Below are 72,089 nucleotides of genomic sequence, written 5' to 3' on the forward strand. Positions count from 1 at the left end.
GCCACAAGATAGAGCAGCCTGTATCTCTTGATCACTAGGAGAAAGCTACCCTGGAGAGTCACCCTATGCTCACTGGACTGGTCCCCATGGGCAAGAAATATGCCTCTGTTGGGAAAGCCATTGAGATTTCTGGTTAACCTGTTACTTCAGCATAGCCTAACCTCTCCTGACTAATATATTAACTAAGAAAACCATGAAGAAGCAGATGACATCTACAACATCTAATGATGACAATGGCTAGGTCTACATGAGACACACCTAGAATTCAGCACCTTCTGCTAGAACATGAGTAGACAATCCATTTGCAAAGGTCTGGGCAGAATCTAGTCCAAAAACTGAATGTAGTCCAAAGAGAGATGCTCAGAGGTCACTCACTCTAGTGTCTATGTACCATCTGAAAACCCTGCTGACCCAGCATATCATTTACTCATTGCAACTCAGGAAGCCTCTTGAGATACCATGTTTGTAGACAGTGCCCACATTAGCTGAAACCACTAAGCTGCTATTTCTACACACCATCCTCTCTCCTTCTCTCTGAAGGTGCAAGGAGCTCTGAGCATTGCAAAGAGCTCTCAATATCCCTGTGGCTGCCAGTGTGTAAGGAGGAGTGGGTGTAGGACTAGAATTCCCGTCTACAGTGCTGCTGAGGACAGTACAGGGGCAAAGTACAAAGCGTAATTAACATATTTCAAATCAATATGTAAAACGCGTCAGCTGTTTGAATATTAATATTTTTGAAAACTAATTACATTAGAACGACAAGGCCAGGAAGACACTAAAAGAGTTTACTAATTTTGTTCCACTCCTCTTGTTTAAATGGCTACATGGATTACCACTTTATTCAATTCTTATTTTTTAAATTTACCAGAAATGATCTAAACACCACACTATTTCACAGCTATCATCATTTATTCATAGCTCAATAGAGGAAGCCAGAATAGCAATAACTCTTTTTTTTCTCCTCCTAATTGTCATTCTGGTGAGATAAGTGGAATGTCAGTCTCTAGTCAAGCTACATTAGTGCCGAGAATCAGGCACAGTCACAAAGTTTCTCCAAAGTGTGCTAGCATCATTTGTCACGAGAGGTTTGTGCTGAGCAATCAGACTTTAACCCAAGGGGGTTTTCAAGCCTGCTTCCCCCATCTTAGCTGGGCTGATGGTTCAGAAGGCAAATTGCCTAGAATCAAACACTAACTCTGCCTGTTAGCCGTACAGCCGTGAATTGATCCCATCAACTCTTCTGAGCCTTGGTTTCCTCACTCATTAAATGAAGGTTATGTGGATACTCATCTGCCCAAGTCTGTTGGAAAGAATAAATGAGGTAATCTATGTAAAATGCTCAGCACCGTGCCTGGTAGACAGTGGACACTCAATAAATGTTGGCTACTGTCACTGCCACCACCGCCGCCATCATGAAGAGTCTCCTTTGCTGCTGTCCATACCATCAGGTGCCGATCCACATGTCTGACAGATTTCCCAATTCTCCTCTCCTCTTCCATCCCTCACCCATAAACACAGTCAACCCAAAGCAGTCTTTGCTGTTTGCCAAATTTGGTCCAGATTATTAAAATATGCCATGCAGCATGGTACCCAGGTATACGGCACCCGATGCCTCTTACCGACCTTAGAGTTAGGGCACGGGGATGTGGGAGAGGAAGAGGCATCATCTGAAATTCTCCCGAGTCTCCCTGGAGACTTGTCACTCTCTCTAGGTGTTCACTCTCTCCCTTGAACCCATCTCTATTTTAGAACTTGGCTAAAAGCATCTGTTCACCCGTCTGTGTATTTCACTAGATCACAGGCTCCATGAGAGCAGGAGATGGGTCTTACTCATTTTATGTGACCAGGGTCTAAAAAAGTAGCGGTTGAATAGTAGCTGCTCTTTCAGCTTGTTGCATCAGTGTGTGCTCCTCCAAAGAGGTCCATCTGCTAATACATATACAGTCCGTGCACTTCCAGCACCTTTGAGCCCAGCCTGGATTCCAGCCACAATCCCTCTTCCTTCCCCTTCACTAGACCCAGTAGTTCCATGATTCTCTCAGGGGGCCCACAGTTCCCTATCTGGAGCTTCTCCTTTTTATCTGATCCTTTATAAACCTCTGCCTTTGGCTTTGGTTTCCACAATCAACCAGTTGCACGCTCACCACTTAGGCTGATTTTGAACATCCCAACACTCCCCCTCAACTGTCACCTCTTTAACCCTTCTCCCACCTCCTCCATGGAAGCCCTACCACCGTGGATCAGTCCGTTTCTCCTTTGCCATTGACAAAAACATGCTAAACCCTTGGAATTATGCAACATTACAGGCACTGACAGGCTGGAGCCTCCGCTGTTCAGTCTAATTTGGTGCATCGAGTCTGAGAGCTAGAGTGAAATGTGAGCCCGGAGCACATCTTTTGATCTTAAATAGTCAGAAGGTTGGAATGTATAATGCTATGGAAATAAATGGTGTCAAAACTGTAGGAAATAATTTATGGTGTGGGAATGGGTTCTGTGATCACAGAGCACTCACAAAATCTTAAAGCAGAGAGTCGACAAGGTTGGTTGAGCTGTGGCAGGGGAAGGCTGGCAGAAGAGAGGATGGAGAAGAGGAGAGACTAGGGTTCTCTTGTGATGGTTGGAAGGTCCAGCCTTTGCCTCTGAGGTGAGAGGTGACTTCTGGTTTCAGCTCATCACCTTAGCTGACTTTGGGGTCTGAGAGTCACGGATGAGATTCCTGATCCCCTTCCTATAACCTCCCTGACTCATTTAATTAACCACCTGGAGCCTCAATTTGCTCATCGGTAAAATAGGAAAAAAAAATAGTACTCACTTCATAGGGCTCTTGTAAGGGTGAAATTAAATGCGATAAGGTATATGAAATGACTTGTAGAGTGCCTGGCATATAGTCAGATGTTAATTAAAAGCTAGTGGACTATTTTTTCCTTTGGTCACTCTTTTTCATTAACCCCGTTGCAATGTACAAATGGTGAGATTCTTCTAACATCCTCAAAACCTCACAGTAACAGAAACCAATTTTTTTTTTCTGATGTAGGCAGTAGAAAGAGAATTTTTTTTGACGTTCTCCAGGGACCCTTAATTAATTTCCATAGAGTAAGGTGCTTCTGGAAGATTCAAGAACAGATGCATCCATTTGGTTTAGAGGATATGAACTGGTCCTAGTTGGCACCTTTGCTCTTTCCTATTGTAGCACAGAATGAGCTTCCAACAACACTAATAAAAATAACTACAATGACTAGCATATGTGAAGGGCTATTTATGTACCAGGTAATATGTTAATTACTTCCCATACCTTCTATCATGCCTTTTCACCTTCACTAAAAAGCTGTAAGTTTCATTCTTTAATTATCTTCATTCTATGGAGGAGACAGACCAGACACGCAAAGGTAAGAAATTTGCCTGAGTTTCACCTCTGGCAGGGACTGGAGATGGGAGATGCTGGAGCTGGGGTTTGAACCTAGGCATCAGACTCCACAACCTGTACCAACGACAGTTGCGTTCATGGTGGAACATGCTCCAGCGCTGCAGTCAGACACTGATTCAAACACTGGTCCTGCTATTTAATTCTTAAGTAAGTTTGGTTAACCTACATCACCTCTTAGAGTCTCGGTCACCTCCCCTGTGAAATAGGGATGGTGACACTCATTTTAAAGATTGTTGTGAAGCTAACATAGTGCTTGGCACGCAGTGCACACGTGGTGAATGACGCCATGTGTTCACGGCTACTGCTGTCAGGCTCAGCTCCCTTCCCTGGTGCTGCTGGATGTCAGTTTGCTGGACAGATCTCACTGGTCAGTCAACCTCTCACCAGTGCCTCCCATCAGCATTCCCTCTTCTTGCTTATTTTTCCTCTTTAACACCCATTTCTACCTCTGCCCCCCTTATTCTCAGCACATGCAGTTCCCTCTGCTATTCACAGGGTATATGAAGGCTGCCAGGCATAACCTCTTTCAGTCTCTCCCTTCTTCAAATTCATCCACACTTACTCTCCATCCCTTCTTTCTCAATGTCACATGAAAAATGTCCTTTCTCAGTCCAATTAATGCCATAGCTCTCTGGCATGGTGTTGAGCCCTGGTGACACAACGGTGAGCAAGGAAAGTGTACCCTCAGGGATACTGCTCACCTTTCAGCAGGTAAACCCCATCTGTGCTCTGATTCACATCCTCGTATCTTCTGAGGCCCATTCTGCAAGCCTGTGACATACCCAAGCCCCTGCCACCTTCAAAATTCCTTCAAGCCAGGGAACATCATTGCCTTAGCTCAAGCACTTGCCCCTTGAAAGGCTGGTCTACATTGTACTTATGTGTTTTCTCTTTCCATTTACTCCCTAGGCCATCCACATCTAACTTCTGTTCCTGCCACCTATGTTGAGAAGGCTCTTGTTGAGGACATTAATGATTGTATACTTGCCAAACCCCGTGCCATCAAGCCGGTGCTCACTCTCCTCGACCCCAGTGAATCACTCAGTGCCCTGCTCCTTTCCTGTAACCCTCTTCCCCTTCTGTTTCCAGGAGGATCTTGGTCTTGGTTTCTCCGCGTTCACTCCTATCACTTCCACTCTCTTTCACAGCTCCCACACCCCTTTCACACCTATTCCCTGAACGTGCAAGCTCTTTCCCATCTGTGCCTTTTCTCGTGTTCTCTGCTTTTCTTGACTTCAAGGCTCCAGTCTGCATTTTACTGGAGGTAATATCCTCTGGGAAGCCTCCATACATATCCCATTCCCATCTAGGCTTACTTATGTCTGAACCCAGACCCCAAACTTAAGGAATATGGAGCAGGGTTGATGGAGAGGGCTTTGCTCTCATGAGAATGCTGGCCACCACGAAACAAATGACCTTATATCATTTATAATATATCCCCCCACAGCGTATTGGATCGTATATTCTTTGAGGGTAAGATTATATGTCCAAGTCATATACGTATCCCAATGCATAGTGCTTTGCCTAGTATAGAATAGCTGTCACTCAAATGCCCATCAAATTTTAAAAAGGCCAACCATATCTCCAACTGAGAATTCTGGGCCCTTGAATTAAGACCTGATTACCTTTTGCAGGTTCTTTAAACATTCTTTTGAGCTGGCTTCAAGGACAGGGAAGACTATCAAAGTGTGATTGGACAAATTAGACAAGGGCAAGCATGCTCTTTGGAAAGTATTGCTGATCTTCAGATGGATCTTGCCCTTGATGGAGAAAAGAGGGCCATGGACTCCAACATGAATTAAGCCATGTAAGTAAACGTCTGCCTGATTAGGTTCTGGGTCAGCCATGATGCAAAATCATCACAGCACGTTTTCAAAGCCACAGGTCTCAAAATAAACTTCTAGTTATTTATTTATTGTCTTACTTTTACACAAGAAATAGAGTATGGGGATTGTGTGGGGAAGCGAAATAACAATTGTGGATCATCTGCTCTGTGCCAGGTACTGTCTTAGGCATTGAACACAGATTATCAAATTTTAAAATTCAAATCAATCCTTTGGGGTGGTGTGCATTATTGCCATTTTACTGATAAGAGACCTGTTTAGCATTTAAGCGACTTGCCTGCAGGCACATAACTTATAAATTGTGGACCCGTGATTCATATCTAGTCTCTAAGACTCCAAAGCTCATGCTTTTCCCACTGTAATGCTCTTTGTGCAATAACTCAACTGTCCCTTGTAAAATGTTCTGGCTTCTGAAGTGACTTGAAATGGCCAGGACTGGTCTTTTGTTCACAGCAAAAGAAATCCAGTCCCTTCTCAAAAGTGCTGGTTTCTCTCCAAATGGGCCAGAGTATTCTAAAAGGCTCTGTAGCCCTTGGATCTGCTTTTCTGAGACTCAGGTTTGAGACAGGAAAAATATATGATTCCTTGGCCCGGGATAAAAATCTCTGGATGGAAACAGAGATTGGTGGAAGCAAGATTCCACGTATGTCTCCCGAAGGCCACTGGGTTTAGCCACCAGCACTGTTTCCCACTGCAATTATCTGGGATAGCAAAACTTTAATATTAATCAATCTCAGTTCGATTGTTTTGCCATGAAATAGGAGCAGGCCAATTTATCAAAATTGAGGCCCTCCACTGGGTTTATATTGCCATTAAACTATCAACAGGAAATCATTTAAGGTGAGGCAAGGAACCAACTGGTAACTGAAAAGAAATGATTTTTTTTTTTAAGCATCCTCTCCTGCAGCCTCCTTTGTTTGGCTGTCAGCATAGCCACTGTGGGGCTGGGTCTCAGATCTCAGTGTTACCCTGCAGCTGGAGAGAACTCAGACGTAGGCATTTGCAATCCAATGGCTGCGCCCAGGTTACTTGGTTCTCTCTCAGCAGGGCAAGCTGCGTGACGGTAAACAGGGGGGAGATGTGTATGCATTTGTGCGATAAAACAGGTTTAATGATTCTGAAGGGGAAAGAGTCCAGGAGACATACAGTAGCAACTCAGGAACAAAATGGAACCATGCAGGGCCAATTAATGTGCAAATATGTGTGTGCTGAACTTGCATTCCATTCGTCATGTGGACATGGAAATTGGGCCATTTATCTGTTATATTATGTATGTGACATCTTAGTTTGGTTCTTACAGGCTGCTCGGGGACAAAGGGCCATGTGCTTTGTGGCTAGCAGAGGGAATTTAAGATAAATTCTTCAGCTGTCATAAACATTGCTGGGCAGAATTTGGTCAGAAGATAAAGCTCTTTCCTCTGCAGGGTTTTTAACATTTCTCAATAGTCCATGTGCCATCTTATTAAAACTGTGTGTGGTACGGGGAGGGGTGGCATATGCCATGAAAAATTATTGGCACAAACAGCTTACTGTCATGTTTTCAAAGTCCAGATTTAGCAAACATTATTCACATATTCACTGTCAATCTGCAGAGAGAAAGGGAACTGGCAAAGCCATTCATTCTCACTGATTCTGTGGGTTTTTAATTCTTCTTGTCTCCCTTTAACCAACGTCTCCTCGACAGGTGGGGTTTGTTCTGCTTAAATTACAACTGTTTGTCTCTACTTAGGGGAAAAAAAAAAGTCATTTGAGAAGGAAAAGGACCTCACAGAAGCACTTTCTCAGAGCCACTATTATTTACCTAACAGAACATGCCATGAATATGGATCATGCACTAAATAACGGTGATCGCTTGCTTTGATGAATTGCCATTAGAAATTCAATTAATAAAAGGTTATCTCCCTGCAGTAGTGCAAAAAATATGATCTGGCTGCAGCAATTACAATTTAGCCTTAGAAACCTGGTTAGGAGAAAGGAAAAGTTGTGTGTTTTTTTAAAAAACCTGTTCCATCTGGGAAATAGGAGTTGGGAGTAAAAATGAATGAATGAATAAATGCGTGATGAATGGGTGAGTTTAGGCTATTTTTGATCTACAGTTTTGTCTATGTGCTGAGAGTTCTACACTTCCTTATTCCCCTGTTTTTCATTATCCTGGTTTATACTTTTTATGTTGTTTTCTTTTTCATTTCTGCTGCTGCTCTTTTTTTTTTTTTTCACTTTTGATAAAATTTTTTTTTTTATTTTACAAATTTAATCAGTTATACATATACATATGTTCCCATATCCCCTCCCTTTTGCGTCTCCCTCCCACCCTCCCTATCCCACCCCTCCAGGCGGTCACAAAGAACCGAGCTGATCTCCCTGTGCTATGCGGCTGCTTCCCACTAGCTATCTACCTTACGTTTGGTAGTGTATATATGTCCATGCCACTCTTTCACTTTGTCACAGCTTACCCTTCCCCCTCCCCATATCCTCAAGTCCATGCTCTAGTAGGTCTGTGTCTTTATTCCTGTCTTACCCCTATGTTCTTGATGACATTTTTTTCTTAAATTCCATATATATGTGTCAGCATACAGTATTTGTCTTTCTCTTTCTGACTTACTTCACTCTGTATGACAAACTCTAGGTCCATCCACCTCATTACAAATAGCTCAATTTCATTTCTTTTTATGGCTGAGTAATATTCCATTGTATATATGTGCCACATCTTCTTTATCCATTCATCCGATGATGGACACTTAGGTTGTTTCCATCTCCGGGCTATTGTAAATAGGGCTGCTATGAACATTTTGGTACATGTCTCTTTTTGAATTATGGTTTTCTCAGGGTATATGCCCAGTAGTGGGATTGCTGGGTCATATGGTAGTTCTATTTGTAGTTTTTTAAGGAACCTCCATACCGTTCTCCATAGTGGCTGTACCAATTCACATTCCCACCAGCAGTGCAAGAGTGTTCCCTTTTTTCCACACCCTCTCCAGCATTTATTGTTTCTAGATTTTTTGATGATGGCCATTCTGACTGGTGTGAGATGATATCTCATTGTAGTTTTGATTTGCATTTCTCTAATGAGTAAAGATGTTGAGCATCCTTTCATGTGTTTGTTGGCTGTCTGTATATCTTCTGTGGAAAAATGTCTATTTAGGTCTTCTGCCCATTTTTGGATTGGGTTGTTTGTTTTTTTGCTATTGAGCTGCATGAGCTGCTTATAAATTTTGGAGATTAATCCTTTGCCAGTTGCTTCATTTGCAAATATTTTCTCCCATTCTGAGGGTTGTCTTTTGGTCTTGTTTATGGTTTCCTTTGCTGTGCAAAAGCTTTGAAGTTTCATTAGGTCCCATGTGTTTATTTTTGTCTTTATTTCCATTTCTCTAGGAGGTGGGTCAAAAAGGATCTTGCTGTGATTTATGTCATAGAGTGTTCTGCCTATGTTTTCCTCTAGGAGTTTGATAGTGTCTGGCCTTACATTTAGGTCTTTAATCCATTTTGAGCTTATTTTTGTGTATGGTGTTAGGGAGTGATCTAATCTCATACTTTTACATGTCCCTGTCCAGTTTTCCCAGCACCACTTATTGAAGAGACTGTCCTTTCTCCACTGTACATTCCTGCCTCCTTTATCAAAGATAAGGTGACCATATGTCCGTGGGTTTATCTCTGGGCTTTCTATCCTGTTCCATTGATCTATCTTTCTGTTTTTGTGCCAGTACCATACTGTCTTGATTACTGTAGCTTTGTAGTATAGTCTGAAGTCAGGGAGCCTGATTCCTCCAGCTCCATTTTTCGTTCTCAAGATTGCTTTGTGCTGCTCTTTTTTAACCAAGTAGATTCACTTTTTTTCTTGGTATACAAATTATATACTATAAAGTACACACATCTTAGGTGTAGAGCTCCATAAATTTTACATGTGATGGTAACCTATATAACCATATCTAGATGAAGGCATTGAATATTCCCATCTCCCAACTGGCTCTTTTGTCCCCCTACCGAAAAGTAACCATGACTGTTACTTTTATCACCAGAAGTGGGTGCTGATTTATATGTAAATGAAATCATACAGGGTGTATTTTTTTTAACTCCACGTTATATCTCTGAAATTCATGAAGGTTATCTCATATATCCATTGATGATTCTTTTTGATTACTATCTTGTATTCCATTGCATGAATATATCACAATTTGTTTATTATCCTTTTAATGGACACTTAGTTTGTTTCCATCTTTTGCCTATGAGAAATAAAGGTTCTATGAAAATTACTGTATACACCTTTTGGTGGACATAAGCACTCATTTCTCTTGGGCACACAAGCAGGAGTGGAATTGATAGATCATTAAACATTATTTCACCAATGTGTAAAGTACTGCAATTCTCCAAAACTCCATTTTAAAATCTGAAAATAGTGCTAACAAATATCCTGCCATGTGTGATTTCTGTGAAATTGAAAAGGGGCAACATACGTAAAGGTGTTTTACTGTTGATTGTGTGTTTTAAACTGCCAAATGTGGCACAAATGTGAGACTGTGCTGGGGAAAGGAAGATGGAAAATCACAGGAAATAGGCCTCTCTCTGTGGTGCTGGCCCCAGTGCACTGAGACATATTCAGGTATGATCTAGAAAATAGAATCAGCCCTTAAGGAGTGGCAGAACTAACATTTATCAACACTCACTATGCACCAAGCCATGATCTGGGTGGTTTACATGCTGTTATTCATATACTGAATATATTCATATATTGAAATTCTATCCCCCAACGTGACAGTAGTAGGAGGTGGGGCCTTTGGAGGTCATTAGCCCTCATGAATGGGATTAGTGCCCTTATAAGAAGAGACACGAGAGCTTGCTTCTTCTGTCTGCTTTTCTGCCACGTGAGGATACAATGAGAAGAATGGCTATCTGCAAACCAGGAAGACAGTCCTCACCACACACCAGATCTGCTGGTACCTTGATCCTGGACTTCCCAACCGTCAGAACTGTGAGTAATAAATTTCTGTTGTTTAAGTCACCCAGTCCTTGCTATCTTGTTATAGCGGCCTGAACTAAGACACATGGCATGGCAGTTAATAGCCAGCCCTGCCAGACATGATTACAAATCCCAGCTCTATCACTCATTAACTGAATGGTTCTAGGAAAGTCACTGAGTCTTTCCAAGCCTCAGTTTATTCTTCTGTGAAATGGAGATTATAATAGCTCGTACATCCCAAGATTTTTGTGAAGATTTCATAAGATGATGTATGTGAAATCTTTACATAGTGAATGGTATATATTAGGTACTGGATACATGGAAACTGGTCCTCTGTGTGGAGTAAATCAAAAAAGTAAACACTGACATTGCCCTTTTAATGCTCTCAACAACCTCGTGTGATGTGTATTGCTGTTCTCACTCTGAAGATGAAGAAAGGAGCTTTGAGTAGATAAATGACTGGCTTAAGTAACTGGTCACGCGATCATTGGGACGCAGGTGACACCAGTGGCTCCTGACGCCACCCCATCTTTCTGCTTCCTGACCCTCGTCCCCTCCCACTGATCTACCTCCCTAGGCATCTAAAATAACATTTACACCATTAATGAACCACAGTTCCTAGAAAACTTTTGCACACCAAGTTAGCCTATACAAGACTGTAGACATTTGAACTGGAGTTTCCACTCTTGCAATGATCTCCCCTTACATTTTGTAGAGCGCCGTCAGAATCCGCCTCTGCACTCCTTACTCCATATTACCCTCCAACAACCATGCGATGGGTCAAAAGGAGCTGAATTATCCTCACTGAGTGCATGAGAAAAGTGAGTCTCAGCAGTTAAAGTGATGCACGATGTCACACAGAACCCAGGGTTGCTGAGGCCCAGGTAGATGCTCTTTGCTCTACACATCTAGTAACCTAGAAGGAGGAGAACAACGGCTCCATGGCCCTGGATATATTTTGGAGTACCCATTAAGTGATGCCATGTACAATTCCCCATGGATGGTCACCTTGCTGGTGACCTCTGACCAACATCTTTTTAAATTCTTTACCTGTTGTCAGCATCAGCCACAGTTCCCTTAATGCCCCAGAGGATGAATAGGGAGAGGAAAAAGAGGGAGGGAATGGAAACCACCAGAGAGACAGATGGAGGTCTCACTGCCAAAGCAAGGGCTGGTCTGAATGGAGCTAGAATCATAATGTGTATATACAGACTCTGGAGTCACCAAGACAGAAGCAAGAGGAGATCCATATTTGAAACCATCAGCCGTCTTTACCAGGCTACTCAGTACACACTCCATAAAGAGTACCAGGGGTGACCGGGTCAGCCCCAAACCTAGCACCATGAAAACCACACAACTGACAACACACCAGACAAACCACCAGGAGATTGTGCAGAGCACAGCTTCAACCAGAATACCCTCTTATTCCATCGCAAAAGAAAACCATTTCAAAATGTCCTCCAAAGGGACAGCAAAGCCACGTTTCCTACCTCAGATTTGCTGGCAGACAGGCTTGCCGAAACCTGCAAGTTAAAGAAAAAAAAAGACATTAGTATTGATTCAACAAGAAGGTAATTGGATTAATTGTCTTTTTAAAGGAATTGGCATCAATAATTTGTTATGACCCGAAGGGACAATGGGTGCGACACACACACACACACACACACACACACACACACACACACACACACACACAGAGGCACTCTTTCTTCTAGCAAGCACAGGAGCAAGATTTGTTTTTCCAGTCCTGTGTATAAGGTGAAGAGGATAATTAATATTTTCAACCATTATAACAACCTTGCCAGGAAGAAGAAAGGGGGAGGTCTGTGTGCAATGCCCATACACTGATAATGATTAAATGAACACCGAAAAAGCAAAGCCATTGAAGACATTGAGGGTTTTTTTTTTCCCCTTAAAGTTCCGAGTCAGTGTTCTAAGAAGGTAAAACTTCAAACTACAGCAACCACAGCCTTCTGTTTCCAAAATGCCTCAAAATATTGTGAACTAAAGAGTGGTGCCAGGCATTGTGCCAAGCTCTCTATGTCATCCCCAGAACAACTTTCATGATCCCATTTCATAGATGAGAATATATTGGGCTTGGAAGAGTAGTTAAGTAATTTTTTCAAGCTCAGAAATTTATTCAGTAGAGGAAGTTAGATTTAAACACAAGATAAAGTCATATAGACTTTCAGGCTCCTACCCACACACAGCCCATTCTGTATTAAAGGATTTGACTTTGGAATAAAGGAATAAAGATTCCACCCATGACGTTCATATATGCCTAGAAGAGATCTCCTACCTAGGGGCAGAGAAGGTGTTTTTTTTTCCCCTGATAACTCCAGGAACTCTCCGCCCTGCAACTTTCTGCTTATACCTGAGGTTGACCAGCCATCCTCAGCCATATTTTCCTACCAGTTGGCTCTGAACTGAACTGTGTCCACCCCCACCACAAATTCATGAAGCTCTAACCTCCAATGTGATGGTATTTGGAGGTGGGCCTTTGGGAGGTAATTAGGTTTAGATAAGGTCATGAGAATAGGGCCCGCTGGACAGGATTAGTGCCCTTATGAGACACCAACAAGTTTGCTTCCTCTCTCTCTCTCTCCACCTGCTCGCACGAAGGAAAGGCCATATGAGGACACAGCAAGAAGACAGCCACCTGAAACCCAAGGAGAAGCTCTCACCAGGCACCAACCCTGCTGGCTCCTTGATGGTGGACTTCCAGCCTCCAGACTGTGAGAAACAAACTCCTGTTGTTTAATCCACCCAGTCTATAGTGTTTTGTTATGGTAACCAAGCTTACTAAAACAAGCAGATACCAGCTCACAGCTGTGAATCCAACTAAGGGCTTAAGAATGCATGGGTTCCTGAGTTAGATGAACAGCCCCTGTAGCTCATACTGGTCCAGCTTACAGCACTCCCTCCCCCATGCTCACCCCCAAGGTATCAGACCAGCACTCACTGAAGCCATCAGCCCCAGAAGTAGCTCAGGCAGTGCCTGCTGCCCACTGGGCAGCTTTCATGCATCATTAGCCTCCTAAACGGGAGGCTTCAGACTGACCTCAGCCAAGAGGATGCATTAGCTGTGGCCTGTGGCTTAGCAAGGCATATCCCAGGGCCAGCCCTGGAGAAACTTCCAAGGTGTGATGAATGTCAGAGCCCAGGTCCTCCCCTCCCCTCCCTTCCCTCTGTCCTTTCAGAGCTGGGGCTGGGAGAGCAGCTGATTCCAAAGCAAGTGGCCACATCCATAAAGCACAAGTGCAGAAGATCCCTTGCTACATAACCTCATGTGTGTGTGTGTGTGTGTGTGTGTGTGCGCGCATGTGTGTGTGTATACACCAGCATTTCCCTGCTGTAAACCAGTAGGAAATTGTGAGGGAGAAGCTTGCTATTCAACAGCTACAGGTCTCCAGCAGCACACGGGCAACACCATTCTCAGCTGCCCTCTCTAATTTCCTCCTTCAGAATCTTCGCCTGTGTCTCTCAACTTGTGCATTTTGGGTCACATGGCCCCTTTCATTCCTATTAGGCAAGCCCACTTCTTGCATCTACCTTAGATAAACACACACCAACACAAAGAGGCATAGACATGGCTGAATACTGAAGCATTGTTCAGGATAACAAGACATTTCTGAAACATTTAAGTGTCCACAGATAAAAGGATGGCTAAAATACAGGGTTTGAACACTCCAGTGCCTCCAGGGGCCAAGCAAGTAATAAAAGTATATAAAGTGAATTACCTCCGAGACAATAGGGAATGGTGAGGTCTGTGGGGAAATGCGAGATGCCTACTTTAAAGCCATTTGCATTCAATTTGTAAGGGCAAAATATGGTTCCAGCCAAACACAACACACATGTAATCTGGATGTGGATGCTAGGCTGCCAGGCTGCCAGTTTACCATCCTCTAAGCCAAATCAACTATGATCCAGCCATATTATATAATATTATGCTGCTGCTAGAAGAAATGGTATGAATCCTAATGTTTTGACATGAAAAACTCAACAGTACATACTGTTGTTGTTTTTTTTTTAAAGCATGACATTTATTGACTTATTTATTTATGGCTGCATTGGGTCTTCGTTGCTGCGCACAGGCTTTCTCCAGTTGTGGAGAGCGGGGGCTACTCTTCGTTGCGGTGTGCGGGCTCCTCACTGAGGTGGCTTCTCTTTGTTGCACAGCATGGGCTCTAGGCGCAAGGGCTTCAGTAGTTGTGGCACACGAGCTCAGTAGTTGTGGTGCACGGGCTTAGTTGCTCTGTGGCATGTGGGATCCTCCAGAGCAGGGTTTGAACCTGTATCCCCTGCATTGGCAGGCGGATTCTTAACCACTGTGCCGCTAAGGAAGTCCCTACATACTGTTAATGGACAAGAACAGTTGGAGAAGAGCACACATATGATGATACCAATATTCTAAAAAAATAACTGAAGTATGTATATATTATATATTCCTATAACCGGGCAAGACCCATGGGACCTTCCCAGGACAGAACTCTCTCCCATATCCTCTGCTTTAGCCCCTCTCTGAAGTACCTAGATAACAGTATCTGATGCCCATTCCTTAGTTGTTTTACAGATGCTAAAACCCCCACCAAATGGAAGAAGTTAACTAGTTAATGACCGTGAGCATGTAGCCCCCAGACCTACTGGAGCCTGAGGATTGATCATGTTAATCCCTATGACATCACACTGTTACTTCACCATCAACCAATCAGAGAATTGTGCAGGAGGTGATCACATACCCTGTGACCCACCCTTCATCACCTGGCCTTTAAAAATGTCTCCCTGAAACCCAACAGGGAGTCTGGGTCTTTTGAGCACTAGCTGGCCTGGACTCCTTGCTTGGCGCCTGCAATAACTGCTGCACTTTCCTTCGCCACAACCTGGTGTCAGTAGATTGGCCTGACTGCACGTGGGCAAGCAGACCCAAGTTTGTATTGGTAACATTCCTCCTTCCACCTTACTCCCCCACCACACACACACAGATCTATGTCTAAAAAATATCTGGGAGGAGGAATTTCCTGGTGGTGCAGTGGTTAAGAATCCACCTGCCAGTGCAGGGGACATGGGTTCAATCCCTGGTCCAGGAAGATCCCACATGCCGCGGAGCAACTAAGCCCGCGTGCCACAACCACTGAGCCTGTGCTTTAGAGCCCATGAGCCACAACTACTAAGCTCACATGCCACAACTACTGAAGCCCATGTGCCTAGAGCCCGTGCTCCACAACTAGAGAAGCCACCGCCATGAGAAGCCACGTGCCACAACGAAGAGTAGCCCCTGCTCACCACAACTAGAGAAAGCCCGTGCTCAGCAACGAAGACCCAATGCAGCCAAAAATTAAAAAAAAATTTTTTTTTGTATCCTCTGGGAGGATACAAATCGAACCAACAAAAGTTTTACCTCTGAGGAGGAATTCATTGAGAATGCATCCATGTATTATTTGTCTAGTTAAACATAAATTTAAAATATGATAAAACTAAAGCTTTACAGTTCCTCAAGGTTAATAAGAGACTTTATAGAAATGCTGGCTTGTCTCACTGAAGAGAGGACTAAAAACAGCTCTCTCACCCATTCATATATCTGATGACACAGAGTAGAAGGTGGGTCATATGGTGATGCAATAGGGAGTGGTGGGGCTTGTGGCCAACTGGAGATAAGCCACAGTTCATTTATGATTTAAAATTTTATGTATTAGATAAATCTATGAAAAGCAAATGTTGACATTTACTAGAATCTCTATATACTGCATTCAGTGTCGATTTTATAGTCATAGTTATGTTAGATTCACTTCCAACACAGGTAGCTCAGGGTTATTCAGGAACACGGCACCCACAGACCTCAGGGCCTGTCTGTCATCCACTGTGGCATGTTCAGCAGATAGAGAACTGTGGAGGCCAGCTGGGGAGGAGGGTTCTTTAAGGGCTGCGGGTGCCAGACTGAGGCATTTGGCTTTTATGTTGTCAGCAGCAGCCACCATCAGAGGGTTCCCAGCGTGGGGGCTGATATGATTAGAGCCATGTTTGAGGTGGGCCATTCTATGGACCAGCACAGGGCACAGAAGGGATGCAGGAAACTCCCGGCAGGACACTCCTTAGAGCTTTGTTCCAGCGATTTCCCATCCCTTTAATCATTTCCCTTCCTCTCCTTCACTTTCTCTACCTGTGTTTGAAATTGCAAAGGCCGACATTAAGGGTTTCCTCCTTGCTTGTGCCTGGAACTTGATGTACGTGATTCTTTCAATCCTCTCCTCAACCCTAGGAGCTGGTTCTCATGCCATTTTTTCAGACGGGGAAACTGGGGTTGGGAAGCTAAGTTCCTTTCCTACATTTGGGACTGTCAGAGGCAGGGTTTGAACCCAGGTCATACTCCAAAACTGCCCTCAAAAACCATGCAGGATTTTGCCCATGGAGATATGGATCCTTCCTGGGACTTCCCACACATTGATATGAGAACAGAGTTAATGGATAGATGGGTGATCATGGCTCAGGAACACCCACCTGGTCTTCCTCTGCACCTGTGTCTGAGACGCCCATCACCATCCGGGGTTCTGATGCTTCATACTATTCAATCATCTGTGCTGAATGTGTTGGGTACCACTCTACCACTTTTGCAGTGGTAGTGGGAAACAGGTCCCTTTGGGTTGCGTGGGATAGAAACCACTCAAAAGAGCTTAAGAACACAAAAGAATTTAGTAGCCCATTCAACTGATCGAGTTCACTTTAAATGGATCCAGATAAGGATCAACGAGGTTAAATTACTTCTCTGGCAAGTGGTAGAGCAAGAAACGGAACCCAGGTCTCTATGACTGGACACTTTGCTCTGCAGTACTCCCACGCACAAATCCAGGGACTCAGTGATTGTGTGCTTTTCCCTGTATAGACTCTGAGCCATCCCCGTCTCACTGAATGACACCTATCCCCTGTGTCCTGCTCCCTCTCCTCCCCTTCCTTCCTGCAGGAGTCACCATGAGGTCCCCATGGCTGTGCAGAACATGCCACACTGGCCTGCCAGGTAGGAAGATAGAATCATCACATCCGTCCTCAAACACTACCCTGCTGGGCCTTCAGATGTGTCTCCCAGCAGCAAATGACACCACCGTTCACACCAAACAGTGAACCCTTTATCTGAGAAGTCAAGTGTCACCTAAACAGGCCTTCCAGGCCAGCGAGGATATTATTCATGCACCAGCAGTTTGGTGATTTCTTCTTCTCCCACTCAAAGAAAAATGTATCCCTGTGCCCTGTCATCTACCAAGTTTGCCAGGCTGCCAGGTGTCCTTGGCTTTGATGGAACTATTTTATGGAAAGTTCTGACCTAGAACAACACCAACATGAAGGTTCTCTTTTTCCACCAATTATCCCTCAATCTAGTCTCCTTTTTCAGTTCTGTAAGGACATCTCAGGGAAATCCAGAGCTTCCCAGTCACCCTCAGGCGTGAGAAGCCCAGTCTAGCTCAGTGCAAAACTCCCATCTCACGTCCAGTTTAATGCTCATCTCCTCCAGTCCCCCAGCTGTGCTGGCCAGGCTTTGACCAGAGGGATTAATTGGGGAGAATGAATGGTCTTCTCCTTCTTGCTCTCTTCTCCCTTTGGTTTTCTGGTTTTAACAGCTCTGTCATTGGGTCTGAGCAGACGGATTAGAGAGAAAGGGCACATTCCCCTCCACTTGAGCATGCAACAAACGAAATCATCTGCTATCAGTGCTGATTATCAGGCAATTCAATGGTCACAGATGCCTTCTGTACAGATGTCCAAATGCTGGCACCTTTGCGGGGCACAGGTAGATTAGGGGCAGCCCTGTGGGTGCAGGCCTCCTGTAATTGTCAGGGACACCAAAGCTACAGTAACAAATAGAACCAAATAAATAATGGCTTGACACATGGATAGTCATCTCTTGCTCACAGAGCAGTTCTAGATGGGAGAACGCATTAGAGGCCAGCTCTCCTCCACACAATCATTCAGGGACTCAGGCTGAAAAAGGAAGGCCCTGCCATCTTTAATATGTGGCTTCAGGTCACCGTGACCGGAAAGCCAGAAGAGGGAGAATACATGGAGGAACACGAGTGGGTGGTCTTTATGGACCAGACCCAGGAGTGTCATGCATCGTTTCAGTTCACATCCTGTTGGCCAGGGCTCAGTCACAGGGCCACACACAATGGCAAGGGGTGTGGACATGTAGTCAAGCTGTATGTCAGAGAGGAGAAGATAGTTTTGGAGAGCAGAGCTAGCAGGCCTGGCCACACCTCCTCACTGCAGCACTGCCTTGCCAGAGATCCCTCTACACGGTTCTCTAATAGAAAACTCACCTCCACCTGACCTCCCCCAACTTCTCCGAGTGATGGAATTCTGGCAGCTAACACAGTCTCCTGTCACTGAGGTCCCCTCACCTTGCAGCTGGTCCACTGGGGGACACCAGCCACATGGCTCAAACCCAGATCTTCTGTGGTATCCTCTGGACCCACAGGAAACTAACAAGTCCTTTTGCAAGAGCAGAGATTAAAGCTGTCCCTTCCTCCATGCCCTCTCTCTCCTGTCTTCTTCTCCTACTGCTCGAATAAGCAGAAAGGGGTGATAAGAAGCTACACCAGAAGACTGAGTTCTCTTCTTGCTAGCATCCCAGTGTCTACAAGAGATCCCTTTGGAGCTCAGCTTGACTTCAGGTTGACACTGGTAACTCCTCTCTCCCCTGAATCCTCTCTGATCTTCTGCTTATTTATCTAGTCAGTACTGATAACAGCAGAGGTGGCTTGTCCCCTCTCAAGGAGATCTGAGGAGATGGCTGAACCCATTGTGTCTGACCCTCTTTCAAGTGTAAGAGACGCTCAGCATTCCTCTGCCTTCACTTGGGGTCCTAACGATCTATTCTGGGATAATGGGAAATGTCTTAGTCACCTTGACAAAAGCGCCCTGCAAAGGGTTGTGAATGTGTCACCAAATTGGGTCAACTCTTTCCTTGAACGGATTGAATCTCTGGGTTGATTTCACTGGTGTAAACAGAACACCTTAAAGTGCTATCATCAAAGGGTGGTGAAGCAGCATGGAGCGTGTGGAATAAGACAAATGGGGTTCCTGCCACTCCGCGGCTGGGCGCGCTTTGAGAAGGTCACTTCCCTGACCTGAAAGAGTTGATTTCTCTCTCTACTGCGCATAGGGAAACCCTTCCCCACGGTGCTGTGGATTCTGTGTTGTGTCATGAATAGTAAACACCAGCATGTGCAGCATCTACCTGCCATGTTTCACTCCCTGGACAACGCTAGGGACTCTAGCAAGCTGTGGAGTTGTCTTGCAAACCTCTCCTCCCTCCCTCTAGGTACATCATCCTGGGCATGTGTGGTGACTGAAATCAGCCACATGTTCTTTGGTGCTTCTCCCACAAGAGGTGGGGTCTATGTTCCCAACCCTTGAATCTGGGCAGGCTCTAAAACTACCCTGACCAGGGGATTACGGCAGAAGGGATGTTGTGCCAGTTCTCGTCCAGCCTTAAAAGACTGGATACTTCCACTGCTGTCTGGGGGGCCTCTCTGGGTGCCCTCAGCTGCTCCTCAGAGGTCTGACTACCCCGAGACCGCCATGCTGGAGCAGCCACTTTGAGGCATTTTGACCGACGGTACCAGCTGAGCCCAAACCTCCAGCCTCCCTGGCCAATGTGCCAGCCACCTCGGACCCTCCAGGCAGTGCATCTGCCAACGGAACACCACCAAGAAACCTCAGTCAAACCATGCCCAGCACGCCCTGCCCAGATTCCTGACCCACAAAATCTTGAGCTATAATGAATGGTTGCTGTTTTGAGCCATTAAGTTTCAGGGTACTTTGATAACAGCAATAGATGATCACAACAAAATGTACTTATCCCCTCTAAGCCTGTAATTTCATACTTACAAAAGAGAAAATATGTTTTTACAAGATTGTTCTAAGAATTAAGCAAAAAATCTATGTTTAAAGTGCTTGACATGGTCCCTGGCACACAGCAAGCTGTTTTATCTCACAAGCATGTGTGCTGTTCTTTGTGCATTTCCACATGCAATAGTCTTTTATATATATATATATAAATATAGTTATTTATTTTATTTATTTACTTTTGGCTGCTTTGGTTCTTTGTTGCTGTGCACGGCTTTCCCTAGTTGCAGTGAGGGGGGGCTACTCTTCGTTGCGGTGCACGGGCTTCTCACCGCGATGGCTTCTCTTGTTGCAGAGCACAGGCTCTAGGCACGTGGGCTTCAGTAGTTGTGGCTCACAGGCTCAGTAGTCGTGGCGCACAGGCTTAGTTGCTCCGCAGCATGTGGGATCTTCCTGGACCAGGGATCGAATTCGTGTCCCCTGCACTGGCAGGTAGATCCTTAACCACTGTGCCACCAGGGAAGCCCCCACATGCAACAGTCTTGATTTACTGTCAAGTGATGATTCTCAGAGCACTCAATTTGATTTCCAGATGGTAAAACGTATATGGATTGCTCTGGACTCAGAAATACCTGGGCTTTATAAATCCTCGTGCTGCCATTTACAAGCTGTGCGCATGACCAAGAGAGAGCTACCTCACCTCTCTGAGCCTCAGTTTCCCCATTTGGAAAACAGATACAAAAATCTATCTCACTGCCTTTTTGGCATAGATTCAATGGGAATGCCTGGCCTAGAGCTGGAGATTGAATAACTGTAGTTTCGGTTAGTTTGGTGTCATAACTGTTATAGTAGCAGCAGTCGTAACACTGATATTTTGAGCTCCACTGCATTTAATGGAGCAGGCTGTGAACAGACCCCCTAAAGGGGTATTTCTGAAAGCAGGCAGCTTCCCCTCTCCTCACCATCTCTCTCCTCTACTCTAGCCCAGGACTTGGTTCCAGCCGCGGAGCTGCCGGAACTCAGCCCAGATTTTTAAATGTGAGTGTAAAAAAGGAAAGAGCCCATTCACAGATGATCATCAACACCCCCTCCCTCCCCAAGCCAAATTCCGAAGGCTCCAGAATGTCCAATGAATAAACGGCTCTTAAAATTCTTCTAGAAAATGCACAAGTTTTCTCTTAATAATGCTTATTGTCAGAAATGAAATATTTACATGCACTTGCTTCAAAATGCTGGCAGCCTGTAACCTAAGAATAGTTTTACTTGTGGTGTTGAACAACTACCTTAGGTCCATCTTGTAGATAATTTTGAGAGGAGCAAGAGGATGCAGGGTAGAAAGAGCTGCAGCAGGGAGACTGAGCGGGGAGGGAGGGGCTGACAAATCCCTGCCCTTGGTTTGCCCTTGAAGTTGGTGTATAAGGTTAAAGTAGTTCCAGCACTGGGTTGATGGGTGTCTGAGCTGTGATGGGCCCATCAGTCACCCTGACGCGTGCTGGCAAATACTGAGAGATTGTAAACATTATCTGAAGCTTAATTAGGAGGCGGACAGGAGGCTGGGTGGGAGTGAGGAGGGAGCGCTGAGGCTCCCTGTGGCCTGTCCCCACCCCACCCTGCATCCTGGAATCTTTGGGAAAAGTTGCTGCCATTCACGTCTCCTTCCAAAGAGCTCCTCATTGCTTTTTTGAGGCCAGGCTGCAAGTTTTAAAAAGGCTCCTAAGATGGTTCTGTTTTCAAATTTAGCTCAGCAATCTGGAAATGCAGTTAAAGATCTTTAAAAACCCTCCTTCTCTTTGACCCAGTAACTCTGCTCCTGGGAATCATTCCTAAGGACGAATTGGAAATACATCAAAAGTTTGTGGCACAAAATAATGCTTTGTAACATTTTTGTAATGGAAAAAACAATTGGAAACAACCTAGCTGTTCAACAATTGGGGATTGCGTCAGGGAGCTGAATCATCCCCTTTTCAGGAACCACTACATGACTACAAAAGTGATGGTCCAGAAAAGTTTGAAATAACATGGGAAAATGCTCATATATGAAGAAAAAAACCCAGAACATAAGTGACATAAATATTGTACTACATGATCTCAGTTACGTTAAAACATGAACAGAAGAAACACGGGAAGGAAATGACAAAAAATATATATTAACAGTGTTTTTCTTTGGGAGGTAAAACTGGATATTTCATTTTTTTCTTTCTCTTTTCTGTATTTTCCAAGTTTTCACTACTAAACAAGTGTACAGAAAGTTATTCTTTAGACACCATCTAGTTCCTGCCAGTCTTTTCAAATATTCTACCCGTTTTCCTAACTATATCTTCCCCAGATTCTAGAGCAAAGCTGGGCTGTGTGACTCCAAATGGCACAAAACAGACCGATAAGAAACCTAACATGATGGGTTTTGTGTACCTCATGAATAAGGCACTGTGCTGGGACTTTGGTTACATTCCCTCATTCAATCCTCAAAGCCTGCCGGGTAGGCGCTATTATCACCAACTTATCAATGTTGTGGGAACTAAGAGTCGGAATAAGTTAGGAAAATTTCCAGGCAATAGAGCAGTTAACAGTCAGTGTGGGAATGTAAGCTCAGGTTGGCCCGACTCCAAATCCCTTTCCCTTCCCTCCTTCATTTCAGTCCCAGATGGAGAGCAGCCCCGGTGGTGCCCTAGCGGTCACAGCCCATCCTTCCAAAGCCCTTGTGGTTAGATGTAAATTGCTATGGAAACATCCCTGGATGCCCCAGCAACCCCGGCCATCTCATTTCTTCCAGTGCCTGGAATTCCATAACTGGAGATGCTTTCCTCTAGGTTAGAAAGCTGTCATAACCCTTGTTTCTATGTGTCCTCTTTGAAAACGTGTATCCTGCTGGGAGAGGTAACAGGGCGTAATGCCTGGACAAGAACAGGGTGGAGGTTGGGGAACACACCCTGACCTGGGGTATCCTCATGCTGGGGAAAGGGCTGCAGAGCACAAATTATAATGGGGGGTGGGAGGGACATTTATCATTGGGGGTTGCCCAGCAGCTCATCCCTTTTCTTAAAAACATCTCAATCTCTATTCCAAGAAATTGCCTCTCCCTCATCCTGCATAGTCTCAGTGAGGAAATGAAGTGGCCCGTTCCCCACTTCAGACATTGAAAGGGCAGAGCCAGTGATTCTTAACGTTGGCTGCACTTTAGGGTCACAGGGAGTTTGACAAAAGGCAACTGTCCAGGATGCAGCCCCGGGCATTCTAAGTTCATTGATATGGGGAGGGGACTGGACATTGGTACTCACTGAAGCTATCCAGGTGACAGTGATGAGCAGATAGGGTTGAGGACCACTGGACCAGATGCCTCTTCTCAATATCCCCAGGTCAGCAGGGGGTACGCATAACAAACCACTGGCCCCTCTCTCCTGAGATCTCAAGCCTTTGAGTCAGTGACATGAGGGCAGAAACAAATGGCTGGGGTGCTTTCATCCCATGGATGGTGGGGTTCTGCCAGGACCAGGTCTGCTAGGAGGATATTCCTGCTTCCCAGACCTGCAGGGCCTGTTTAGCTCTGGCCTCTTTCCAAGCTGGTTCTCCCACCTTCCTACAGATTCTGAGAGCCCCATTCCAGTAGATTCCTTTTGTTGAACCCAGGAGCAGTAGAATGTGGTCATGAGGACCAGGAGGCAACATAAGAGGACCATATAGAGGCAGGCAGGAGAGTTCCAGGACCACTAGACCCTCCTGCTCATAAATGGTAAAAGTGACTAACCACCCTCCAAAGATTCATGCTCCCTCTTCCCTCATATGAAGATACCACTAGAAAATGGCTGCCCAGCCAGGGACTACATTTCCCAGGCTCCCATGCAACTAGAAAGTGCCAGGTGAGTAGTTCTCACCAATGGGCTGGGACCGAGAGTGATGTAAGTCACTTCCAGGCCAAGGAGCTTAGGAGGAAGGTATGCCTCTCTTTCTCCAAGCACTTCTGAATACATTTCTGAATATTTCCCCAGGCATTTCTAAATGTTTCTGGGGTCCTCTGAGGACTGAGAGGAGGGGAGTGCTGCAAGGGGAAGAAGTCTGGATCCTGGAATCACCCTATGGAGGGCTGGCAGGCCACCAGGGACACCTGCATTGGACTGCTATGGAAACAAAAAATAAACTTTATCGGGTTAAAGGACTGTAACTGGGGGGCTGCTTTTAAACAGGGGCTGGTGTTATCCTAACTAATACATTCTGTTACTACTGGTGATGATGATATTAACAATAATATTGATACCTATAGCTAATGTTTGGTTTTTTTTCCTTCTCCATTATGGTTTATTACAGGATATTGAATATAGTTCCCTGTGTTATACAATAGGACCTTGTTATATATCCATTCTATGTATAATAGGTTGCATCTCCTAATCCCAAACTCCCCATCCATCCCTTCCCAGCCTCCTGTCCCCCTTGGCAAACACAAGTCTGTTCTCTATGTCTGTTGTTTGGGTATTTATAATATGCCAGGCTCTTTGCTAAGGGTCTTACCTGTAGTAAGTCAGTGGTTCTCAACCAGAGACTAATTTCTGCCCAGGGGACGGGTGACAATGTCTGGAGACTTTTTTGGTTGTCACACTGAGGATAGGGGGTTACTGTTATCTCGTGGGTGGAGGCCAGAGATGCTGCTAAACACCCTACAAGCACAGGACAGATCCCCACAACCAAGAATTATCTGGCCCCAAATGGTACTAGTGTTAGAGCCAGAAAACCCTGTAGAAGCTCATCAAATACTAATCACCCTCAATTGCATACCATTATTATCCCCATTTTAAAGACACAGAAACAAAGGCCAAGAAAGCACACACAGCTGGTCAGCTTCAAAGCTGAATTTGAAACCCAACAGCCTCAGCCAGATGCCATCCTGCCTCTCCACTGCCTGACCCCCAGGACTTCGCATCTCTGTGCTCTATTGAGCTGGACTAATCCCAGACTGCTGGTCTCCCTTTTCCGAGGGCTCATTCGAACCGTCACCACCATCTCCCAAAGGGAGGACCTTGTTGCTACAGTTAAGGCCGTCATCCTCAAGGGAAATCACCAAGGCAGGCTCTGTGTGGTCAGGCACAGCTAGATGGTAAATGATTCAAGTAGCTGGTCAAGCCTGGGGTCTGACTCAGGCTGAAATGGGATGCTGCCTGCCAAACCCATGGAATCAAGGGGGCAGGGCCGGCTGCACCCCAGGCCAGAGATCTAGCATATTCCCCAGGTTTTACTCCTGTCACCCACCTTTGGGAAATTTAACTGTGCAATCCCTTGACTTTCTATAATCCCTCCAGCTATTCCCAGGCACTTCCCACACCTGGCTGGGAGATCAGAGTTGCCCAACTCCAGGACACAAAACCCAACCTGGGGGGCTTCCCTGGTGGCGCAGTGGTTGAGAATCTGCCTGCTAATGCAGGGGACACGGGTTCGAGCCCTGGTCTGGGAGAATCCCGCATGCCGCGGAGCAACTAGGCCCGTGAGCCACAACTACTGAGCCTGCGCGTCTGGAGCCTGTGCTTCGCAACAAGAGAGGCCGCGATAGTGAGAGGCCCGCACACCGTGATGAAGAGTGCCCCCGCTTGCCACAATTAGAGAAAGCCCGCGCACAGAAATGAAGACCCAACACAGCCAAAAATTAATTAATTAAAAAAAAAACCCAACATGGGGCTGAAATGGTAAGTCTGCGGCTCCATCTCTCACCCTGGGGTGCCCACCCCCTCCCTGAGTTGTCCCCAGTCAGCTCACACCACCTCATCACTGCCTTCTCTCTCCACATAAGAGGTAACTCTGACATCTGCAGTCACCTCTGCTAGGGCAGGTCTGATCCATAAACATATAATTCCATTACAGTGTGATAAGTGCTATAACCGAGGTGCCCGTAGTGAAGTCTCCTGGATCCAGAGAGAATAAGGGCAGAGCATAAGGAAGAGAGAAAGTGTCCTCAGAAGGAGGTGGCACAGAGCTAGGTCTTGGAGGATGGGTAGAAGCACTCTGAGAAGGGAAAGGTGGTACTTGACCCAGATCCCTTTTTATCAATCCAGTGCATCAAACCCCCAGCTGCTGTGAGTGTTGGCTGCCACCTTCTCTGGAGAATCACACCTTATCCAAAGATGTCAGAGAGGGGAAGCCCTGCCCCTCCCTGCTCAGGGGCAGCCTGCAGCTGGTGACTGACTGATACAGTGGTATAAACATACATTTCGCTTGCTCCAAGGTGTTAAAACTCTGTGGTGCTACTCACACCCCAGAGCTCCCTGTGGGATCAGGCTGAGGCTTGACTTCAGCCAAACCACATCTTTGCTGAGTGCCTCACCCTGCTGCCATTGCTTTTTTTTTTTTTTTGGAATTTTAGAATTTTATTTATTTTTTTATACAGCAGGTTATTAGTTATCCATTTTATACATATTAGTGTATGTATGTCAATCCCAATTCCCCAATGCTTCTTTTTTTTTTTTTTTTTTTTTGCAGTACGCAGGCCTCTCACTGTTGTGGCCTCTCCCGTTGCGGAGCACAGGCTCCGGACGCGCAGGCTCAGCAGCCATGGCTCATGGGCCCAGCCACTGCACGGCATGTGGGATCTTCCCAGACCAGGGCACGAACCCGTGTCCCCTGCATCAGCAGGCAGACTCGCAACCACTGCGCCACCAGGGAAGCCCTCCCATTGCTTCTTGATAGGTTCCCCCTCAGAGCACTCCTTCAATACTCATTATTTGCACAAGAATCACATCTCAGCTCTGCCTCTAGAGAACTTGACTCAAGGCCAGGAGGGAGGGCATTTTAGGTTGTTGGGATGATACGGACAAAGGTTTGAAGGCAAGCGCTCATGCGATTTTGGAAGGTCAGGAAGCTTTTTATGCAATATTATTATTAATAATAAAAAAGTTAACATTTACTAAGGATTACCCCGTAGGCTGCAAAAACAAAACAAAACTCTGTTCTCGGTATTTTTAAACATCATCTCAATCCTCATTGCAACGCTTAGATGTAGATTCTTATTGTTCCCAATTTTAAAAAGTTTGTCCGATGTGAAGTAATTAGCCCCAAGGGGTACGGCTAATAAGCGGCAGAGGGAGATTTGACTTCAGGTGGGTCTAAGTAGAGTCTCTGCTCTGCAGACATGATATTCCAAGTCTTCAGAAAGTCTCAACACCTGGGCAAGACACCCCGCCTCCTTCACTCACCAATCCGCCCAGCAACAGAGAGTTCCTTTAAAACACCCACACACAGGACACCACGCTTGTGGTTTCTCTGTCACCTTTGAATGCACATGTTCAATGACTCCTTTTAAAAGGACACAGTATTTACGGAGCCCAGATGAAAAGGACAGCATGAAGGAATGCTCAGAACCTCTGCTCGCACAGACATGACATAATTTATGTTCCGCCACCACCGTCTTTGCTCTCCCCGCCGCAATCTCGAAATGGAGGAGAAACTTGGTAATTGCTTCGGCGGGGCTGGGCCTGCTGTTGTCCATTTGCTTTTCTTATTGCCTTGTCCTGCCTGGCGACCCCTGAGTATTTCATCTTTGGCAGGGCTGGCAGGTTCTAGGACACCCCCGGCAGAGTGGAAACTGCCTTGGAAAACACACAGAGGGAAACTGAGGAGGGCGCGCTGGGGCAGGAGGGCCAGGCTTGGGGAAATGTCCGCAGGCAAAATGCTGGGTTAGCACGTCTGCCGTCTGTGGGCGTTTGGAGGTGAAAGGCAGAGCACCCACGGTGCGCGAGGGAAAAGCAGCTCGTTTCAGGTTAAGCCGTGATCGGTAGCACTGATCTGGATGGACACAAGTCTCTCTCTTGCTTGGTTCAGAGCACACTTCAGAATCATAACGATAGCTACCAGGAGAAGTATTATCATAACAGATCCCGGCATGACAGGCCCGGAGTATTGGGATGACTTCTGAGGCTAAGTCCACAAGCGAAGGCTGCAGAAAGGTGGGATGCAGAAGGCCTGGGAACAGGGAAGTGGCTGGGGTGCACCCTGCACAGGGAACAGGGAAGTGGCTGGGGTGCACCCTGCACAGGTCAACAGGCAGGAGAAGGTTCCAGGTGGCTAGTGCAGGACGACACAGCCAATGTTATTCTCTAGCCGGGCTGCACACCTGCTGTCCCAGGCTCTGAAAACTCAATTTTCCTCAACTTCTCTCCGAGGCTGAGCTGTCTTCCTGCCTGGTGACTCAAATCTGAACTCACACCTGGTCTAAGGTCCATGGGAGGTGATAAGTGAAGATGAAAGGGTCAGGCGTTGGAGTCTCCTGCCAAGTTCAGTCTCAGGCCTGCCCTTTTATCCCTGTATGAGCTGGGGCAAGTCTCTTAACCTCTCTGTGCCTCAGTTTCCTCATCTGTTAAATGGGGACCATATAGGGTTCTTTAAGGAGTAAATTGGTAGCGCCCATAAAGCTTTTAGAACAGTTCTTGGTGCAGAGTAAAGAGGCAACAAGTGTTGTCTGCTCTGATTATGCACAATTACTGTTACTGTTCTTCTGCTGCCGCCACTGCTGCTACTTTGTCAGAGAACCTAGTACAGTGCTTAGTGTACAGGCTACTAGTAATTGGTATTTTTGTTCATTTCTTCTCCCTCCTCTCTCTAAATAACTCCAAAGAATGGAGTTACTGGTTCAAAGGACGTGGATGTGCATGTGGACCCAGGTGTTCTTAATACACACCACAATGTCCGCACCATTTTCTTTCTGGCAGGTGATTTCCAGCACTGACTCTTCCCTCGACTCCACTCCAACCATCCCCTCCAGAGATATCTCAGATTCGTTCGCTTTTCTCCATCCCACATGCTTAGTCCAAGCACCATCCTCTCTTGTCTGGATAAGAGGGATAAGACCACTTAACCAGTTAATTGAAAGCCCCAGCCTCCCTTAGCCACTGGGACTGCAGAGCCATTGAGAGCCCAGGTTCCCAGCCTGGGCTCAGAATAAACAGGATTACCTGGGGTGGCGGGAACTGGTGGAGACAGAAGGTGTTTCAAAACTTAATCAAAAATTAATTAGAAAAAGAAACAAGCCAAAGGACAAACATCTGTGAGCAGATGATGTGCAAAGGCAAACAAATCCCATATATAACATTCCATTTGAGTTCGGAGAATGATCCTGCTGGGCTACACTGGGAGTAGCTGGAAATACTTTGAGGGGAACAAAAAGCCTCTGTGTTTACTTCTCGGGAACAAATAACAGTGCGGCTCCAAGCTCCAAAGACACGGGAGGAGAGGGCTCTGCCTAGGATCACACAGGGCTGCAGGGAAGCTGCGCGTCAGGGAGATGCTAATAAATAATCACTGGAGCACATACCAGCTGGTGCCTCAGAGTGAGGAGGGGGTGGCGTGCAGGAGAGAAGAGACCTCCTGAGGCGGCCAGACCCGGGCCTCGCCTACCCCTCAACCCCCGCCTTCCAGGCAGGACTGGTGGTGATGGCTGTTCCAGGGCCATCGGTACCTCACTCACATCCCCTCGCCATTCCCGTGCTGAGGTCTTCCTAATATAGCTCCTGGCGGCCTCTCTTGGAGGCTCCTCTGACCACAGGAGTGTGCTTCTTAGTGCACACAGCAGGCTGGAAGGGTGTCGGCACTGTGGCCCTGGGAGCAACCCTCAGCTAGGGACAGCCTGCACGTCCCTAAGTGGACGGCAGACATGGCCCCCAGCACTGCCCAGGGGTCCCACTGGGGCTGAGCTCCAGTCGCACACGTGGTGACCTGCTCCTTCATGCTCCTACATTGGCCTCCTCATCACCCTCTCTCCCCTTTCCCTTCTCCAACTGCTTCCTGGGACCACTCCCCAAATAAGCCACTTGCATTCAAAGCTTTACCTCGGGGTCTGGTTCTAGGGATTCAACCAAAGACAAGGATGCTGGCGGCGGGCAGACAGGATTGAGGCTAATGACTTGGCTGAGTGAGGGACGCTGTGCACAAACCTGTCCCAAAGTCAACAAGATCCCCACGGGGACTCAGGTGGCCTCAAGACTCCTATTTGGATCAATCACCTGGTGACTTGTCACCACCATTACCCATATCCATGTCACCCCCGAAGTCAGGGCACCCTGATGTTCTTAAAGTCAGGGACCTACTCCATGCAGGAAGCTAACCTTGGAAATACCAGTTAAACGTTACTTTATCTCTGACCCCCGGGAGACTCCAATGAACTCTGCCCTCTTCTTCTTGACAGGAGACCAGAGACCCAAGGGTTCTTACCTGAGGTTCCTGTTCCCCTAGCCTTGCACACTGTGGTCTCTGGAACCTGGAGCTCCTGCCCTGCACCCACCCCAGCTTGTTCTAATTAACTCTTGCTTCTTCCAACTCAATCAGCATCAGGTGCTCCAGGAAGCATTCTCTGCCCTTGTTACGAACTCCAACAGCAACCGACGCTTTCCTATCGCCACAATAGAGGTTCTTGCACAAGATTAAAACATTGGTTAATCCACAGTCCCAAACTAGACCAGTCTCTTAACCTGAAAACTTCAAGTTTACGGGCTTTTGGTGGTTCCTGACCCAGAATCACATTTGTGTGTGTGTGTGTGTTTCTGGGGAGGCAATCCATTGCTTTTATCTGATTATCAAGAGGCTTTCCGACCCCAGAGAATGTCACAGCCATTGCACCAGACTATGAGCTTCTCATGGACCCGGTAACACCTTACTTAGTCTCTTATCCCAGAGTGCACTCCAGGGCCAACTATCAAAGGCACTTAGCTGGCGATACTATCGGCTAATGTAGTTTGAAAGTTTATTCTGACCAAAAACCCTATGGGTCTTGATTTGTTTGACCCCCATGACAACACTAAGAGGTGGCTGCCATCTCTGTTCATCGGACATGGGACAAGGAGAGGCTGTGACAGAAGAGCTGGTCCCGGGCCCCACAGATGGAAGGCTTGGTATGGGATGAGAAGGCAGGTAAGTCAGGCTCCTAACACCAACTAGCTTTACTGAAAATACCAAGAAAGGACAAGCTGAGAATGAGCAAACACCACGCAACTCATAACCATGTTGTCCCACCAGCTTTTAGGCAGCCCCGTGACATACCTTGAACAAAACCTCTGCCTTCGGTAAGACTCCAAAATGTCCACCAATGTCCATGTCATTTTTCCTTACAAACAGCAGTGGAGCTCCTATAACCTGGAAATGGATGTCTCTCCTGTAACATCTGCAAATGCATTTTAATTCTTCGGGGCAGGCAGCATCTCTTCTTAGATCTGTTCAATTTTTTTGTTGTTGTTGTTGTTTTACAAATAAAGAAACTGAGGACCAGAAGGTTACATGGCTTGCCTGAGACCGTGCAGTGAGTTAGCTGCAAAGCTCGAAGTGGAATCCAGGTCTTGCCTGTTCCCAATTAAGTGCCCTTCCTCCTTCTCCCATTGGCTGCGTCTCTGCCAAGATGATGCTAATACGCTTTCCTCCTGAGAGTCACGTGTTTCTCAGTCCACGAGATTCCGTGAACCCATCACGAAATTCGATTTCATTCACCTAATGACTCTCATAGAATCACCTGGCCCTCACACAGCTATTGTGGGATTCCCTGGTCCAGGCTCTAAGAGGCTCCCAGGTCTACACGCCCCCCTGGAGACTGTCATATCTCTCCTTCTTGGGATCTGCAGGCCCTGGCTAAGGGGATAGAGACAGACTGACTGTCTGGGCTGCTCTGTGTGGCCTGGGCCCCCCAAATGCACTAATTGATTTATTGGCTAATAAGACAGTTTGTGTGCACCGCGGGGCTATTTGCAAAAGCATTCCCTTTCCACCACTGCTCTCAAGGAAATTCCCAGTCCCCAGTGAAGCAGGCAGAAGGCCTCCCTGGAGTTCCTTCAGGGACCAAGTAGTTCATCCTGTAAGGACTGTGAAGTAGAACATTCCTGGCCCCCTGGAGTGCTGGTGTCCAGTCCTTATATCAATAAAAATCAGCTAGAACTCTGCTGATGGAGGTGGGAGAGGAAATGGGTCCTGCTGGTCATCAGGATGGGGGATGTCTGGCTGTGATGTCCTCTGGCTCTGCAGCCTGGGTGCTCCATGTCACCTGCCTGAGCTTCCACTGCTCCACGTACCTGTCCAGTGAGGGACAGAAAATCTTCCTCACTAAGTTACTGTGAGGAATATGTGAAAAAGCACCAAATAAATATTTGTTGAATTATAAGAGACACAGATAAGAGAGCACATCAAATATGCTTAAAAGAAGTTTCTCTCCCTTCCATAGCTCTTGCTCCATTATTCTTCCGATCATGTGTGCCAAGAACGGGAAGGTTGGGACTTCCCTGGTGGTCCAGAGATTTTGCCTTCCAATGCAGGGGGTGCAGGTTTGACCCCTGGTCGGGGAGCTAAAATCACACATGCCTCTCAGCCAAAACACCAAAAAAAAAACCCCATAAAACAGAAGCAATATTGTAACAAATTCAATAAAGACTTCAAAAAAAAAGGTCTACATCAAAAAGAAAGAACAGGAAGGTAGCAGGAGCTGAGAATGGGGGTGCCCCCTTTCTCTCTTTCTCCCGTCCCTCCTCCTTCATCACAGACGCTATTAGTGAGCATTTGCCATGAGCACATGCCTGCTGTGCATTTTCTCACCTAATTCTTCCCACTCTGCCCTCAAACGATGACAGGTGTCTCCCGTTTCATAGACTGCCGTCCCAAGAACGCTCAGCATAGATGGAAATGCACTACACCTGAGCTGCCCAATACAGCAAACGTCGGCCCCTGGCTGCTGAACCCTTGAACTGTGCCTCGTGCAACCGAGGAACTGGGTATTTCGTTGAATTTTAATTACTTTACATGTAACTAGCCACAGGTGAAAGTGGCCACCAAGTTGGATAGCAGAGTTACAGATGGGGGTGAAAAAGAAAAACAAACTGAAGTTTGGAGAAGTTCAGCAATGGCCCAAGGCCGTAAACCTGGAGGAAGGCGGAGGTCAGAGCTGCATCCACCATCACCAGTTTCCCGTGGGCATCTCCTAAACCAAATGGTCAGGCTGGCCGTGGACTTAGACACACCAGCCGAGATCTGAAACTCAAGACAGTCTGGGAGAGAAATATTTCCAGGGCTGGGGAATTGGCCCAGAAGGAGAAGGAAATGAATATTCAAAGCAGATAATGGTTGTGGAAACGCTTTGTAAACTACCAAGTGCTGTCTCCCCCTTGGCACTGATTCCATGGCAAAGCTTCCCTGTCCCTCTCCGTATCCTGCTGCTCTGTTAATCCTTAATTAAAGCTTAAGGGATTTGGGAATACAGGCCTCTGAAATTTGGACTAAACCCTCCATGTTATAGAAAGGAAAAAAGGGGGAAAAAAAAAGAAGTATCTTGGAAAATTAGCTTTTCTTTCCTTAAACGTTTTTGGGTGTCATTACAAACCAAGTGCCAGGCTAATATACCTTGTGTTGTGAATGCCTCACAATTCCTGCTAATTGAATTAAACCCAATTCTCTGCAAATAAACTCTTGGTTGTTCTTAATGGCAAATAAGGAACAGAGCTGTTTCTTTCTGGAACGGGTCTAATTACCAGCATCTCCACGTGTAACGCAAGCCGCCTTTGTGTCGGCTCCTGACAATGACGGCTCTGTTAAGACCAAAGTCGCAGCGTGCCCTTGGAAACTTTTCCCTTTTTTTATTCCACTTCAAAATGTTTAATAATGACTAATCATTTCTAAGATGGCAGAGAAAGGACAAGAGGACAGAAGTCCCCTTTTTAAAAAAAATTCAGGACAAATATTTTGAAACTGACACACTGCTCATTTTCCTCCCTTTCTTTTTCCCTTGGACACAGCACACATTTTGAAGTTGCCAGTGAGTGAAGGAATCTGTGCCTCCGGAGTTGCACGCATGCCCCAGGTGAACGGAGGAGCTGTGCGGATTAATCCGATGTCAGGGAGGAAGATGGATTCCATGGGGCTCGTGTGCCCCAACACCTTTATCAATAATGCAATGCCAATTACTTTGGAGACCAGCCTTGACTCTTGCTGGATGAGAAACTTTATTCCAGGGCTCTGCGAACAGCATATATAATCAGCCACACCAGCTAGATTTTAAAATGCAGTACACATCATTGCTTACTGGCAATTCTGCCCTGATGTGCGGGTGGAGGTTCCAAGTCTGAGATTTCCGAGTAAAGTGGATGAAACTTTCACACAGATGGTAACTGTCCTCTGTGTACCATTCGGGCTTCCGGGCGGTTGATGGCTGGCTCTCTGAGTTGCTAAGCTCTCATCCTAGGAAGAGCCTCAGACTCTCAACCCTTTGCTGCAGCAGAACAAACCAACTCTAGGTCAGCTGGGCAGCCCAGAATTGGGTTCTCCCACTGCACCCTCCAAAGTCTCTCGTTTACCTCCTTCAGCGCCCAAACACCTCATTCTTTGAAGATGTTATGTTCGCCTCCCTAGGAAAGCTCTCCTGATCTTCTCTGACGGCAAAACTCTTAAATTCAGCTTCCGGAACCCAATGCAGACGCCCCTGTCAGAGCTTGCTACTTGATTCTGTTTGCTCCTGTTGCATTTTTCTCTCCCATCTGTGCCTGAGGCAACATGTCAGAGTGGACGCTTGGACTCTGATTGAGGTTTGAATCTTAGTTCTGTTACTTATAGCTGCGTAGCTTGCTGCAAGGTACTCTACCTCTCAGAACCTCTCTTTGGTCATCCACAGAATAGGGATGTTAATGGTACCTTGCTTCAAGGAATGGCTTGGGTATGATGTGTTATAAATAATAATATGGATAAAGTGACTAGTACATAGTAGATGCTCAGTAAATGGAATCCCACCATGTTCTTAATATCAGACTAACCCTCTGTATTTTCTTTACTTGCTTAGCTGTCCACTTCCCCCACTGGGCAATCAATTCTTTGAAGGAAAAGCACGGGCCTCATTAATTTTTGTATCTAAGTCTCGCTGGCACCTAGCACAGAGCCAGGCATGGGCTTGGTTTGGAAAACATTTGCTTAATAAATTAATGAATAAATACCTGCATATTTATTCATAATGAATGAAAAATGAATGAATACCTGCGCCAAACATTTAGGAAGAGAAATTAATCAGTGCCTAGAATATAGGAGGTGCTTAATAAGTGAATGAATGAAATAAATGAATACATGAAGGAATACCTACAACCAAACATTCAGGGATTTAAATGAAAATCAAATGGAAGGGCTTTGTGATTTCCCACAGAGAGAACAAATTCCTCCCAAACCCTCCTGCCAGAAGCAGCTCACATCAGCTCACAGCAGAACAACGATGTTAAATTATTGCTTAACTACTTCTCATATGATGATCTCCTGCGTCTCTCCAGGAAAATCATCGCCATTCTCTCGGTGCTGGGAACAGCTGCAGTTCACACGTTTGGGGCGCCTTTTCAACACGATTCCCTCTAACAAGTCTGAACTCGATTTCAGTGGCTCCCTTTCCTTTTCTCTCTGAAGAGCTCCCTCCAGGAGCCTGATATGCGAAGTCCATGGTTCTGGGAAGAGATTTACCATCTCCCAACCTGACCTTCAGGAATAGAGAAAGAGGAAGGTGGGGCCTGGCTGTGACCCTTCCCAGAGAAAAGACACAGTGGTGTTTTATTTCAAATCATACCTGGGACTCTGGACTTTGAGCAGAGGCGGCCGAGGGGATGAGCGGTGAGCGGGGTATTTTAAAGCAGACACATCTACTGCTGCCTTTTTTTTGTCTGTCAGTAGAAGGAAGCTCTTGATCCTGGCTGAAATGACAACTGGGCTGCACCAGACCTGGTTGGTGGTGGGCAGGGAACCAGGTCCCTGAGGCTGTGGGAGTAGGGATGCCCCCTAAAATACAGGACACCCACTTATATTTGAACTTCAGATAAACAGTGAACAAAGGTTTTTCTTTTTTCTAAAATAAATTTGTTTATTTATTTATTCTTGGCTGCTCTGGGTCTTCGTTGCCGCATGGGGACTTTCTTTAGTTGCAGTGAGCGGGGGCTACTCTTCCTTGCGGCGCGTGGGCTTCTGACTGTGGTGGCTTCTCATTGCGGAGAACGGGCTCTAGGCGTGCGGGCTTCAGTAGTTGTGGCTCACGGGCTCTAGAGCGCAGGCTCAGTAGCTGTGGCACAAGGGCTTAGTTGCTCCGCGGCACGTGGGATCTTCCTGGACCCGGGCTCAAACCCGTGTCCCCTGCACTGGCAGGCGGATTCTTAACCACTGCACCACCAGGGCAGTCCCAAAGGTTTTTTTTTTTTTTTTTTTTTGCGGTATGCGGGCCTCTCCCGTTGCGGAGCACAGGCTCCGGACGCGCAGGCCCAGCGGCCATGGCTCACGGGCCCAGCCGCTCCGCAGCATGCAGGGTCCTCCTGGATCGGGGCACAAACCCGCGTCCCCTGCATCGGCAGGCAGACTCTCAACTGCTGCGCCACCAGGGAAGCCCCCCAAAGGTTTTTTCAATAATGTTAAGTATGTCCTTCATACTGTACGGGACATACTTATGCTTAACAAATATTTATTGTTTCTCTGCAATTCCAAGGTAACTGGGCATTGTGCATTTTTACTTGCTTCATCTGGCAACCTTCTGTGGGAGGGGCAAGGTGAGGAAACCATTCTCTCAGATCCTTCCCTCCTCTCTGGAAAAGGATACCATGGAGAAATGGGTGGATTATTCAGAGTCTGAAGCTTCTTGAGCAGAATTATGATGCTGTGGTTAAGAGGACCGCCTCTAGGTCCAGCTCTATGGGTTTAAATCCTGGCTCTGCTGCTTCTCAGCTGTTCAATCTGGGATTGGTGGTGCAATGGTACCTATTTTATACAGTGCGTGGGATGGTTAAGTGGAATCATCTATATAAAGTGCTGGATGCAATGCTTGGAAATCACTCAACCCATGTCATTATGCACCATAGTTATTACAGGGGTCTTTGCAAATCAACTAGGGAGCACTTGCTAACCTGCCTGAACAGTGACCTGCAGTACAAGGCAATTTCCTTCTTTCCCTAACCCACAGGCCGCCAACTCTCACTGCTGTCTGTTTTTGTAAATAAAGTTTTATTGGAACACAGCTGAGGCAGGAGATAGGCCCCAGGCTGAACAGCTGGAACTTGTCCCCTGTGGACAGATCTTCCAAGATAAAGATAATAACAGTAGCAAGAAGGAGCTGAGTCCTGCTTGGGTACAAGATAAAGAGACCAAGTACTTCTCATTCTTGAGGTCAAGGAGACCTCCCTGATGACACATATGCAGAAAGGCTCCTCAGGGGTCAAAACAGGGAGGGGGCGCCACCCCAAAATAGGTGGTGTCAACCTCCCCACAGGCCTCTGTGCTGGAATCCATCTTGCTAAGAGATGTGCGCACACACAAGGGAGGACCCTAAGTTAAACCAAATAGGGACCCAGAGCCAGGCAAACCAAGATGACTGGTCAGAGGAAACCCGGAAGAACTGCCCCGTGTAAGTGATTTAAACTTCCATGAAGGTGTGACTCTTTCTCTGTGCCCGCCCATGTGTGTCTATCCACACGTACTCTTTTTCCTCCTAGTAAACACTTTACTTGTTTCACTACTTTCCGTCTCTTTGTTGAAATTCATTTCTCCAAAGCAGACAAGCCGGGACCTTGTCACTAGCCACTGGCCCTCATGGTCTAGTGGTTAGGATTCAGCACTGTCACTGCCACGGCCTGGCTTCAATCTCTGGTTGGGGAACTGAGATCCTGCTTCAAGCCGCCACAGGCCAAGGCCACCCGAGATCACAGCCACACTCATTCCCTTACATATTGTCTGTGGCAGCTTTCATGTTACAAGGGCGGGGTTGCGTAGTTGCCGTAGAGATTGTGTGGCTCTAAAAGCCTAAAATATTTATTAGTCGGCCCAAGACAAAGTTTGCCGATCCCTGATCTAACCACTTGCTTTAGTTTCCTATTGTTGCTACAACACATTACTGCAAACTCACTGGCTTAAACAATGCGAATTTATTCTCTTCCAGTTCTGGAGGTCAGATGTCGGAAATCAGTCTCTCTGGGCAACAGTCAGGGTGTTGGCATGGCTTTGCTCATGCTGGAGGCTCGAGAGGAGAATCCTTTTCCTTGCCTTTTCCAGCTCCTAGAGGCCACTGTCTGCATTCCCTGGCTTGTGGCCCCTTCCTCCATCTTCAAGGTACAACATTCCAGTCTCTGCTCCCATCACCATGTCACCTTCTCCCCAGTTCCTCCCACCTTCCCCTTATAAGGACCCTTGTGACTGCACTGGGCTCACCTTGATCATCCAGGATAATCCCCCAACTCAAGACCCTTAACATAATCGCATCTGCGCAGTCCCTTTCTCCGTGTGAGGTAACGTTCCCAGGTTCTGGGGACATGGACATATTTGGAGGCATAATTATTCAAACTACCACACCAAGGGGTCACAGAGAGAGCAGATGCTAGGCCACCACCCTAACCCGTTCCCATCCCAGCCCTGCACCTGGGAATGAAGAATGAACCCTTATAAACCTGCAGAGTGTGACTGGGCTTGGGGTCCCCTCTGGGATCTCACATCTGGCAGGTGAGAGACTCTGGGCTGGGGAGCAGGAGGTGAGGGAAGCACCTGCAGCAAAGGGAAGGTGTTCAGACCATCCTGCAGGCACGGAGCCTTCTGCTTTCTTCCCCCGCCTTCACGTGCTTCTGACCCAAACGAAGGCAACACTTTCTAAAAGACACACACTCTCAACAGGCCTCACCTACTGGGAGGTGCTCCCAACAGCCTCCTTGCAAAGCAGTGGCCAGCTTGAGGAGCACGCTCAAGGGCAGGAAGCTTGCTCTCCCACGACAGCCAAGGAGCTTGGAAGAGACCAGGAAGTTTAGGAGCAAGAGAGGCACTTGGACGCGTTTGCAGGAAGCCCTCTGACAGCCCAAGCTCTCTCTCAGAGCAGCCCTGAGAGGCGCTCCTCCAGGTTTTGCCAGCGTGTTTCCCAGGATGTGGAACTCACTGCCTCCCCAGGTAGGTGGCCCTGTCCTCATTGGAGCCCACCTGCTGTTACAGGGTTCATTCCCTCTGCTGTGCCCACACGGGCCTCCAGGTAACTTTGACCATGGGCCCCACTTCTAACTAACCTTAGTTTCCATCCCTTTGTCATCGCCTCACATGTATGAAGCCCACATTCTCATCCCAGGAGTTCCCTCCTCCATCCAAGAGCTCTGTGTTTATGTAAAACCTGACAGCACAGGGGGAGCTGTGTTCTAGGTGAACCAAAGGCACAGAAGAGAGGAGGTGCAAAGCCAAGTCACCCTCAGGCCAGCCAGTGGGCGACAGCTTTCTCCTCAGCAGAGCGGAACATTCCCTGAGGCTCCAGTCTCATCCCCGGCACTGTCAGACACCAGGGAGAGGGTGTGGCCTCTCTGGGAGTGGCTTTGTTCTTCCAGACTCTTTAGAAAAGCTGTCTGATTCACTGCTGTGCAGATGTACTGCCTCTGGTTCACATAAGGACAGAGCCGCAGGGAGGTCGGGGAGGCAAGAGGAGGCTGGGATTGAGGTGCTGGAAAACTGTCCTATATGTGTCACTTGGTTCGTGACACAGGGCCTAGGTCAGTTTCTAAAACATGGCAGGAACCTAATGACTCTTTTCTGACTTTGGATGTGGGGAAATTGAGGAAGGGGAGTGTTACTAAGTTAGATATTAGATGGACTGTGAACAATGGACCATGAGTGTCTTGGTCACTATTCCCAGGGTCTAGCAGGGTCTCTGGCTCACAGCAGGAGCTTACGGCAGACACTGCTGGCTGTTTACCCAACAGTCATTCCCAACCACCTTCTCTACTGTCTTAGTTTCTCAGTCTTGATAAAACCCTAGGGAGACTGATTCTAGCCAACAAGCTGCAAGGGGAGGACTGCCAGTGAGGGCATCTTCTCCGAAAGCAATTCTTCTGATAAAAAGAGCTTCAAGAAGAAAGAGCTTCCACTCATCCACTTCCTGCCTTGAAACACAGTGGGATGTTGTGATGTCTGGAGCTGTGGCAGCCATCTTGTGATCATGAAACCATGAACATGAGGATGAAAGTCTGTGCTGAAGGTGGCAAAGCAAAACTGTGAAGCAAAGTTTGGATTCTCGATGCTGTTGAACTAGTCCTGGAACCACCTGACTCCAGTCTTCTTGTTGAGTGAGACACTTCGTGCCTGTATTGATAAGCCTCTGTTGGCCAGGTGTGTTGTGTGCAGCTCAGGGCACTCTAGTTTATGGAGCACTTGATAAATATCTCCTGAGTTGTACTGGGGCAGTGGGGGTTGGGGGGCTTATAGGAAGCCTCCACCTAGTAAGTCAGGACCAGATAAAGCCAATAAGACACATAATGGCTGGGGAGGGAAAGAGGCTGAAAGAATTATGGCCAAAACCAAGAATATAGCTTTTGATGGAAAGTGGGTCTTGGAAAAAACTTAGTTCCTCCCAGTTAGAGATATTAGATTTCTGGTTCTGATTTTCTGCAACTTTTTTTTTTTTTTAGCCGTGCGGCATGTGGGATCTTAATTCCCCAACCAGGGATCGAACCCGTGCCCCCTGCAGTGAAAGTGTGGAGTCTTAACCCCTGAACCGCCAGGGAAGTCCCATGATTTTCTGTGACTTTTATAAGACTTTTTCTCCCTGGTAAGTATTGAGCAGAGGGTGGAGAGGTTTATCTGGCATCTTAGCCAGCCAAAATGTGGTGCAGAGCATGGAATCTAGAACTGGATATGCTGAGTCTAAGTGACTCTAGCTCTTCTAAGTCAGGGTTTTTCATCCTCAGCACTGCTGACATTTGGGGCCAGATAACTCCTTGCTGTAGGGGCTCTCATTATAAGAAGTTTATCAATATCCCTGGCCTCTACCATTAGAGGTCAGGAGAACTGCCTCCTCCAAGTTGTGACCCCAAAAATGTTGCCAGATATTGTCAAATGCCCCCCTGGGGTGCAAATTTTCCTGGATGAGAAACATGCCTCTCTAATAGATTGTGAACAACGGAACTGACTCCTCTGGACATCCTTTTCCTCATCTGTCAAAGGGGAATAATAAGAGAACTACATGCTGGAGCTGGTGAGAGGGTTCACAGAGGAAGTCTGCAGAAGGGGCTTTAGTCGATGTGAACTGTCCCGACGATTACTGTTCTTTGAGGTGGCTTGTGCCATGCCTGCTTCATGACTTGGCACTCATCGGAGCTGAAAGGAATGTAGGTATTCATCCAAGTCCCCATTTTTCAGATAAGGAAACACAGATCCAGAGAGAGAAGGTGGCCTGGCCAGTGTCACAGCCCCAGAAGCAGAGTCCAGTATCTTGAATGCTGACCTGTGTTGTCTCTTTTGAAGTGGAAATCTGAACCAGCCTTCCCCGAGAGCCTTGCCCTGACCCCCACAGGACCCTCAAGTCCAATCAGTTCAAGGCTGTTTACTGGGAACAGACTTCACACCAGACATCATGGTAAATACCAGGGATGCAGTGATCAGTAAGATGAGCATGGTCTACCCTGCCCTCATGAAATCTGCTTGGAAAACCCAACATTACACAGATAATGACAGATGAGGTGCATTTGGAATCACACGGAGCCCTGAAATAAACCAAAATTGGAAGTAGACCCAGAAAACTCCAGTTCTGCCACTTTTTTCCCAAATGAGGGGCCGGAAGCTCCCAAGATAGAGGAGAACACTGGCATCGGCCAGTCGGCTTTCCCGAAAAGGCATTTCCCCTCCTCCTCCTGCCCCAACAAGAGGGTGTGGGTGGTAGCCGGTGGGGTTGAGAGCAGAGAGCTGTGGGTGTGGAGCTGGGAATCACTGTGATTCTGAGGCTTATGTAATTTCTGAGAAAGCCATCTCTGATCAGATTTGGATGGGGACAAAAGAACAAACCACGTGACCAATATGATCACTTAGGATTCTGCCAGCTGGACAAACTGTTGTCGTAATTTGTGTTACCCTGGGACACTTGGGGCTACATCCTTGAGGATGTTTCAGGCAGAGGGAGCAGTGTGTGTATTCAAGGCACTGAGGAGGAAAGTCCAGTAGGCTTGGAATATAAAGAGCGTATGCAAAGGCTCCGTGGGAGGAGGGGAAGAGGGGTGGTCAGGAAGATCATGGGAGTCCAGTGGGGTTGAGGCACAGCAGGTGAGAGGGACCCGGGTAGATGATGAGGCCAGAAGTGTCCTTATACTGAGGGCAGGGTCCTTATACTGAGACAACTCCAAATCACATTAGGGAATATGGATCCTTCTGCAGGTGCCCAGGGCCACTGGGGGGTCATAGGTAAGAGCATCACATGATCCAGTTTCCATTAGGGACACATCTCTTTGGCTTCAATTGGAGGATGCACTGGGGGAAGCAAGGCTGGAGATGGGAGACAAGTCAGGAAGCTGGAACTTAGGGAGAAAGATCCTTGGGGAGAAAGAGGTGGCCTGGGCTGCTGTAGAACATGTTCTCAAACCAGGAGCGTTTGCCCTCCCAGACACTTGGCAATGATGGAGACGTTTCAGGTTGTCACAACTGGGAGCGGGGGTGGTACTGGCATCTAGTGGGTGGAGGCCAGGGATGCAGCTAAACATCCTACAGTGCACAGGATGCGCCCCCACCCCACCCCCAAATAATACCCAGCCCAAGATGTCAACAGTGCCAAGGTTAAGTCCTGGCATTGAGAGATGGAGAGGTAGGTTTGAGTTGTGTTCAAGCACAGAGATGCTGAGACACCAACCCAAAGTCACACAGCTAGGAAGTGGCAGAATAACATGCCCTTGCCTCCCTCAGCCTTCTTTCTATGGATTTTCCCTCCCCAATCCATTAGCCGGTGCGGTTTGGAACCAACTGGGCTCAGAAGGTACAACTGGCTGACTTGGCGATGAACTGGATGTGGTGGCTGAAGAATTAGGAGGTATCAAGTAACAGGTCCTAAGTAACAGGAAGGACCATGGTTCCACCCACTGACATGGGCAGCACAGAGGAGGAGGAGCAAAGAAGGGGTAAGGATAGTAACGCAACCTGGGGCGCAGTGAGGCCAGTGTCCTGCACGTGAGCAGAGTAAAACGCCTTCAGAGCTCCCAGCTGTCTGGACAAAGGATGTCAGTGGCTCCCTGGCCCCCCAGACCGAGCTTCTCAGCTCCCCATCGTCCACTTGGGCCTCCCATATCCAGAGCCCCGTCTGCTGCATTTCTTTCCTGGTGGGCCGGCTCTCCGGGCAGGAGTCTGGCTCTCCTGGAGCAACCTTGCCCCCAGCTGCAGAGCCCACGTCTCCCTCAGCAGCGACGGCAGCAGCAGCAGCAGACAGAGCTGCCCTTCCACTCCCCAGACTTCAGTCACCACCCCCCCCCCCCGCCTCACGACTAATTAGACATCTGCAGCAAGCTACAATTTGCTAAATTGCCTCATGCTCCAACTTGTGGCAGGGACTAATCTGAGTTCTCAACTTGAAGCCCAGAGCCTTCCTCCAAGCAGCCTCGGCTCCCCAGTGTCCCTGGTCTTCCCTGGACATCACTGTGTCCCCAACACCCAAAGGAAGTGGAGAGAGGACAGGTTAGGGGTGTCTCCCGGGATGGCACGGTGGGGAGGACTGGAGGCTGTGGGCGTGGCTCCTTAAGGAGCTTGTCATCAATTGTCACCACAAAAAGACTGCAGAAGAAGATGAATAAGTAATCAGATGTAACAACTTGCCAAATTGAGTTTAATCAAGAACTAAAATGGGTGACAGGAAACACGTTTTAGCGGGGTGGCAGATGAGACTCTTTTCCTCATAAGACCTTGAGAAAGAAGGGTCCTTGGAGACCATCTAGTCCAATGTTTCTCAAAGGGCCACCTGCCTCGGAATCCCCTGGCGGGGGTGGGGGGTGGTTTGCTAGGAATGCATATTCCTGGGCTCTGTCTCTGAAGATGCTGATCCAGTGGATCCAAGGGTGGGGGGCAGGAATACGGATGCTTTGAAACAAATAGGCCAGGTTTTTGACACCCATAAAATCTGGCTGTGCTAGGATTGAGGTCCGCAAATCCCAGATTCTCCACTAAGCTTCCTCAGTCCTCCTCATCAGAATTAATCAGATACCGTTTCCTACAAAGCTGATCAATGCGTGTGCAGGTCCCACAAAGCCATGTGCAGCTGTGCTAGCACGCCCTGCTCTGCCCTGCCGGGAATGCCTGCCCCACACTCTGTGCTCAGCTCATGTGTCCTGTCTCCCAGGATGTTCAAGTCTAAGTCAGGCACCTGATCTGGGGAGGACACATGTCTTGTCCCATAGGGGTCCCCAGTCTCTCACGTTCCCCTATTTTACATGCATGTGCAGGACAAGCAGGTCAGTTATGTTTCTGAAAGGGAGCTTCAACCACGGGTAGCAGAATGCCATCCTCCCCACTCGGGTTTGGAGAGGGAGAGCAGCATATGCATGAACATTTTTACCTCCAAATAAACACATGAGAGACTCCAATCTTTCCAAAATTATAATAATTTGGACAGGGGCTGGACTGAAGGAAGGGATATCTCTGTTCTCTCTCCAACATCAAACATTGCCAGGACCAACACACATGTCGGTTCTTGGTTTACTGATCACAAACCATCCTTAACTTTCAGTTAAAGGAGACCCTCTAAGAGTTGCTTAACAGGCAACATTGTATCAGCTAAGTTACCTTTATAATTGAAAGATACAGTGGACTGCCCCCTCACTTGTACCATTCTGCCAGCATCTTATTAATATAGATATTTGTTGAATTAGGAAATCATGATGACCTGTCACCTTTTATTCCTCACAGGGCAGGGGGCTTTCTTGGCAAAGGTAGTTAGACTTGTTACTGACTAAGACTCTAGAATGAGATTTGTACCCAGACCCTTGGCCCCCCAACTTAGCTTCTAGAGGTCTGTAGACAACCTGAAATTGAATGTAAAATATAAATTTTGGTGGGGGTCGTTGGCTTTTGCCAGATTCTCAGAAACATTTGTGGCCCTAAAAGGGATAGAAGCACCTTTGGAGAATCTCATTCTCGGTTGTCAGGTTTGTACAGCAGGGCGATGACCAAGATGACCTCTGAGAAGCTTTTAACCTTATCATTTGCAGGAGGCTTCCATTCACTCCCAGAGGCATGCCCTTTCCTGCAGGGGTCCCAGAGAGATGATGTCCCTAGGAGATCATTTTCTGGAATGCCTCCTCTTCTTGTTCTATTTCTAAGACCCAGAACCCAGCTTTCTCCCTCTGCTAAGTCCATGAGGCCCCAATTAAGAAGCCACTGGACATTTGACAGGTTTGCACAGAATGCCCCATGAATGTGTACCTGCCCTCATGGGGCAGAGACATATCAGTAAGATGGAATTACAGTACAATCAGAAACATAGCAATGAGGTTGTGTGCCAGGCTGTAAGCTAAGCATTTCATATATAGCATACTGTCTAATCTTCAAAACAGCCCCAAGAACTGAACTATTATTCATCTCCATTTTATAATGAGAAAACTAAGGCACAGAGATGCTAAGAAACCAGCCTAAGGTCACACAGCTAGGAAGTGGCAGAATAGCATGCCCTTGCCTCCCTCAGCCTTCTTTCTATGGATTTGCCCTCCCCAATCCATTAGCCAGTGCAGTTTGGAACTAACTGGGCTCAGGATCTAGTTTCACTGCCTTCACCCCAACTTCAGGAGGGCCTGGGGCAAGATCGGCACCACCCCGTATCCGCTGAGCTTCAGCCTCCCTTAGACCTCTCAGGTTATACCTGACCCAGGTGATTGGCTGCCTGCCCACCCAGTTCTCCTTCTCTTCCAGGTCCCAGTTCTGCCCCGAGCCCTTAGCTGGGTCCTGCCTCCTCCGTGTGGTCCTGGACCATAACCTGCTGCTGGCTGGGGTCTTTCCTCAGCCAAATGGACATTCCTTCCCTCTAGAATTAGGACACTCGATACACATTTTTTGAGAGCTTCCTATGTTCCAGACCCCATTTTAGGCAATGGAAACGTGTGAACAAGATTGAGTCCCTGATCTAAAGGAGCTTATGCATTCATTTTTAAACGGAATCTTTAATGAACAACTACTATGTGACATGAAGTGTAGACGTTTGTATTATTGTGATTAAGGTGAACAGATGTTCAACTAGCCAACAAGTACATTAGCAAGCTTATTTTACACAATGATAAGGGTCACAGTGAAACACAGTTGGGGGATATGTCAGGATGGCAGGTGGGAGCCTCATTTAGATGGGACGGTCTGGGATGTCCAGTGGAAGAGGTGGCATGTGAGAGGAGACCTGAATGCCCAGAAGATGCTGGTCATTCTGTGCACGGGGGTCAGAGGGAGCAGCTAGGAAAAGGCCTGATGGCAGGACTGACCTTGGGCCATTGAAACAATATGGTCAGTTTTAGAGACACAAAGAATGGCAGGGAAGCGGATCCTGCTTGGGGGCCGGGTGGCAGCAAGACCAGATGGGCACACTGCAGCCGTGGAGAGGATGTGAATGTCATTGTATGTGGCCAGTGGGGACACACAGAGAATGCATCAGTGTGATTTGACTTGGCCTCAGAGATCATCCCAGCTGCTGTATGTCATCTTCCCATGGGTCTCACCCATAGGGGTCTCCCCTCCCAACCAGACCCACAGACACCCACCCAAAAGGAGCTGGAAGCTCCACTCCTGCTGGGACTTGGTTCCCACCCTCCCGAGGGTCCTCCAGACCTGACTCAGCTCCCCTCAATCCTGGCCCCATCTCATCCTCTTTTCTCCAGCTGCTAGTCTATGATAGATACTGAGCTTTCAAGGAGTTGCATTCATTTTTATAGAAAAAAAAATAAAAATAACAAAGAGCAGATAATTGGAAATTCAATGATTCCTTTGTGCTCCCGAGCGCCTGTGGACAACAGAACAGGCTTGGTGGGGCTGAAATGATCCCCCCTCCATATCATCGTAAAATGCCTAGTAAGGCTTGATGCCCAGTGTGGATGATGAAGTTTCACTAACTCCACCCAACTGTAAGCACATGGTTTCTAACCCAACATGCAGGTAGCCAGGTGATGTCAGACCCTGAGCAGCCACAATATCGGAGACAAACTGCAAACGGCTTTGCAGCCCATGCATGGGTGCTGGACAATCCTAGCCTGGACAAAAGTGGCAATCTGATGTTTTAAAAACCCTGCAATGAAATGTCAGGGCCATCTGAAGATACGGAGCAAATGAAGGAACTGGAATCAAGAAGAAAGGAAAGGCAAACACCCTCAGATCTTGCCCCTGGGGGTCTTTCATGCCATCTATGCCAATAAGTTATCTAAGGAAGAAAAGGAAACAACTTTTTTTTTCTGTTTGTTTCCCCTCTGAACGGAGAGTTTTTCCAAAAGGTTCCAATTTATCTTTGATTCTGTAGTTGCTGGTGACAGCATTCAAAGACCTTTGGGGTAACAGGTGCACTTCAAATGAGTGGAAGTAACAAATAAATTGGATCCAGGATTTACAACATTAGGGATGTCTTTGTTCTCTTGGGTCAATGCCTGGCTTGTGGACAGCAGAGCTGCACAGCCCACAGGAGCCCAGGGAGATGGTGGCAGGGGGCCTACTGAGGGGGGAGGAGGAGGAGGGGATGCAGGGAGAGAAGGGAGGAAGCAGAGGAGAGCCACTGGGTCCTCCTGTGCAGTTCCTCAGAATGTGCTCAGGCTCTGCCTCCAAAATACAACCGACACCCTTCTTCCTCCCTCCATCCCTGCTGCCACCACCCTGGTCCAAGTCATCATTAGGACTTAAACTGCCTTCCGCTGGTTCCCCTCACTTCTCTTTGCCCCTTCAATCCATTTTCCACATAGCAGTCAAAATGATCTTTTCAAAACCCACAGTTCATCATGTGACTCCCAGCTTGAAACCCTTCTAGAGCTTCCTATGGGTACTTAGAATAACCTCTTTGCTTGCTACAGCCTAGAAATCTCTGCAGGATTGGCCCCTGCCTCAGTCTCCCTCTACACTCCCGTGTGGTCAGCAGCCTCTAAGATGGTCCCCGAGATCCCGTGTTCTGGGCATTCATGCCTTTGTGAAATCCCCTCTCCTTGAGTGTGAACCAGACCTTGAGATTTGCTTCTAATGAAGAGAAGACAACAAACGTGAGAGAGCTTGAAACCAGGTCCTTCCTCAGTCAAACCTTTAGATGACTGCAGCCTGCAAGACCCTGGAACCGAGGCCCCAGCTAAGCTTCACTTGGACTACTGACCCAAAGTGCTAAGAAATGTTGTTTTAAGTGCTAACTGTTGGGGTAATTTTTTACACAGCAGTAGACAGCTCAGGTATCCAGCCACATTTTTCTCCTTTCAGCCTACAGGTATACCATTGTCTTCTTTGCCCCGGGAGCCCCACATACTCTACCCTCTCCTGAAATGCTCCACCCTCCACGTGGCTGCATGTTTTTCATCCTTTATTTCTAGGCTAAGATGTCACTTTCTCAGAGAAGTGACCTGATCACACCATCTAAGTAGTTACGCCACCCACCAGTGATCTTTAATACCCTTTAGTTCTTTAATTCCCTTTGTAGATCTGATCATGGTTAGTAATTATAAATTATTGATATATGAGGCAAATGACTGTCTCCCATATATACAGATGGATGAATGCATGGATGGACAGATGGGTGGATGGATAGACAGGTGGGTGGGAGGGTGGATGGATAGATGGATGGATGGATGGATGGATGGATGGATGGATAGTTGGATAGATGGATGGGCAGATGGATACATGGATAATGGATGAGGAGGAGAAAGAGTCACACAGGAACATTGCTTTGTGTTCAGAGGAAGATGGCTAATATAGCAAGAGGATTTGGAACTTTAACTTAAAGCAGGGGTGGGCAACTAAAGTTTAATTAGAACACCCCCTTTTTTTTTTAATACTGTCTATAGCTGCTTCCATACTACAGAAGAGTTGAGTAGTCAAGACAGTGACAGTGTGACCTGAAAGCTTAAAATAGTTATTATCTGGCCCTTTTCAGGAAACGTTTGCTGACTCCTGATCTAGAGAGAGGGGGGATTCTTAGGGTGGGTGGAAGGAGTGTCTTCAAGTACTGCAGAGAAGTAGAATATAAGTTGTCCTATGTAGCTTTAACTGGGTAGAAAACAGTACCAATGTGTAAAAAGAGGGACAGATGTGGGCTCAACAGGAAACAGAATATTCTTAGATTCAGAGCTGCTCCCAGAAGTAGGCTTCCCAGGGAATCAGTGAGCACTCTGCCTTGGAGGTATGCAAGGGAAAACTAAAAAACCACTTTCCAGAACATTGTAAAGATATTCATTGGTCAAGGATTTAGGGTTCCTTAACCTGTTTGTGTCATGAACTCCTTTAGAAGTCACATGAAATCTAAGCACCACTTCTCAGAATTGCACTTATAAATGCACAAATATATACATAGAATATATAAATTATAAATTATATTAAAATACAGATAAAAATTTGTAAGAGAACAATATGTCTGTGCTTTTTAATTGACACACTAAATAGCAAGATCCAGTGATGGTCTATAGTAACTTTGAAGTAGAGATGAGCATAAAGTAGGGGTCAGCAAACCATGGTCCACAGGTCAAGTCTGGCCCACGACTTGTTTTTGTAAATAAAGTTTTATTGAAACACAGCCACTCCCTTTTTGTTTACATACTAAGGCTGTTTTCATGCTACACATTGTAGTTAAATAGTTGAGACAGCAACCATATGGGCCACAACACCAAAAATATTTACTCCCTGACCTTATACAGAAAAAGTTTGCCAACTCCTGGCATAAGGGACTTTCAAGATATCTGTAACACAATATGAAAATACCTGGAATTTCTATTAGCAATAGAACCACAGGTACTACCAGCACTACTGAGGTTTGTTTTGAAATTCACACTGAGGGGTGGAGTAAATTTCTGGTAAAGGTTAGGTAAAAAGTGCTGGGGAGAGGGGTGACTGCTTAATGGATATGGGGTTGCCATCTGGGGTGATGAAAAGGTTCTGGAACAGCGGGGATGGTTGCCCAATACTTAATGTACTTAATGTCCCTGAATCATATACTTTAAATTGGTTAAAATGATAAATTTCATGTTATGTGTTTTTACCACCCAAAAAATGCACTAAGAAATAGGATATATTTTTTCCATCCAAGTTCATGGATCCCCTGAATTCCAACCACGAACTCCAGGTAAAAATCCAAGTACATTCCAGGAGTCTAAGATCTTAGAGAAACGCTCAGGCCGTGGATCGGAAAGTGTACTGATGCTGGGGTGCTGGGGTAAAAGCAAGAGGTTGACCCTCCTAGTGAGGGAAGCAGAGAGGCAGAGCCCATGTCCAAGTCCCTTGGGCACACAAGCCAGGACAGAGCCTGTGGTTACGTCTCTGGGGTGGCCAGGGGAAGTGCAAGAAAAAATAAATCTCCTACCCCACCTCAGGAACCCAGGAACTGGACACAGGAGGGCTCAAGAGTCCCATTTAGTGATTCTCTGGGTTTGTATGCTCCTTACTGCACAGCTGCCCTCAGACCTCTGAAGCCACAGGGCTCCGTGCATGCAGGGATCACATGTAAAGCCACGTCTGAGCCCGCCCTGCAGCCTGGGAAGACAGAGGCCTCAGATGCCCTGCAAAGGCAGGATGCCTAATTGTGGAACTCAATTCTGCTTTCATAGGAATCAATTTGGAGAGATTTTCATTCTTGACTATTCAACAACATCCAATTTTCTCTTCACACCTCGGCCAGACAGGAGGAGAGAAATTGCATATGTCAATCACCCCCAAAGGCCATGGACGAGCCTGAAGTCAACCAGCATCGAGGGAGCATGAGCAGGGCCCTGGGAACGTGCCCTGGCTTTTCTGAGACAAATGGAGACACCAGATGGCCTTTGGCCCCAGACTCCGGGACACTGTCTGGCGCTTGTTCTCCCTGTCAAGGAGGGAGACAGACAGTCTTCACGCTGGAGAGTGATCGGCTCAGGGGACTGAGGAGGGAAGCAGCCCCTGCCCCCTACACCTTGGACAGTCTTCCTACTCCTATTCGTCCAGCATCACGGAGGGCCCTTTCCGAGTCCTTGGAAATAACAGGAAGGAGCCCCATCCTCCCATCCCATAACCCTGAGAAAATGAATGCAGTCACTCTCAACCTTGGCTTCATACCCCTTAATGTGGAGGTGAGTCCGTCCAGCTCTGGGGCACAGACAGGTTAAGCAACTCACTCAAGTTCCCATAACCAGTTAGTGGAGAACCTGGATTCAAAGCCAGAGTCTGGCCGCCGAACCTTAACTTCCACCCTGTAGAGGACGCTGCTCGAGGGCACCAGGCTGTCAACGAGCAACACCTCCTATGCCTCTGGTAGAACCCTCAGTGCTGTGTCACATGGTGTGTGACTCTGCGAGCCGGTCAGCTCCCCAAAACTCGCCACCCGGCGTTCAACCACATGTTTATCAAGTCCCAGGCGCAAGCCCTCATCTCACTCCCAAAATAGTTACCGAGTGCCCACTCTGTGCCAGGCCTTGTGCTGGCAGATGAGAATAAAGGGAGTGGGCCTTTGTCCATTCATGGCCCAAATATCTGACCGCCCTCTACATCCCAGGGGCCACCACTGCCCTCCAGGACCCTCAGTCAAACGGGGGAGGCAAACACATAAGGTGATGGGTGTTACCGGGGGTTAAATGTGCTAAAAGGGGTGGAATTCTGAGCCAGGTGCAGGGTGGGCTCTCACCGGCAATAATAATAATCATTATCATCATCATAATCCTAATGATGCTGATGATGATAATGGTAGAACAGGTGATACTCTTTACTGGATACTTCTTCTGTGCCAGGTATTGCTCTCAGTGCTCCGAAGCCTTGCACCAAACCCTCACAATTTTCTGACAGAAAAGCTCTTTTTGGCCCCATTTTACAGGTGAAAGAACTGGAAGCAGAAGCTAACTTACTTGCCTGAGGTCTCACAGTTCATAGGAGGTGGAGCAGAATTTCTAGCCTGGGAATCTGGCTCTAGAGAAGATGCTCTTAACCAGTTTATTATACTATGTGCCACCCCCTCCCCACAATGAGTGAACATTTGTTGGGTTGAACTGTCCAGGACTGGCTGGGAGGGCAGAGTGGTCTGGCAGCAATGAGACCAAGAGAATGATGGGAACCCACTGCCCCCGCCCCAGCTGGGATGGACGGTGTCCAGACTGGCCGTGGCCTCGGGCTCCAGCACCCTAGGTGGCTCCCGTGTTATCTCTGAAGCCAGGTGAGCAGGAGGTGACAGCAGTCAGCTGTAAGGAGCTTTCCTCCTCTCTCAGCGATGACTCTGTCCTGATGGGGTGGGCTGCAGTGTGGGCGGGGGGCTGCAGAGATCCTGGTGGGAGCATCTCTGGGCAGTGGGTCTATGGGAGAGGAAGGGCGGGGAGAAGCCAGCTTCTGTGGGGCCGATGGCTGGCAAGGGCCCTCGCCGCTCTCCCAGGGCAGGTGGGCTCACGGGTTGGCGCTGTGATGACAGACCACCTTGATCATGTGGGGCTTTGGGGCCAAAGGTTAGGAAAACCATCACTCAGAGAGGGGACAGCACTCCCTGAAATTGGGATCAAGGTTTCCTCTGATTAAGAAATTGCTGTCAAAGAGAGGGCTGGATGCAGACGGGCGTGTTTAACTGTCTGATCCACTTAAAACCCTGTGAGGCTGGGAGAGCTCGGGAGACAGATGGAGGGGGGTGGGCACCGTGTCACCAGGCTGCTGCTGGAGTCACAGGCAACGATTCAGGAGGAATGATTTCACATCTCTTTCTCACAGGGAACACGTTCCCCCTCACAAAGCTCATTTTTAGGTGCCCCCAACAACTGACCAGCAAGCACAGCATCAGAGCCAGGGCAGAAGTGTGCGGGGCTTCAGGAGGGGGGTTCCCCTCCCTGCGGCCTGGAAGCCTGATGGGGCTGCTTCCCTCGAGCTGATGCCCCGAGCACAGTCCAGCCACCGGCTGGGGCCATGTGGATGGCCCCTTCTCACCCCACCTGCTCCCCCGATGCCCTCTCCCCCTCCTCCCCTCCCTCGGATTGATGCTGCAGACAGTAGATTCCTTTAGCAAATATCTGTGTACTCAGCTCCACACAAGGCACTGAAGACACAAAGCTGAGAAAGGCAGGACGGCAGGTGGTGAAGAGAACAGACCTTGGCTCAGGGTGTGGTTTGAGTGCTGACCACGGGCAAGTGTCTTAGTCCCATGGGCCCCAGCTCCCTTGTCTGTGAAATGGGATAACAGCTCCTTCTTCATAGAGCTAACAAAAGAGACAATGTGAATCCACAGCATGGTGCAGCAGCATGGTCCTCATACAGGATGAACGTGCGATCAATTTACCTGAAGGTTAGGATGCCTCGCCAGATGGACAACTGGTTTCTGTACAAGTTATTTCAACTGAATGTGATGGAACAAGAGGCAAACAGAAAGGCCAGTCTTCTCTGATGGAGTCATGAAGGAAACAAGGAGGCGACATTTAGGGTAGAAAGTCAGCTCCTCACGGTGGAGAATACCTATTAGTCATTTCTGTGGCTCCAGAGCCTGCCTGGAGCTGCGTCTAGCATGTAGAAAAAGAGCTCGAAACATATCTGTTGAGAGAAACTAAAGCCAAGTCTTAAAGGATGCGCCATGCTTCACCAGGCAGACACAGCAGATGGAAAGGGCATTCCAGGCAGAGGGACTGCACGGGCAGAGGCCTGGAGACGGGACTCTGATAAGATGTCAGGTGGATCCACCTTTGTGGGACATCGGGCTCCTGAGGGGTGAACTGCAGAAGGCAAGGCAGCAGGGGTCCAGGCTCCAGCTCAGAGAGCCTTGGTTTCCAAGAGAGACAGTTTGCATTGCTTCTACAGGCCAAGTGGGGCCTCTGCAGGGTTAAACGGCAAAGCAGCCTCATGAGGTGAAGCTTTTGAAGGATCACTGGAGCAGAGGCAGCACAGAGCTGGAAGCAGAGAAGCCTCAGGTGGAAGATATCGCTAAATTCCCAGAGCAGGAGGGTGGCCTTGAGGATGGAGAGAAAGCAGAGGAGGGGAGGGGAAAGGATGGGGTTGGGGGTGATACGAGGGGGACTTAGGCACGGAATGATGGGATGTGCAGGCTCATACTTGGAATGGTGGGAATGAGAAAGACATGAGTCCAGGGTGATGTGCTTGGTGGATGGAGAGCCATTTACTGAGACTGGGTCACAGAAGGAGGAGTCTCTGGGCAGCCCTGTTGAGTGAGGAGCACGAGACATACAAGGGATATGTCTGTTGGATACAGGGATCCACCACTCAGAGGGAGTTTAGCTGTGGGCAGCAGCACCCAGCTGTGCCCCTAAACCTTATGTTGAGTCCCATTCCCTGATGTCCTCCATGGTCACGACTCTTCATCTTCACCAACAGCTCTTGAAAACCAGATCCTGCCCTACTCTTCTGTTCCCTCCCCAAAGCGAGCAGAGGGAACTGTTCTAGAAATGGACTTCAACCACCTCCCATCCAGAGGTTCTGTGTGCCTCCAGAGAAGGGTTGCACAAGATGTGTCTAGCACAGTGTCTGACTGTGATTGGTGCCCAAGGGGTCTGCTGACTGAGTGAAGGAAGGCAGAAGCTCCTGTGCTGTTTACAGATCCCCCAAGAGCGGGAATCAAGGCTCCCAGTGTCCCCCTACCTGTGGAATTTGAGAGCCATATGATGCAGGCTCTTGTAGGGCTTGACTCACAAGGAAACCCAGGATCCCCTACTTGGACAAGTCACTTCCCCTCCCTAAGCCTCAGTTTCCCCACATGCACAATGATGATGGTATTGATCACCTGGAAGCATCACTGAGCCAGGTATGGAAACCACACAACACACGGCCTGGCTCAGCCGCAGTTCAATAGTTGGTAATGATGCTAATAATGGTGACAATTCCAATGATTTGCTGCTACTATTGATCTGGATGACGATGAAGATTACTTGATGTCTTCATCCATCACTCCCCTGCTTCAAAGCACCTGCTGCTCTCATGATAAAGACAAAGATACCTAATATGGCCAACATGACCCACTACTGTCTGACTCCTGCTTGTAACTTCAGCCCTGACTTGACGGACGGTCCTTTTCTTTCTCTCTCTCATATTCTCTCTTTCATATTCTCTCTCTTTCTCACTAAGGGGCTTGGTGACTTGCCATCCTGACAAATATCAGCAAGACCTTCTCCTGTACTCTAGGCTGTGAGATTTCTGGCCTACTCACTTGTTCCCTCATTAATTTCTCACTCTCACACTCATTCAGAAGTCATTTATCTACTGCCTACTCTGTGCCAGGCACTGTAAAAACTGAAGTGCCTGAAATTCCAGCCATGAATGGGATATCAGTGTGTAGTCCATCATCCATCCATGCCTACTGGTCAGCAAGCTCGGTTTAAAAAGAAACGTGAGGGGGAATGAGGTAGGATAGAAGGTCACTGATCCCAGAGACCCCGGCTGCTCTCCACACCTGTTTAATTACAGTAATAGAAGTATGGCTGCTCCCAGAAACACCTACCTCCAACACACACACACACACACACACACACGTACACACACTCATGTAACACACGTGCACGCACGCATGTGCACACACATGCACACTCACGTAACACACATGCACGTGTACACACGCGCGCACACATGTACATGCATATACACAGTGTATGCACTCACGTACACACATGCGTGTAAACATGTGCACACACGTGCATGCACACACACACACACGTATGTCCTAATAGAAAACCCAAATTGGATTATAAAGTAGGAAGGAAGTAGAGGAAAGGGGGTGTCCTCAGCTGAACCCAAAATGGAAATCGGAGTCTGTTTCTTGTGGGATTTACTGATAGGTGGGTGGATCTCCAGCCCAGGGTGTTTACTTGCATGGGAGGAAGAGAGACTATGAAAAGAAATATTTTTTCTTGGATTCCCAATAAGGAAGACAACACAGAGAGGATGGAATGGCATTTTTCTTAGCCTGAATCTTGGGATAAAGAATTGCAGAGAAAACAGCTTCAGACAGGAGATGAAGGAGCAGCTTTCATGAGACACTGAGGAATTTGGGGTTCAGGTGGCATGGTCTGGGGGCCCAGTTGACCCATCTGGTGAAGAAGAGTTGGTCTTGTCTCGTCTACAGAGAAAACTGTGTTGCTTCAGCCAGTGAGACTCAAAGGGACCTGGAGGGTTTTATAATTTCGGGTACTAGAAGTCAGGGAAGCCTTCCTAGATGAGGTGGGAATAGAGCTTAGATGAACAGGTAGTGTAGGGTAAAGGTGTGTCAGAAAACCCCGCCTGCTGCTGACATCCTACTACCTCCAAGCCTAAGGATGCAGCAAGTAAAACAAAATGGAGACGTATGAGGAAGAGCATCTTTAAGGAACTATCGGGTGCTGATGGCGGGTGCTGGGCTGCAAATCAGAACCAAAGCTTCCCATCTTCCCAAGAGCACCCACATCAAGAACTGGAGGTTCACACAACCCCATCGGCCATAGCAAGAGCTGCTGTCCCACTCACTGCCCCCTTCCCAACCCAGAGGTCCCAAAAGCCACACACCTAGGAGCTGTGATATCCAAATAATCCCAACAGATATGAACCAACAGTAATACCCATGCAGTATTCACGCCAGAACCCGGCCCCCAGCCCCACCCCCACCGAGTTCATTACTGAGCACAGCGTCGGTGCCCTCTGCAGCACCAATTTCTCTGGGCTCCACGGTTTCCCGAGAAAGGATAATAAATGTGTTCGCAAGCGTGGGGTGATTTATTAAAGTGTATTGTATTGCAATGGTTTTACAAGGAGATTAATTTTTAATAAAGAAACCTATTACCTCACTCTTTGAGGACCTTCACACACCTAAGAAAAATGATTCTCTTTGCCTCTGTGGAAGCTGCTGTGGCTTCTTTCCTGGAACATGGTCCACTTTTCTCTCTTCAGGCTCCTCCCGAGAGAGGAAGATGGACTTTCTGAGTGGGGTCCAAACGGAATCCAGGCCTCTTCTCGGTCCATTAGTGACCGAATGCCCATTTTTCAGGCTCTTTTCTTGGGCTTCTGGCTTGGGCTTCTGGTCTGCAGAGCTGCCCCCTCTCTAATCATGAGAAGTGGTGCAGAGCAGATGAAGGGCCAGACTCTCGATGCCTGAGGCCCAGGCCAGCTGCTGACCACTGGGTCCTCTGAGCCGGGGCTTGAGGGATGGAAGGGAATTTAAAGGAGTCCCACATGTGATAAGACATCAGAATATAAGTCAGGAATAAAAATAAAAAGAACTAAGCAGCCTTATACACAAGTGGACCAGACGACAGGCTTGAAATCACTATACTCCACCGTTCACTAGCTCTGTGACCTTGAGAAGGTTACATGACCTCTGGGCCTGAAGTTCCCTGCCTGTGAAATGGCCATTGGTAGAACTAGGGGAGGATTCAATGAACTGAAACAAGTTAAGTCTCTGTACAGGACCTACGTCTGTTCTTACTGTTATTGCTATTGATATTATTGAGAGGAGAGAAAAGGCTGGTGAGGCTGGGATTTAAGGTAGAGGGTGATCTTTGCATAAAGTAAAGGCCTTTTAGGGAATAAAATTCCTTCATCTCTCCTTCATTAGGAATAGCAATACAAGGAAATGGGTGGACAATTTGCCGAAGAGAGACTTTGGCTAAAGCTGAGAAAGAACAGTCGTGGGATGTGGTCCAGAGCAGATGAGGGGCCTGACAGTCAGATTCAGGCAACCGAGGAGGGGTGTGGAGACTCCTTCTCTGGAGGGTTTTAAACAGGGGAAAGTGCCCTCTGACAAGATTAATGACAGGTTAGTTAACTTGGAGACAGAAAGTTAGTCATTAAAATGTATTATTATTGTTATGATTATTGTCGTTATTGTTTAAGCCATGTTGTTCAAAAATTAGTTGAGAACCTACCATGTGCTGGAATTGCATCTACCATAATTCCAGGGACCCAGCCCAACCATGTGTATCTTTAATTACACATAAAGGACTTTGTACTGAGCTTAGGGTCAGAACAAATCACTAAAATTCCCAATGATATTGGATCCAAATAATGAAATACCAATAGCAGCTAATATATATTAAGTATTTGGTCTATGCCAGACACTATACTAAGTACTTGATATATTAGCTCATTGAATCCTCAGAATAACTCTGTAGCTCCATAACATGAGGAAATTATTTGCAAATCACATATCTGATAAAGGATTGATATTATATAAAAAACACTTAAAACTCAATAATAAGATTTGCCTATTCTGATATTTAACATAAATGGAATTCTATAATACGTGGCCTTTTGTGTCTGGCTTCTTTCAGTGAGCATAATATATTCAAGGTTCATCCATGTTGTACCATGTAACAGTATTTCATTCCTTTTTATAACTAAGTAATATTCTACTGTATGGATAGACCACAGAGAGACAGAAAGCAAATTAGTGGTTGCCAGGGGCCATGGGAGGAGCAAATGGGGAGTGTCTGCTTAATGGGTAGGGAGTTTCTGTTTGGGGTCTGGAACCACAGTGGTGATGGTTGCCCAACATTGTAGATGTACTTACTACTATTGAATAGAATGCTTTAAAGAGATTTAAGTTGGTAGCATTTTACCACAATAAAAATATCTCAATAAGAAGAAAATAAACAACCCCAATTTAAAAATGGGCAAAAGATCTGAACAAAAATTTCCCAAGGACAACAGTATACAAATAAGCAATTGAAAGATGCCCAACATCATTAGTCATTAGGGGAATGAAAATTAAAGCCACAATAAAATAGCACTATACACCCATTAGAACGTCTAAAATTAAAAGCACTAATCATACCAATATCAGTGAGGATGTAGGAAACCAGAATGCCCATATGTTGCTAGTAGGAATATAAAATGATACAACAGCTTTGGGAAATAGTTTCTTTAAAAGTTAAGCTGTCACCAGCAAATGATCCACATTCCACCTCTGGGTATTTACCCAAGATAAATGAAAGCATAATTCCACACACAAAGACTTGTACACAAATGTTCACATCAGCATTATTTGCAATACTCCAAAACTGGAAACAAACCAATTGTCCATCAATTGGTAAATGGATAAACAAAATGTGGTACATCCATTCAGTGGAATTCTACACAGCAATGCAAAGAATGAAATACTGGGTGAACCCAAAAACCATGACAAGAAGTGAAAAAAGCCAGATGCAAGTGACAGTCTACTTTTTATTCACTTTCTATAAAATACCCCCCAAAAAGCGAGTTCATAAAGATGGGAATCAGATCAGGATCAAACCTTAATCCTGAGGTTTCAGAAGCTGCCTGGAGCTAGAGGCTGGGGGAGTGGGAACTGACTGCAAATGGAGTATTTTGGGGGTAAGGGAGAAGATCTAAAACTGGATTGTGGTGATGGTTGCACAACTCTATAAATTTACTAAAAATTATTGCATCCTACATGAATACTAGGTGAATATTACAGTATGTCAATTATATCTCACTACAAAACCAGTATATACTATATGATTCCATTTATATAACATTTCTAGGAAATGCAAACCAATCTATAGATTCAGAAAGCAGATCTGTGGTTGCCTAAAGAGGTTGGGCTCAGGGAGCGATGAGTATTTTCATTGTCTTGATTGTGATGATGGTTTTAATGGTACACACAAATGTCAACACATATCAGATTTTACTCTTTAAATATATGCAGTTTTCTGGGTGTTATTTAGACCTCAACAATCTTTTTATTGAACTATAGTTGATTTACAATATTGTGTTAGTTTCAGATGTACAGTAAAGTGATTAAAATATATATGTTCTTTTTCAGATTCTTTTCCATTATAGGTTATTATAAGATATTGAATATATTTCCCTGTGCTATACAGTGAATCCTTGTTTATCTATTTCATATATAGTGGTGTGTATCTGTTAATCCCAATCTTTTTTTTTAAGGATGAAAGACTCCCAGCTGAGGACAACCTGATTTTTCAGGGCTACCACCTTTTGCAAACTCACTCATGACTCAGAGGGGAGACACCAGGGGTGAGGTTCAGTATTAAACAGAGTTAACTATGTGGTTTCAGTCCCAAGGGAGATGGAAATGCAGGTTTATTTTATGGAGACCCTGCCTTTGAAGTCTGATCATACAGAAGGGAGAATAGCATAGCTGTTTAAGAGTTCCAGGATTGGAATGGGGTTTACCTCAATGACTGCATTCCAACTTCATTACCTCTTTAAAGATGCCGTCTCCAAGTACAGTCAAAGGGCTAGGACTTCAACATTTGAATTTTAGGGGGGACACGACTCAGCCCATAACACCCCGTGAGGATACAGGTGTAGAACCAGCAAGGCTGATAGGTATTCAGGAGCCACAGCAAGGAAGGAGGAGGACACTGAAAGAAAAGGATGGGGAAATCCCAGATGTGACATCCAAATAAGGTTTATGATGTGTGATGTTCTCTATCAGTTGTGCTGTCTCAGGCAGATGTGACTCCCAGAAATGCTGAGTGGTCCAGCTCCTTGTTCCTCAATGTGTGGCTCAGACCAGCAACACTGACACCTCCCAGGAGCTTGTTAGAAAGGCAAATCTCTGGGCCCACCCCAGACTAACTAAACCAGCCTGCACAGTAACAAGATCACCAGGTGATTCCTGCGCTTGTTCAAGTCTGAGAAGCACTGATCTAGACTCTCAACTTCTTCCCAGCTCCCTCCCCTACAGAAGCCAGGATTTCCAGAACTGATCCCTGCTCAGAATCCCCCTCCCCAACTTTGATCCACCCCTGTTTATACATGTGTGTGTCTACCTACACAATTAAGTTATAAAAAGTCTCTAAGGAGTACTACTAGCAAACTGGTTTGTACCCAATTGATTTCCTGGTTGTGCAAATGTGCTCAGTAATGACCCATTTTAATAGGATGTGAAATTAGTCCAGAAATCCAGCTCTGCCCTTCTCAGCCAGGCAGCCTTCAGAGATGACCCTGGAGCAGTGAGCTCACAAGGGGTCCTGGCCCTGTGGCCTCCCCAGGATGCTGCACAATGATGAAAGAAATGCTAGGAGAGGTGCTGAAATGGTTGGAGCTCTAGACAGAGGACCGGAGGAGATGCAACAGAGGTCCACAGGCCCAGTGAAGGGAAAGGAGCAAGCAGCCACAATTGTCCCAAGGCCCACGACACTGATGCAGGTTGGTTCAGTCACTGCATTTCATGCGAGAGAAAGGAGGCTCAGAGCAGTTAAGTAATCATGCTCTCATCATCCAGCGAGTGAAGAGAGGAGCCAGGATTTGAACCCAGACGTCTGATAGCAACAGCTGGGTGCCTACCATTCACACCGGGCCAGGCTCAGCCGTTGCTGGCAGGGTCGCTGCGGACAACATTAGTTTCCGCCTGAGGTCTTGCAAAGACATTTCTCTATCAGGCCATCCCATCTTCTCCCGGGGGTCCTGCCCCTCCGGTTGGAAAGGCTGACTGCTTGGGAAACTGGCTCTGAGAGGCTTAGAAAGCCTTTGGGAGGATCGGTGGGCTAAGGAGTAAGAAGGGCCCCCCAAGTGTGTCAGCTCCAGGAGGGCTGAGCCAGGCGGAGAGCATCAACGATCCGGCAGCCGCCTCTGCTAATTAGGGAAGCTTGTCCCAGGGCATCACTGGGTTTGTTTAGCTTTCAGATCCCATCTCTCCCACTGACTACAGTCCCTGGCAAGGACCTGATTTCCTAATGAAATGTGGACAGCTTCTTTCACTCTCAGGGTCTGATTTTAACCCCTGGAAAGCAAAGCACCCTTGCCACCTGCCTCCCTCTGGTGGCCAAGGAAGAACGAGAGGAACTGAGAGAATGTGAAATAATGGGGGAGGCGGGTCTGCCAGCAAAGATGTGGGGACCACCCTATATTCCTAAGCCTCAGTGTCAAATGGAAATAATAATACCAGCCATCCCCTTACCATCACGGGGATGTTAGTGACTTATGCCCACAGTCTATTGACTCACTGAGAGTCCAGCTGTGCTGGTATATGTGCTGAATGGATAGCCCTCACTTGTCCCCCCACAGCCACTCTCCACCCTGCTCTGTGCCCTGGAAGGTGCCCTGGAAGGTTCACCTTTATGGACTGTAGTGATGAGTCCCCTTCTCCACGGAGTTTGGCCAAAGGGAGACGTCACCAGGACAGCACAGGGTGGGAGGAAAGGGAGATCAGAGTATTTGACCTCCTGACTCCCTCTGCTGGAATGCAGTCTAGCAATGTCTTGACCTTTTCCTGAAGGTCACAGCCGCGTCAGGCAATGTCTGGGTTCCAGGACCTCCCCTTCCCTTGGCTCCTTGATGCCTAGGGGTGGTGGTAACAGCTCCCCACTGTTGCTAGCTCCAGGGCACTGCGTCTTCCCTCATCTGTTTCCCCTAACCGTAACCCCCTCTCTCATAAGCAATCCCCATACTAAACTCTCCTCAATTCTCCCATTAGTATATATCATCTGTTTCTGGCAGGGACCCTGACCCATACAGAATCTAACTTATTTGATCCCTAACCCTCAAATACAATTCTAAAGAATAGGCATTATTAGTTTCCTATTGAAGATGAGAAAATCTGCATTGGACCTCAAATCCGCGTAGAGAGCCCAAGGCCATAAATTAGCTATTAGAGTTTTCAATTTATGGTGTCTAATTTACATTTGTGACCCATGAGTCAGAAGTGAATAGTGCTTATTGAATAGATGAGTGAATGAGTGAATGAGCCCATTCAATCCCACCCTCCCTAATCTAGGGTTTAAATCCTGTCTGTATTCCAGGGTTTCAAATGTGCTTCATACACAGTACCCAGGTCTCCTCAAAGACCCTTGGCTCTTGCTCCCTCTCCAGCTTTCAGGCCAACCCAATACCAGATCAGCTTCTTCTAAGAGCACCATTTTTTGAGGAATTCAGTGTTCCCCAAACTGTATTTTTCTACCCCAGATCCTCCGAGTCAGAGCAGCCCTTTGCACTTTATCTACAAAATTTTCCAGTATACTGCAGTTTTAGTGGGTTTATTAAAAACCTGTCAGAGAAATGCTGGTAATGGCAAAAACATTTCTCCGGGGCTGTCAATTCTCCCACATAGCCATCAGCCCTGCCCTTCACGACAAGGAAGCCCTCTTTTAGAATGTGTCAATTCTGATTATTAATGTGGGGAAAACACCTGCTAAGTACGTTTGTCTGGGAGGTGAGCTTGGCAGGAAGCGAGGGCAGCAGCAGCCGTGGCTGCAGAGAAAACCGTGGTGTCCAGTGCTGAAAGGCCACCAGAATTAATTAGAACTTGGCTATCACAGCACACATGGAGTGGAAGGGAGGGCGGAGCAGGTGGGAGGGATGATGCAGCACACAGAAGGCAGGCTCCCCCTGGACTGGGTGGAATGCAATTCACACTTGGGGTCCACAGAACATTGACATGTTCATTTGTCCTCAGATTTATTAGCTCCTGAAATGCCCTGGAAACTCCCTGCAAAATTATCCTCAGGGTTCAAACACAAACAGAACAGAATAGCTCTGCCTTGTTGTTTCACTAACTAAAGCCCTTTGGGATTACAGACAAAGTCTCGATCACTACCATCATTAAACCAAGTGTAGGCATTCACTTGTGTACTGTTTCATTTGTCTGTCCATCCATCCATCTATCCATGCATTCATGTGTGAATGTTTGCATGCCTCTTTCTCTCTCACTTTCTCCATCCATCCATCCATCTAACCAACCACCCCTCCATCCATTCAAGTATGAATGTTTGTCCTCTCTCTCTATCTCTCCATCCATCCAACAATCCATTCACTAATTCATGAAGTTATTTCTTCACTCAACTGGCATTAATTGAGCAATTACTCAATTCCAGACAATATGGTAGTCATGAAGGGTGCCAAGATGAATCAGACATGGGTCCTTGACCTCAAGGAGCTCTCAGTCTAGAGAAAGAAACAGATGTATACATGGGTAAGAGGTCTCAGGGAAAATGAATATAGCAGCAGACCATCTGCAGTGCTGAGGCAGGACTTCCCAGAGGAAATCTCAGAGCTGGGTTTTGAAAGATGAGCAGGAGTTCGACAAGTAGAGAAGGGCACGAGTTGGATGAGTCAGGATGGGCAAGGTTGCTCCAGGCAGAGAGAGCAGCATATGCAAAGGCATGGAAGTTTGATCACTGGTGGGAATTATAAGAGGTGAGGCAGAAGACCAAGAAAGAGAATAAGACAACTCCTGAAGTCTTGAAATACCTAAACGAAGCAACATAATCATGGTGAAACATGAGGTCCTGGAGAGGAGAAACACATCCTATCCAACTTGCCATGTCCCTTCTGTACCTGATATGGTATCTTAAATACAGTGGGAGCTCAATAACTATTTGTAGAATTCCATCATTTTATTAAGTCAGCCCTGTTTCATCAACTGCTTAATGAATGCCCATCCAGGCATGCCTAGGGCAGAGGCACACATGTTGTGCACTCATTAACCCTAATACATCAGGGCTGAGCCCCCCGTGCCTGGCACACAGCAGATTCTCTGTGACCATTTGTTCAGTAAAAGAATGAATGTCAGGTGTCATGCATGTGCTTCATGTTCATGATGTCATTTTAATGCTAACTGCAACCTTACAAGGAAAGTGGTATTGTTCTCAAAAGCGGATCAAGAGACTAAAGCTGGGGGAAGTTAAATAACTTGCTTAAGACCCCACAGCTGGTGTTGGTGGGAGCTGGGATTGGAATTCAGGTGTGTTGTTTCCAAAGCACCCATTATTTCCATGCCATGTATCCAGCACCCCTCCCAAAGTCAGAAGAAAGAGGAACGTAACATAGGACAAAGGATTCCTTGGAGCTGTCTGTCAGAGAAGGACCAAGCCGAAAGCGTGATGGGCACTTTGCTTGATGTCAAGGTGCCCAGGGAGGATTGCAGAATGGAAATGAAAGCATTGGAGGTACGTTTTTTGTATTGTTTTTGTGGCGGGGGGCAACTGTGGCTGTATTCCCATCTAATCAAGTCCTGCTGTTGGCTGGGTCCTCATAAAAGAGAAACCCACAAGGTCTAGCTCCAGTTTAGCATCTGGCCATCCACATGGGTCCAGATATGGTCCTTCTGGAGAGAAAGATCTTAACACTTTCTCTCCATGGATTAACAAGTAGTTAATAGTACTTCCTGCTTGAATTTATGGTGGCAGAGGCTTGGAGGATGGAAGGGCAAAGAATCTTTTTACCCTAGTGAGCCCCACCTGCCCCCTCCCCAGCTGGGAGATCTCTGAACACAAGGACTCTTGTCTCCTACACTTGTCTGATGCCCTACAGTTCAACCATCTTTTAGGGAAGATGATGGAAACCAGCATCCACCTTGGCTTCCACGTCAGAGTAGGCAAGATTGCTTCCCTAATCTAAAGTAGGAAGACTCCTTCAGCATCAAAAAGGGGGAAAGAAAAGAGGAAAAAAGGCTCTCTAAATCTTCTCCTTGCTCAAACTCAACAGCTCCGATTTGGAGAATTATTTTAGGCCTCCTTTGGATGGGGAGCTAAAAGAGCATAGTTTGGGCTGTAAATAAAATTGAGTGCACTGTGCAAAGGAGAGTTATACCACACCAGGAACATTTTAAGGAACTTATATGCAACTCCGGAGAAGAACTTATTACATCTCTGCTTCCAGGGAAACTGCGGATCAGATTTAATTTGTAAAGAGGGCCTGTCAAGGTCTTCTCCTTTTCGGGCGAACACAGCCTCTAGCAGACCCAGGCTGAATGGCGGTTCTCTCTCCAGCCTCGGCAGAAAAGCATACACATGGCCAGCCGCTGCGGAGAGAGCGTCCAACGTAAACATCCACTCTCCTTTATGCTCCATTTCCCCACCTAATATATAGCTGCTCTGCATATGTAACTTCCAGCGACAGCAAAATTGAACGTCCTGATTCTTAATAATGCTGGGCAGTAATTTCATCACCTGGATCACTCTCTTCACCTGTCAGCATACAGGGGGAAAAAAAAAAATCCTGTGTTGTTGGATAAACCTACCAGATGGTTCATCTCTATCAACTGCACATTATGCCTCCCATTACATCTCACTCTTTGTAAATCTCAACTGTTTAGCGACCATCACATCACGATTTTTTTGCCTAGTTAGCTTCTCAACCTTATGCCCAAAGTAACCAAACCACGCTCAATCCCCGCATGGACCCTGTTCCCGCGCCTGCATCCAGACACATATGTCTTTGGCTTTATGAGTCACTGCTCGATGCCAGCTAAGTATATTACTGCCTCGAAAATTAACTCACACACTGAGAATAATCACAGAAAAGAAATTTGTTTTCCTACAAGGTTGTTTTCCAGCTGTTTTAATGCAGACAATTTTACCCTGAAACCTAAATTGAAAAAAAGAGAGACAGAGAGAGAGAGAGATGAGAGGCTTTAAAATCTGCATAATTTGAAAGTGCTTAATGTAAATTAGATAGATCAGCCTAATTTTATTTCAGTACTTTTTAATTGCATTTATAATTAGCAAAATACATTAATGTGCTACACAGAAGGTCGGGATTTCTGGTAAAGGGATCTCATTAAAATGCCCCGCTGCATTTCTGTCACACATGCGCCCAGGAACCTGGAGGCCTGCTTCCCTCCGCACTCCGGACTGGGGACTATTTTTAACTCGTGTGCATCTTCATCAAAACTGGCGATCCTGTGATCAGACGGCCCTTTGTGTGGAATATCCCCTCTATCCGCCTCACTCTTAGAGATGCCCAGTGAGTCTATTACAAGTCTGAAAGGCCAGACCCCATTTGTCCCCATGTGGCAAGGTATTTTTCAACAATAACTCATTTCCCTTGGAATTTCCCTCCCTTGCTCTTTCATCCATTCAAGCAGAGGCCTGTCTATACTTCTGTCTGGGGAAGGGATGTAACAGCAGCAAGCAGCCCAAGCCAAGACGACAGGAGGCCTTCCCTGCTTGGGCTGCCATGTGGCCCTGTTTGCTATCTGAGGAGCCCCCCATTGGGGACAGAAATTCTGGTCAGTCTTCTCTGTAATGACAATGATGATGATGACGATGACGCAGTAGCAATAGTAGTAGAATTGAATTTTTTCTCCTCCAATTCATCCCAAAGTCACCCTGAAACTAGGTAATACGTCACTCTCAGGCCTTGTGTCCCCTGATTCCGCAAGTCACTGGCCAAGGCAGACTTTATTTGCTCCCTGGAGCTCCTGTCATAGCCCTGTGAAGGATCCCGCTGTAGCTCCACCTGCAGCCTGGCCAGGGCTCAGGGCATATTGGGGCTGTGGGGGCAGAGCCTGTTCTCAACACAAAGGCACAAGCCACCCCTCCCTCCACCCCTGTCCATCAAGTCCTGGTCACAGGATGTCCCGCCACAGTGTGCTCTTCACTTCCTTTTGCCTTGTTCACTTCCTGTTATAAGGGACACCGTTATCCAGAAGAAAGGGGATGGGCTCTGTAATCAAGTCCCCTCAGCACTTTTGGCTAATGCAAAGCTAAGCAGCACACAGCTGGACTCGGATCAGATCAGCACGTGTGGCCCGTGGGGTTAATCTGGCTCTCCTGTTCTCAGAACATTTCACACTTTTTCTGGAGCAATCTGGCATATTCCACAGTTTCCTATGTCTACTCTTCCTCCTTATATATGTCTCTCAGTGTATAAGTAGGATATATATCTACATACTTGAGCTTATATATTTATATAATTATACACACACATATATACGTAAAACAGACATATATACTTAATAGGCAAATGGAACATCCATATACATCTTTGGAGAAATGCATATTCATTTTCTGAGGACAGATGTATATTTAGTATATGAAACAGAACACCCAGATATAGTGATCCTCCCCCAGTTATTTTTTTTAATTAATTAAAAAAACATACCACATTATATTCTGGGAACTAACATTTGTTGAATATGTAGATGTACTAAAAGCTTACACGAAGAGCTATATATATATTGTTCAATATTTTTCAGTGATCCTGTCTACAGCCCAATGGGGTGGTGGATAGAAACCTCCTTTTTGCAGATGGGGAATCTGAGGTCCAGAGAGGCTCCCCCGAGGTCTCACAGGAAGCGCATGGCAGAGCTGGTCCCGAAGCCAGGCCTCTCTGACTCAGGCAATGGTCTGTAACTCCAGGCCACACCCACACTGACCCTGAAGGAGTGTATGCAATGCCCATACAGAGCGGTACCCAGGGGGAACCTCATGGCTCAGACCCCTTGAGCAAAATTGTTGACCCTGGAAACATATAAGATTTCCCTTCTGACTCCATTGGGAAAAATGGAGCACTTGGCAAATGTAAGTAAACACAACAGTCATCTTCAGAGGCAATATGTGATCCATGTACATTTCATGGAGAAAAGCATAAAGGTGAGTAATTAGAGCACAACATGCAGTTTCCAATTCTTGTTGCCCTAATAATAACCTAGTGGAGATGCTGCTGTCCCGTCATGCTGAACTATTTAAAGCTCCACCAAGTGCCAGCTTGTTCAGGCCCCCTTGCCTTTGCCTATGCTGTGCCATCCACCTGGAAGCCCCATATCTCCCTGGTCCACCTAGGAAACAAACCCTCTCACCCTTTGAAACCAAGCCCAAACATTTCCTTCTCATCAAAGCACTCGCTGACCTTCCCTAGAATGTATGTGGCACACCACAGGGATAAACCAACTCTGCTTGGAGGGTCAGCTGTATCATAATTTGTTGTTTGAATTCTCTGAGGGGAAAATCTGTCTTATTTATCCTACTACTAATGGGGACTAAAATCACAGCAACATCTATGTGCTGGAACTGTGATAAGCATGTCACATGCACAATTTCCATGGCTTCTCAGAGCAACCCTAGTTGTCACATTTATCCCTGTTTTTCAGGTAAGGAAATGGAGATTCAAAGAGGTTAAGTAACATGTCCAAAATCACACAGCTGTGAAGTACTGGCACCAGTATTCAAACTCAAGCTGGCTGTACTATATATTCCCAGGGCCTAGCACACAGTAGATGCACAATAAATGCTGTTTGAAAGAATAAATGGTGCGTATTTACTGAAAGCCTCTCCTACTATGTCCCATCCAATTAACCTCAAGCAGATGGAGTGAGGATACCCTTCTAGCCCTTATCCTGTTTGTCCTAAGGCCTCATGACTTACCTAGAAGTCAACATTTCATTATGAGCCCATCATGCAGGCCAGTGTAATAATTAATGACTATCTGCTGGTGTGACTGCTTATCGCATTTTAGCTAGATTCCAATAAAATCTAAATGGTCTATTAATTTTCCTAATAAATTTAGATATGGCCTCTGACCGCAATCTAGCTTTGATTAGCTAACCAAATATTTGAAGATGGGCCAAGCTGGCTCTTACAAATATTTCAAGCAAATAACACTTAACTGGATTTAGGATTTTCTGCGTCAGCTTATGGCTGCGCTCAGCAGTGAATAAGGGGAGAGGACAGCTTCATAATTGGTCTCCAGCTACCTAGAGTCGAGCCACCCTGGGGAGCCATCTAGACAAGGGTTTGGAAGCCAAATATGACCAAGACAACACAAATATGTCCTCAGTTATAGGAAGGGCAGAAATGGAGCAGCAGGGAGTAACCTCTCAGGAGTGCTCACAAGAGCGTCCCACAAAGAGGAGGCACACAGCCACCTTTCTGAGACGGCCACCCCAAAGATGTCCTGAGATGGTACACCGCTAATGAGAACCCAACATATGGCCTTTACCCCCAGAGACCCAAAAGGAAATCAAGAGAGATGGGAAATGAGAATGCTCTTCCACAGGGTTCGTGCAGACTGGTTCCTCTTACTCTTCAGGTCTCAGTGTAAATGTCACTGCTGCAGGGTGCCCTCCAAACCCCCTTCGTAAAGGTGACCCCACCATCCCCCTCAATTAGTTATCACAAAGCCCTGTTTAATTTTCTTTATGGCTCTCATGAGACTCTGCAATCCTTTATAGGAATTTTATGTATGTGTTTAATTGTCTTTTGCACCCTCCTCCCCGACCCTGCAGCAAGAATATAAGCTCCAAAAGGGCAGAGACCTTGCACAGCACTTAACACATAGTTGATGCTCAATACATATTTGTCAAATGAGTAAATAATTGATGAATGAGTGATGATGAATTGATGAATGATGAGAGGGTCACACAGAGGTTAATCTGAAACAAGAAGCAACAGATATCAGAGATGGAGCCTCCAGGTCTGGAGTCAGACAGAGATGGGTTTGAATCTTGGCATTGCCTCTTGCTAGCTGGATGACCATAACAAATTATTTAACCTCTCTGTGCCTCAGTTTCTTCATCTGTAAAACGGAGTTAATATCAGTGCCTCCCTCGTAGAGTAAAAGTATTAAATGTATTGATATGTAAAATACTCAGTACAGTAGCTGGCACATAATTAGTGCTCATGAAAGGTTAGCTGCTACTGCCATTATCATCGTCATCCTCATCCTCATCATAGTCACCCTCATTATCATCATCATCGTCATCCTCATCATTTCATCATCATCATCATCAATATCATCATCATTACTGTCATCATCATTACCTACCACCATCATCATCATTATCACCCCTGGGATGGGATCTTCCTCTCTAGCTTTATTCTAGCTCGTCCTTGAAACCTAATCTGTGACAGCACCAGCCCTCCTCTTCCTCTCTCTGACCCCATATGATCCTCTTTGTAGCCACTGATCACACTCATATTCTTCCACCATCCCAGGACCTACCAGGAAATGACACCCAGTCAACACGGACACTCATTCTCATGCTGGATTGACTAATGCAATCCTAATTCCTTATTCTTGGCCTTGCTCCCCTGACAAATTTGCATCTCCCATGCCCTGGAATCTACCCCATGTGGGCTGCATCTACTTCCCTCCAGATCCAAATCTTTGCATTTCAGAATCCAGCTCCAGATTCTGGTGGGTCCCTTAATGTTGGGGTTCACCATTCCTGACCCCAGCCTGTGAGCAGATGATGACCATCCATAATAGCTCACCAAAGCCCAACCATGTCCTCACAAAGAGATTGCTCTTACCCCCAAATCTGAGAGCCAAAATGCAGTACCTGCCTTTGACCATCTAGAATGCCTTGCTAAGCCCTATGCAAATGTGAAAAACCAAGTGCAGTGACAAAGTCTGAAAAGGGGGATTATTGATGTAAGTGGTGAGTATTGTCAGAGCTGTCACTAGTAGAGTAAGCAAGACAACTGACTCCTTAGAGAATGAGACTCTAATGGCTTTGGAAGGCAATGAAAGGAAGCAGATGCTTTCCCTTGGACACAAGCAGAAGGGAAGAATGGAATCATATATCTTCCAGGCTTAAAGTCAGAGGTAATGAGGGAGACATGGGCATGTATGATGGGGAAAACTGATCTATCTAAGGGGGTCAGAGTAGGCTTCTTGAAGTTTAAGTTGAGACTTGCAAGAGAAATGACCAGGGGATTGGGAGGGAAAAGAATTCCAGGCTAAGGGAACAACACATTGAAGTCCACAAGGTAGAACAGATCTTGGTCCTTAACAAGAACTGAGAAGCCCAGCATAGCTGGGCACAGTAAGTGAGAAGGAGAGAGGAGGAAAGTGAAGCAGAAGCAGAATCATGTCTTGACATTTGTGGGTGTCTCCATCCCTTTGGGCCACTGTGACAAAAACACTATAGACTGTGGCTTAAAGAACAAACATTTATTTCTCACAGTGCTGGAAGCTGGGAAATCCAAGATCAAGGTGCTGGCAGACACAGCGTTTGGTGAGGGCCCAAGGCTTCCTGGTTTGCAGATGGCCGTCTTGTTGCTCTGTCCTCACATGGTGGTGGCGGGGGAGCGGGGGAGCACTCTAGTCTCTTTTTCTTCTTATAAGGATATTAATTCCATCATGGGGGTTCCATTCTCATGATCTCACCTAAACCTAATTACCTCCTAAAGGCCACACCTCCTAATACCATCCCACTGGGGGTTAGGGTTTCAACATTCAACTTTGGGGGAGATTACACAAACATGCCATCCATAACAGTGGGCTAGGTCTTCTGTTAGATGTTTCCCATCTATTGCCACTGATCTGTAGAACCAGCATAACAAGGTAGGGATTGCTTTTCCCATTCTCCAGGTGAGAACCTGAGATCAGAGCATTTGAGTAGGCTGGCCAGTAGTCAATTCAGTAGGGAGAGGGACAAGGAGTCTGAAGCAAGGTATACTGGTTTGCATGTGATTCCCCTTCTCATTCTAAGAACCAGATAGATGAGAATGGATATGTGTCTAAGAAATGCACAGAGAGTGTGTAGATTGGGACCCCACATGATGGGGTGAGCTTCCAT

This window comes from Mesoplodon densirostris, chromosome 16, assembly GCF_025265405.1.
Source record: "Mesoplodon densirostris isolate mMesDen1 chromosome 16, mMesDen1 primary haplotype, whole genome shotgun sequence".
In the NCBI taxonomy this organism is placed as follows: Eukaryota; Metazoa; Chordata; class Mammalia; order Artiodactyla; family Ziphiidae; genus Mesoplodon; species Mesoplodon densirostris.